Source organism: Glycine max, chromosome 15 (assembly GCF_000004515.6).
Source record: "Glycine max cultivar Williams 82 chromosome 15, Glycine_max_v4.0, whole genome shotgun sequence".
In the NCBI taxonomy this organism is placed as follows: domain Eukaryota; kingdom Viridiplantae; phylum Streptophyta; class Magnoliopsida; order Fabales; family Fabaceae; genus Glycine; species Glycine max.
The window spans coordinates 18008422-18080510 of record NC_038251.2 but is presented as its reverse complement, the minus strand read 5'-3'; the positions used below and the strand labels follow the sequence as shown (position 1 = coordinate 18080510).

General features: G+C 31.5%; 4 protein-coding genes and 1 pseudogene across 4 annotated transcripts; all 5 read left to right on the top strand.

Moving 5' to 3' along the window:
• Positions 1–3167: 3167 nt before the first annotated feature.
• LOC100801228 (GDSL esterase/lipase 5) lies at positions 3168–5658 on the top strand. The gene is made up of 5 exons (XM_003547475.5): positions 3168–3497; positions 3958–4076; positions 4237–4467; positions 4571–4829; positions 5100–5658. The coding sequence occupies exons 1-5, from the start codon at positions 3197–3199 to the stop codon at positions 5399–5401; spliced, it is 1212 nt and encodes a 403-aa protein (XP_003547523.1). The 5' UTR covers positions 3168–3196; the 3' UTR covers positions 5402–5658.
• Positions 5659–15292: 9634 nt separating this feature from the next.
• Positions 15293–17709, top strand: LOC100800691 (GDSL esterase/lipase 5). Its single transcript, XM_003547474.3, has 5 exons — positions 15293–15593; positions 15915–16033; positions 16392–16619; positions 16915–17173; positions 17274–17709. Exons 1-5 carry the CDS (start codon positions 15293–15295, stop codon positions 17579–17581), a joined length of 1215 nt encoding a protein of 404 aa, XP_003547522.1. The 3' UTR covers positions 17582–17709.
• A 12263-nt stretch (positions 17710–29972) lies between these two features.
• LOC100800160 (GDSL esterase/lipase 4-like) lies at positions 29973–41220 on the top strand (annotated as a pseudogene).
• Positions 41221–47509: 6289 nt separating this feature from the next.
• Positions 47510–63560, top strand: LOC100527906 (phosphoinositide phosphatase-like protein). The gene is made up of 16 exons (NM_001248535.2): positions 47510–48188; positions 48766–48970; positions 49052–49217; positions 49801–50023; positions 50447–50523; positions 54976–55163; positions 55282–55379; positions 55571–55701; positions 55809–55937; positions 56211–56586; positions 57853–57974; positions 59368–59469; positions 60277–60474; positions 61453–61629; positions 61941–62052; positions 62955–63560. The coding sequence occupies exons 1-16, from the start codon at positions 48099–48101 to the stop codon at positions 63069–63071; spliced, it is 2511 nt and encodes an 836-aa protein (NP_001235464.2). The 5' UTR covers positions 47510–48098; the 3' UTR covers positions 63072–63560.
• A 453-nt stretch (positions 63561–64013) lies between these two features.
• Positions 64014–65627, top strand: LOC100799625 (protein INAPERTURATE POLLEN1). Its single transcript, XM_006597829.3, has 2 exons — positions 64014–64576; positions 64874–65627. Exons 1-2 carry the CDS (start codon positions 64136–64138, stop codon positions 65318–65320), a joined length of 888 nt encoding a protein of 295 aa, XP_006597892.1. The 5' UTR covers positions 64014–64135; the 3' UTR covers positions 65321–65627.
• The last annotated feature ends 6462 nt before the right edge of the window (positions 65628–72089 follow it).

Sequence of the window (72089 nt, the reverse complement as noted above, 5' to 3'; positions counted from 1 at the left end):
TCTACTTATCTCATATGGTATCAGCTTTGAATTCCTATGCTTATAACAGTGCTTAGATTGTGTAGGTATCAGATTAGACAAATTTGTTTTCAATATCAAAAGAATTCCCATGAAGTATTTAAGACATCTTATTTTAGAAATCAATTAATCTTTGTTTCACTTCGTTAATCCACTTTAAGATAAATTATACTTTTAATTGTGATTTCATGATCAAGTCAAAGATCAAACTCCAGATCTTAATTAAAAAGATTCAGCTATCAAATCACTTGTGTTAATAACTTTTAATTGTCATTACATTATGTTGTCACACGTGAATTGATGTCAGTATTATTTAACCAAAGACACATATGCACATTTACCTGATATATGTGGGGGGATTAGAATATAGAATGTCACTAACAAAAATTTAGAATCAAATACCGAAATATAACTAATGGCGTGTCTCCATTTGAGGAGTTCTTCTTCCCCTAACACTCAGTTTCTGAGACTAAAATTTATGTTTTGAACTTCCAATCATACATATAATAAGCACATGGTGACAGTCTATAGTATATGCCCTTGTATGAGGTTTAAGCTTTGTACAAAAGGTACATATCTTTAAGATTCACTGCTGTAAAGTTTTAGGTTTAGTGGAGTCTTTATAATTTTGTCCACAAATGTTTGGAAAGGCAACAACAGGGACACAGTCATTTAGACATCCTAACAATTCAATTTAAACATCCTAATGCATATATAAATCACACCAAATATAATTTCAATTTACATATAAATGCAATTTTTAATAGCAACTAAATAACACAAACTAACTAATAATATGAACAAAATCATGGTTCATGTATAATCTAAAAAAAAAAGCAAAAAAAAAACAAAATACACAGCAAAACTTGATCCGCGAAAGAAGTTTCGCAGGTTCTTCAGCGAGAAGGACATGTACCCTGCAAAAGCTTCCGCATGTTCTTCCGCGACAAGAACATGTAGCCTGCGGAAGAAGGTTCTGAAGGATCTTCCGCGGGATCCGCGGAAGACAACGTTCTTCCGCTGAATCCCGCGAAAGATCCTGCAGAACCTTTTTCCGCTGGATCATGCGAAAGATCCTGCAAAACCTTCTTCCGCAGGAATCCGCGGAAGAACCTTTCACATTTCTTCTGCAGGACCCCACGGAAGAACACCTTCTTCCGCTACAATACCCAAAAGCCACTCTCACACGCGCGGAAGAAGGTTCTTCTCGCGGAAGAACCTTCGTCTTCAACCTTAACCACCACCGATCACTAATATCGTCTACCCTAAGGTTCCTACGACCATTTACGCCATCAAACATATACGAGGAGGTTAGAAGACTAACCTTGATGGCGGAAGAAACGAACAAACAAAGCCAATGGAGGATGCCAATATCCGGGGAGAACGCAATGAGATTCAAATGAAGGGAACCAAATTTGAAATGGAGAAGCAAATGAGGGCGCGGAGGAAGAAGGGAATAAGCCAATATCCGGGAAGAAGAAGCACGAATGGAGATTGTTGGGTGCACGGGGAAGAAGAAACAAGCGCGGAAGCAAGGGGAAGAAGAAACAGGCGTGGAAGAAGAAGTGTTTTTTTTTTAAAAAAATATATTAACTTTTATTTTTTAAATGAAGGGTATTTTTGGTATTTCCTTGAATTGTTGGGTGCACCAGCAATTTTGCTGGGTGCACCTAACAACGCCCATTTCACAGTTGTTTAAAAAATTGAATTGGATCCACCTGGGCTTAACATGTGGTGGGTCGGGATCCACCTAAAAAATTACACAAGCTTAAACTAAAATAATCCTAATTTAATAGACACAATAATATGTCTTGTTGTAGGTGTGGTGCGATGTAGTGTGTGAACAGTAAAAAAGTTATTTATTTAATATTTTTTAATTCATTCAATTTTTTTTTTTAAAAAGAATTAATTTTTGTAATTTTATTTTACTTTTAGGTACACTGGTGGGTCATCTCATTTAACTCACAATCCATGATGGATTAAGTGGAATTATTTTTTCTTTCAAAATTAAATTATAAGTGAATCTTGTTGAATTAACTTATTTATAGGATGAGTTAAGATGAGATAGATTTAATGGTTAGCATCAGTTTGATTTTGACAAGTCTAGTTCACATTGATATACGTGTATTTAGATCATAGAAAAAAATATATATTCCTATATTTTATGTATTAAAGAAACTTTCTCCATCTCTATAAAAAAAAAAAAAAAAAAAACAAAAAGAAACTTTCTCCGCCTGCAGGTGAACCTGAAATGTGAAAAGGATACGGCGATGAGAAGGAAAAATGCAAAAGAACATGGCTTTTATGTAGTTCAATTTATCATGTACTGCATCAACATATACACGTATTTGCATTGTAATAATCACCTCGGATTCCTTTGGTTGGCAATTACAATGATCTGTCCAAATTAACATGCCTTGTGTATGGGCTTAAATAAGAAACTATTGTTTGATAAAAAAAGAAGAAATTATTAAAGAATTGTTATATTCAAGGTAAATTACATTGTCTCCCTTGTAAAAGGATAGTTTATATGAATTTGTACTAGTTAGAATAGTTTATATATATATAATATGCATTGTCTCCATGCTTAAAGTTTATATATTTTTTTAAATACATAGAAAAGTTAAAGTGAGACACCAGTGATTTGCATAGGAGAATATGATGAGTGCTTGAGTATATAAAATTAAGGCTAAAATTAGTCACCCATCTTATTATTTTCTATATTATTTTTTTGAGTTTAAAAAGGTTTCATGTTAAACCCTTTAAAGTGTTTGTTAGATTAAATCGATTGTTTTGTTAATTTTTTAAACCAACTATTAGTTTTTGCTGACATGATAAATATTGATTTAAATGACTTCTGTCACTAACGTGGCATCAAATTGACCAATTTAATGTGATAAGGTAACAAAAATATCAATTTAATTTTTAAAGAGATCAAAATATTTTTTTTAAAGAAACTTATAAAATCAAACTCAAATTAAAAAAAAATAAGACAAGGGATACAAATATATTGTAGCCTAAAATTAAACGTGTATCATCATAATAAGCTGAATTAATACTAGTCACGTTTTTGCTGGACCACTGCATCGGTTGTAACGCCGGTGAAAGCATAGTATGCTACTATATATATAACCTTAGCATAATTGAAAAGGTGGATTAATTGAAGAGTCTTCACAAGATGGCAAAGCAAAATTTTCCTATGGATTGCTCCTTTGTCTGCATAACCTTAATCCAGTTCATTGCTTCAATGAGTTTCAGCAAATCCCAGAGCCTCATAAACGAAACTAATACCAGCACAACTACCACTACTACTAAGGCCTTTTTCATATTAGGTGACTCTACTGTAGATTCTGGCAACAACAACTACATAAACACTATTCCTGAGAACAAAGCAGATTACAAGCCATATGGACAAAATGGTTTTTTTCAAGAACCCACTGGACGATTCTCAGATGGCCGTGTCATTGTAGATTTCATAGGTATGTGCTAACATATATCCTATTTTCTTTTTCAATGTTAAATTTACCTTCAAATGCAGAACTCTATTATTTACCACGGAACACATGGATCAACTGATGTGAAGTTGTTTTAGCTTAATCAATGATCTCGAATTCCAAATTCCAAATATGCAATGTTGCATTGAATACTGAGGGAGAGTTTTACTTTCGGTAGTCTTATTTGATAGGAATAGGATTGTTTTTTATAGAGGATTTCTATGTTTTACGCACAAAAAAGAACTCTATTATTTTTTATGTAATATTGTAATAATTCAATGACCAGAAAAGGAGTGATCATGAGACACGTTTTGGTTACTTCATTGAATTTTTCTTGTTTTTGAAGCCAATATTATATTTTGTCCTTGGTGTGTGCTAAATTAACTTTTACTACATGCTGATACAGCTGAATATATTTGTGTATTTTCTTCTTTTTCTGATACAGCTGAATATGCTAATCTGCCACTAATTCCTCCGTTTTTACAACCAAATGCTGATTATAGTAACGGTGCCAACTTTGCTTCTGGTGGGGCCGGTGTTCTTGTTGAAACCAATCAGGGACTGGTAAATTACTATATTCATTGAAAAAGCATGTGATATGTGCCACGATTGCTATCTTAGATATTAACATCATTCATTATTTTCCACCTGTATATCTATGTGACTTGTAACTTGTGAACCAGACTTATGTAGAACTCCATAATAAGTTGCTATTTATATATAGGTGATTGACCTTCAAACACAATTAAGTCACTTTGAAGAAGTGAGAATATTATTATCAGAAAAGCTTGGAGAGAAGAAGGCAAAGGAATTGATCTCAGAAGCAATTTATTTCTTTAGCATAGGAAGCAACGATTACATGGGTGGTTATCTAGGTAACCCGAAAATGCAAGAAAGCTACAATCCTGAACAATATATTAGAATGGTCATTGGAAACTTGACACAGGCAATCCAAGTAAGCCTAATTAGCTACAAAATTAAATAAACTAAATATAGTCCAAATTAGCTTTCTTAATAAAAAAAAAATATAACAAATTAATCTCTTTCGGTGTGTACAGACTCTATATGAGAAAGGGGCTAGAAAGTTTGGGTTCTTAAGTTTGTCTCCTTTGGGTTGTTTGCCAGCTCTTAGAGCTTTAAACCCGGAAGCCAACAAAGATGGTTGTTTTGAAGCAGCTTCTGCTCTTGCTCTAGCACATAATAATGCTTTGAGTAATGTCCTCACAAGCCTCGAGCATGTCCTTGAAGGATTCATGTACTCTAACTCTAATTTCTATGATTGGCTTCGAGAAAGAATAGATGACCCCCCAAATTATGGTAAGTATAGTAATTTGCTAACACAATTTTTAGCTCATTTTTTTAAATACGCTGTTAAAATTTATGAAAATTATAAAATCAGAAGAAAAAATCACATGAAACATACAAAATTTTATTATTTTTAATAAATTTCAACTAATAAAAAATTGTATTCAGAAGAGTGTGATAGAGAATGTATTTCTATCATTTTTCATTAATTAATCATCCTAACTGTCACTAATACATGCAAATCACAACCCGTAACAAATCAAAACTTGTTTTTTGTGGAAGGTTTTAACGATGGAGTTAATGCTTGCTGTGGAAGTGGACCTTATGGGGGTGTCTTCACTTGTGGGGGTACAAAGAAAATTAAAGAGTTCAGTTTATGTGACAATGTTGGCGATTTTGTATGGTGGGATTCTTTTCACCCAACAGAGAAGATCCATGAGCAATTCGCTAAGGCGTTATGGAATGGACCAGCTTCCTCGGTAGGGCCATACAATTTAGAAAACTTCTTCAACAAAGAGATCAAGCTCACTATTGCTGATGTAGTTGATGCCCCAGAAATTCACCATGGAGAATTTCACTACTGAGTTTATTTTAAAAAAGAAACAATAAAAGTTAAAATAACATTAGAAATTTTGAATATTTGTATGTTATATACAAATTCAAAATATGAGCAAAGTGTGTGACTTTAGTGTTTAGTGCGAATCCTGGCGCTTTAAGCACCAAATCTTCGAACTTTAAGTGCTTTGCTTTCCTGTATAAAAACAGCAAAAACATAGGTAAAAATGAGGACTTCAAATGGATCTTTGGACTCAATGAATTTTCTACTCTTTTATATTGCTAATCTTTTCATTATTTATTTAATAAGTGGCAATTTTATTCAATTCCCAATCTATATGAAATTTGAAAATATTAGTTACCCTTAATACTTACTATGATTTTAACTTTAGATTTACAGATTTCTCAACCTTATTGTGAAAAAATTTGTGAATTAATTGGCAGAGTTATCATGATGATTTTATTGAACAATAAAAGTTGCATATCATAACACAAGCCTGATATTATAAGCTTGATGTTCATTGTTATAAATAAATTGTGAAATTTATCAACAAGTTTTTAAACTATGTCAAGGACTAGTAAAACCAAAATAACATTTGACTTTTTTCTTTTATTGATGGATTGATTCGTTTGATATTGATTTTTACTATTAATTCAGTTACTACATTTGAGAAATCAAATTTAGGTATTATGAATAATCTCAGTCTAAACTTTTGGTCAATTAGTCTTATTCACACTTATAATTCATTATATTGACTTAAATATTGAAGTATATTTCCATCAAATTTGTTGTCAAGATCACTAAGGAAGGCCATCATGATTTGAGTCCCAAGCCCACGTCAAGTTTTGGGTAACAAAAAAAAAAATCAAATCTGATAATAAAGCTATTTGAAACATCAATTTTCCTCATAAATAATATTACAATAAAAAAACAAGATATTCATAATTAGATGTAGATGATACAAAATATTTGCCATATTCCAGCGGTATGCTGGGAGGTATATTCATAATTATTTGCCATTGTTCCTAGGTTGGTTTATATTGAAAATAAAAAGTCTAATTTAAGTATTTCTTTCTTTTTGAATTTTTTTAAAATGTTTCTTAAGAGACGAGAATGTAATTTATTTGTAAGTATAAAAGTAAACTTGATCGATAACACTTTATTTATTATAACGAATGAAAAACTCTTTCTACGTAGATCCGCAAATAAAGATTGCTCTGACAAATTAGAAATTTCAAGTTTGTGTGTCTTCAGAATGCAGCAACAATAAATTAATTAACACGAAGAGGAAAAATTATGCTATCTTTATTTGTTGTTATAAAAAATATCTTTCTACGTAGATCCGCAAATAAAAATTGCTCTGACTAATTACAAATTTCAAGTTTGTGTCTCTTGAGAATGCAGCAACAACAAATTAATTAAAACTAAGAGGAAAAACTATGCTATCTTTAATTGTTGTATCTACCTGGACTTAATATAGTTGGCTGCCAGAGTGTGATATTCAGATACCGGCCAAAAAAACGGAAAAAATGGAAAAGTCTTCCATTTTATGTATTAAAGAAACTGTAACCATTGTAAAGGGTCTAATTCAATTGCTTGAATAAAAGTTCATGAGTAATTATGAATCATATGATATTATTTTCGATTCTTATGAATAATATTTTTTTTAAAAAAAAAAGAAAAAACTGTCTCCGTATGCAGCAGGTGAAAGTGAAGAGGATATCGGCCATGAGAATGAAAAATGCAAAAAATAAAAATATGAAAAAAAAAGCTTTTCACTGGTAGTTCATTTTATCCCTTACAGGGCCAGCCCTTGGCCTTGATCAAGGGGCGATGGCCAAGGTTCATGACTTAGAGGAACCCAGAATTTGTAGAAAAATATATAGGTATATAGTAAAAAAGAATCTACATCATTTTTATAAATAGATTAAAATTGTTGTTTTATTTTATATATTTTTATTTAAATTAAAATATGGCATGTGATTAAGAAATATCATTCTTTTAATTGTTGGTTTTTCTTCTTCTAATGGTTTTATTCATAAACCAATGTCAAATAAAAATTTCTAATTAATTGTGACATATTAACATGTAATAGATCTTTAATAACTGACATGCTTATTTTTTTTCCAACAAAATAAAAACTACAAACTAAAAATTTAATTATAAAAGAATTAAACCTAAAATTTAATAATATTGATAATGAACATAAATATACGTAAGTTTTAATCCAAAATGATGATATTTTTTAGATAATAGATGATAGGGATAGAGCAAAACACTTTTTTAATAGCCAAATCTTAAATAAATTATAATTTAAAATTGATTTATTAAATTTAACCAACAACTAAAATAATCATAATAATTAATCACACACCATAAAAATTATATATATTTATATAAATTAAACAAAAAATATAAGCTATAGAATTGCAGTCGGAGAAAAGAGATTTAGTTTATAAAATTCACAATAACAACTCTAATGATAGGAATTCTTTATTTAATTTAGATATCATATTTAAAATTTTGAAAGTATAATTGACTCTCAATTTTTATTAAAGGAAAACTTATTTTTTAATTCAAGAATAATATATTCCCTGCTTCAAACAATAGAATAACCTTTATTATCTATTTATTTTATTAAAATTATTTAGAAAAAAATTAAGCGACCTTAAAAATTATTGAGAATGATGGTTGTATATTTTTTTAGAAGTGTATCATCTTCAGTTATAAGAGAACATATGAAGAGGAGAGAGTGCATGTAAAATCTAATACGAAATGAAAAAGGAAGATAAACATAGGAAAAAAAATAGAGAAGTTATGAAAAATAAAATTACATAATATCAATATAGAAAAAAAATATAGTATACACATATTGTGTATATTTGTTTTTTATAGGGGTGTATTTATATATAAATGTTTCCACTAAATATTTTTTTGAATGCATAAATTAAATGATAGATGATAACATTAGTAAATTGAATAAAAAATATTATATATATATATATATATATATATATATATATATATATATTTTAAATTTATTAAAATCATGTTATTCACTTAATATAATAAATTATATATTATTTTAATGAAATTCTGTATTTATTTTTTATGAAATATATATTTATATTTTTAATATTTATATATAACAAGAACCCCAGAATGTCAGGACCAATCCTATTTACTGCATCTATGCAATATATATTTAGGATTTTAAAAAATATTAACATAAAAAAATTCTATATATTTTAAAAAATACTTTACGAGAATGTTACGACTTTTAAGATTTTCTTAAAAGAATTTTATAATTTGAATTTTAATAAATTTATAAGACATGAATTCATAAGATTTAGAAGGACCTTATGAATTTACAAGATTTTAAAGGACTCTATAAATTTTTAGAAAACATTCAAAATTATAAGAGTCTATAAAAATATAATTGATCATCTACAAATTTTGCTTCCACTCATTGAAAACTAATGAACCTTCATAGGTGCACCATGAGGAATAAAAGGTTTCTCGTTGAGTCTAGGCTTTGTACAATAACCACTTTCATGCATAAATTTTAATAGATGAGATAAGTTTCACATAACTCAACTTACCATTGTTAAAAATGTTGTTATTTCTTATCAATCAAATCCCTCGATACGATGCATGCAAGAAAATGTATCTAAATTTGTGGAGCTTTTAGTGTTGAAGTGAATCCCCATTTGAGTATATAGCTAAAAATGATTGTCCTTGTATTAATAATGAAAAGTTAAATAAGTCACAAGGAATATCATAAAAACCCCTACATACAAAATGATAAAATCCCCATGGACCAAAATATCTACATGTCTATAATACATAGCAATTGATTGTATTTATATTTTAATAATGAGAAGTTGTTACGGAAAATCAAGAGAAAGGAGAAGCAACCTGTATATAACATTGATAAATGAACGTGTCATTATTGATTATCAATATATTGAAGGTTATGAAGTGTTATATATGAATATCTACATTACCTTTAAGAAATAGAGAATGAATTATGAGTACTATGAAGAAAAAAAGAAAAAATCTAAGAAAGTCTTAAGATTTTGTCAGAGATTGTTTGATATATATATTTTTAATTGAAAAGTCACCTGAAACCTATTTATATTTTTACTAAAAAAGAATTTATTGAAATCTTTATATTTTTGAATATCTTATGACTCTTTTTAAGTTATAAAAAATCTTAATTAAATATTATTAAATTTTGTTATATTCCTTAAAAATTATAATAATCACAATCGAATACCACAATACTTATTTATGTCATTTAAAATTTTTGATAAAATATCTCAAAAAATTTATTAAAAAAATCATTTAAAATCCATTAAAATTCAAATTCATTACATCCCCTGAGCGTTAAGCAATAGACATTTGCATTGTAGTAATCACTCCGGATTCCTTTGGTTGACAGCTACAACGATACTATGTCAATATTAACGTGTCTGATGAATATTTTGAAGAATATGAAATTATCAAAGATCTGTCATTATTCATATTCGAGTATGCCCTTATCCAGACGTGTGTACCAACGGAGAGCTTGGATATGAAATTATCGAAGAATTGTCGTATTCAAGACAGATTGCATTGGCTCCACCCTAACGTTATTTGTTTGGTAAAAATAAGAAGGAAATAGAGAGAGAAATTAGGTGAGAGAGTAAAGAAAAAAAAGAAATACAGGTGAGAAAGAAAGTGAAAATAAAAGTTGTTTGGTTGAAAAAAAAAATAAGAAAAAAGAAATAGAGCAGAAATTAACTTTTTAAAATTATTTGGTTTTAAAAGAAACTTTTATTATTATTAACAAACAGAATGAAGATGTCCTAGCCACTTAATCAATTTACTATAGGCAGCTCCCTGGTTGTGTATTCGTAGAGAGAATGGTGATGAGAAAAAAATAAAAAAGAAGTGAGTTTCACTTTTTATTCCCAAATTTAGGAGAAAATTCAACTACAATCTAACTTTTGATGACAGTTCTAAGATTTTATGAGTGTGAGGTGAAATTATAGATAAAATCCTATTATATAAATAAGTATTAAGAAAATATAAATATATTTTACATAATAAAATAAACACATAATTTCATAAAAAAATGATACTTTATTTCATTAAATAACAATTTTAATAAATTTAAAAAAGATATATAATATTTTTTATATTTAATTTACTCATGAGTAGAAGAAATATAATAATTAATTGTACAATATTTATTAGGTATGACCATATTAACACTAATGCACTGATTTCATTTTTAAGAAGTCTTCGTGTTACACTTTTTTTACGTTTTTTATTTTATTCTAATTAATTTTTTTAAAAATATTATCGTTTATAATTCAATTTATATCTCCCCTAAAACAATTAGATACACATAAATGTCATTGATTTTATAGGGTACATATATTATTATTATTGTTTCCTTTATAGTTTGGATTTTTATTTAATTTCGTATTTTGTTATAAAGCAAACACTTTAAATTGATTATCGTAAATCTATTACTTGTTGATAAGTTACCTTGAAAATTATTCAACAGATTTATTAATGTAGTACATTCGAAAAAAAAGCTAACAAACTAAAAAATGATATTTTTTTGAATTACATGTTATCTTTTAATTTAGATAAAATGAGAGACATGAAATGAGGCAATAATTTCAATTTATTTATAAAAATAACATAAAATAATATAAAAAAATAACACTATATACTTTTTCTTAAAAAAAAATTAGGGGACCCTTATAATTTTGGGCATTGGGCCGTCACACCTATGAAAAGGCGCCTAGGGTCGACTCTACTTCTGCCTCCTAAACAATTGATTATCAAAGTCTCATAATTGGTTCATGTAGATTTTAATTTTTTTTATATAACTTTTTTTTTTGTGTTTCTCTTAAATCAAACACTTTTATTTTTACTTTATTTCCATTCATTCTATTTTTCAGCTGTTTTTCTTTCTTTCTTTCTTATAAAACACACTATTATGATCAAACACATTTTTAGTCTCATCTTTTTTGGTTTGGTATTTTATGTTTAAAAGCTTTATATTGATCCTTTAAAGTGTTTATGTAAAATTAATTTAGTCATTTGTGACTTTCTTTTTGTATTAACAGTATTAGTTTTGGCTATCACATGATAAATGTCTATCTAGCATAACATCTCTCATACCTAATCACATGTTATAACAACAATTAACAACAACAAAATCCTTATCCTCCTAGGTAAGGTTGGCAACTTGAATCATCCGACACCATTTTGTTTGGTAAAAGACTAATTATTCTAAAATACTATTTACCATGAGATCCATGACCAATTCCTCCGGTGTCTATCTTAGCTCCAGTTTCTTCTTCTTCATTGGGCAAAAAAAAAAAAATAAAATCATATAACCTATTATTTTCACTAGTGTCTTCCTACTTGATTTTTTTTATCTGTACAAACCACCTTTATAATGACTTGGCTCCTTTACATGAAACTAATAACTAAATTTAATAAAATATTTTATTTTAATACACACACACACACACACACACACACACACACACACACACACACACACACATATATATATATATATATATATATATATATATTACGTGACACACACATACAACATCATCAACTCAAATCTCTTAAGTATACATATAAAAATATAAATCATACTATGAGGATAACCAACATAAACACCAAGTCGGTCTATACTATATATAACTTTAAAAGGGAAAAAATGATAACATGTCTTCACATTCAAATACACATATCCATGGAGTCTTCGAGGACATAGGATCACCTCCTAGCTATTTGCTCGTTATGTACATTAGATACGACATCATCATAAACATGAATCACACGTACAACAACACAAGGGTAAGCTTACCCAGAACAAATATATTAGGAAGGGGTAAAACTTAACAATTAAAGCATGCTCTAGTCATCACATATATAATATAACAAATAAAAATCATACATACAACATAAGTCTTAGAATTTTCATAACAAAACATCTCATAATAATCATTAATTCATCAACCATTACATAAAGGTTCAGTCATTATACACCATCATCATCATCAATCATCAAATAGCACAATATTTCTATAATTCATCAAGTAACATATCATTCTTAAGTCACAATTATATATCAATGCACATGTCTATCTATCATGTTATGGCATGCTGATTCTTTACTCCTGGAAGATTTCACCTTGAGCGATTAACCCAAATACATCCCTTAACATAGTCGTACTCTATGATTTGTCCATTCGGTGAGACTCGAATTAACCTTGCGAAGGAGTGTGGTTTTATTGAAAATAGATGAGCGTGAGTATTACCTCGGTAAGGGTTGCAAAGATCTTAACCTATTTAGGGATTCACCCACCCATATATTTTGTAGGCTCATTTGACGTTAGTTATAACGACAACCTCCAACACTAGGTTGAGGGCCCTCTTAGCACCCCCAACTTACATGCTTACTTACATGCAATGTCATTCATCAATTTATGCATGTTATGATCATTCAAATCAATATCATACATTATCACAAAATCATTCACCAATCTCAACATCATAAGAGGTTATGATATTTCATAGATTTATCTTTCATACGTTCATCACACTTATGAACCCACATATAGTTTAATAGGCATAGTAAGACATTCCAACACCTTGAATTCTTACAAACAACTCACCACAAACTCATATGAACATGAATCTCATGAGCTCAACATAAAGACCACTCTAATAATAAAACAACAACACCTCAATTGCATCTCATATATCATCATAAATTCATTAAGATATCAAAATAATTAATTTACACAATGAAAACAAACATTAATCACATCCACATCAAAATTGGTTATTAGATTCAACATTGGTCAATGGACTTCAAACTAGTCATTGGATTCAAAATAGTCATTGGACTCAAAATAGATCATTGGATTCAAAATGATCAGTGGACTTAAAACTAGTCATTGGATTAAAAACTAATCATTGGACTCAAAAATGGTTACTAGCCTCAAAGCTATCATTGAACTCAAAATGATCACCAAACTCAATGTTCACTGGACACAATTAATTAGTGGATGTGACTGGTCATTGGATGCGAAAATGGTCATTGAACGCGAATTCTACAAAATTTCAAAATTTCTGTAGAATTTCCTCATATACATAAACAAAACCTTTCCTATCAATTTCAAATACATAAACAACATTAAAAAAATTTCACAAATAGGAACTTTTGATCAATATTCATCAAATAATCAACAATCCAAATTTCAAAACTCAAAACCACAAATGCTTAAACTTCCATTTTTAATAACATATTCATTTTCCAACAACCTTGAAATCAATCCACAACAATCTAGGCATAAAAAAGGATAAAGCTTCCCTTACCTACATAAACTCGAGATGATGGCTCTTTGAAGAATGAAGGAAAAAAGAAGTGAGCTTTGGGTCCAGGTGAGGAACTTTCCTCCAATCCCACAACAACCACATTATACTAGCATCAACTCAACCCCAAAGGCAACCAAAAACAAAATCAAAACCCCTTAAAACCAAGTTTTTCCATGAAAGTTCATGGTTGCTCTAGCAAAAATAAAAATGAACTCTAAGAGAGGAAGAGGGGGAGATAATCTCACCTAAGACCAATCAACAACCACTAAAGGGAGGAGAAAGGAGCTCCCTTTCTGCATAACACTCAAGTTCAAGGTTCTCTAATGGTGGTTTCTTGGAGAAGCGAGATTTTTGAGGAGAAGTTTGTTGAGAGAGAGAGAGTTTCAAAACAAATAAGGGTTTTAAGGATATAAAGTACTGAAAGGGTTTTTTCTTTCCACACCTAAGTATTTGCTAAACTCACACCCCTTTCATTAACCATCACAAGTCCATTTTCTCTAGGCCCAAATTCACCAAAAACTTACTAAACATACAAACATAAGCAAAACACCATCACATCAATCATTAATTAATTATAGGCACTCAAATATTAATTTAATTACTCTTGTAATTTAATTAAATCACTTGAACAATCAATTATGAAAATACAACATTACAACCTCAATATTTTTTTTCATCTTTTCCTCTGATGTTACATGAATCACTCCTCGTATACAATCATTTCATATCTTATCTTTTCTTATATGTCCACACATTAAAGTCCAACACTCATTACTACAAGAGTAAGAAAAATGTGTAAAATTGTATTGTCCATGACTTTTTTTTGTGTTTTTCTATGATTTTATAATAAATATTTTTTCTTATTAATTTCTTATCCAATGCCCTAAGAATAATCTGACTCTCTACTCAAACGATACAATAAATTAATTACTTCTAGGTAACAACCTAGTTCTAATAGAAAACCGTCATGAGTGATCCATGTGTAATATTGATAAATTTTAGTTTGGGACCAGTTATGAAATCATATATTGGCAAAGTTACCCAACCACATTTACTAAATCAAATTAGTGTAGCATGGTGACAAGGGTCTTGTTAACCATTATTCTTAGAATATTGATTAAGAAACTAAAAAGAAAAATTATTTATTCTAAAAATCATATGATGGCATAAAAAATTATAAATAACATAATTTTATACATGTCTATAAAAATCTTTCTCCTTTTAATTTTTTAATAATGTCCTGAGTACATTAATTAACATTTGCGTATTGAAAAATAAACCAACTTAATTTAACAAAGACTCAAGGCCTAAATTTTAGCCTAAAAAATTAAGACGAGGGACACAGAAAAATTTTAGCATAAAATTAAACTTCTGTCGTCATAACAAACTCAATTAAATACTAATCACGTTTTTATTGGACCACTGCTTCGATTGCATCGCCATTGAAAGCATAGTATAGTAATGATATTTTTAAATAACACTAGTAGTGTGAGTTAATTGAAAAGTTTTCAAGATGGCAAAGCAAAATTTTCCTATGGATTGCTCCTTTGTTTGCATAACCTTAATCCAGTTCATTGCTTCAATGAGTTTCAGCAAATCCCAGAGCCTCATAAACGAAACTAATACCAGCACAACTACCACTACTACTAAGGCCTTTTTCATATTTGGTGACTCTAGTGTAGATTCTGGCAACAACAACTACATAAATACTATTCCTGAGAACAAAGCAGATTACAAGCCATATGGACAAAATGGTTTTTTTCAAAAACCCACTGGACGATTCTCAGATGGCCGTGTCATTGTGGATTTTATAGGTATGCCTTAATATATATATATATATATATATATATATATATATATATATATATATATATATATATATATATATATATCATATTTTCATACTTTCAATTTTAAACTTCAAATGTAGATCTCTATTATTTTCAATGTTAATAACTCATTGATCATTGATTCAAAAAGAGATCATAAGACACGTTTTGGCTACTTAAAAAAATTGTTTTCTTGTTGGAATTCTTCTTTGTTTTTGAAGACAATACTATACTTTGTCCTTGGTGTGTGCTAAATTAACTTTTTTTTCATTACATGCTGATACAACTGAATATTTTTTGATACAGCTGAATATGCTAAGCTGCCACAAATTCCTCCGTTTTTACAACCAAATGCTGATTATAGTAACGGTGTCAACTTTGCTTCTGGTGGGGCCGGTGTTCTTGCTGAAACCAATCAAGGACTGGTAAATTACTAAATACATTGAATAATCATGTGATATTTGACATGATTGCTATCTTAGAAGTTGACATCATTCATTATTACACCAAAATTTTCCACCTTATATATGTATGTGGCTTGTAATTAACATATGAACTAGACAACAGTTTTAAAAGTCATTCGCGACTGCAATTTCAGCCACAACCCACAGGGTTAAGATTTTTGGGGTATCTGCGACCACAATTGTAGTTGCATTAGCTGAATTTGTCCAAATTTTTCTGTAATATCAAGAAATGCCATGAAATCATAACCGGGGACCGCAGTTTAAAACTTTTTGCTAGATTTATTAGAACTCTATAATTTGTTGCTATTTATATATATAGGCGATTGATCTTCAAACACAATTGAGCCACTTTGAGGAAGTCAGAAAATCACTATCAGAAAAGCTTGGAGAGAAGAAGACAAAGGAATTGATCTCAGAAGCAATTTATTTCATTAGCATAGGAAGCAACGATTACATGGGCTATCTGGGTAACCCAAAAATGCAAGAAAGCTACAATACTGAGCAATACGTTTGGATGGTCATTGGAAACTTGATACGGGCAATCCAAGTAAGCCTAATTTGCTGCAAAATTAACTGGGCTAAATAAAGCCCAAATTAGCTTATTTAGAAGTATTTTTAGGAGAAGAAAATAAAAAAATATATATTTTTCAATAAACTAAGATTAGCTTACACATAAATTAATAAATAAAAACTCTCATATAACTTCAATAAATTATTCGTACATAAGTTAATTTGAGCCTATAAAAAATTTCAACTCAATTATTTTTTTCTAAGAATACTTCTAATAAGCTTACCCAAATAAGTTCACTAAGTAACAAGTTGATCTCATTCTGTGTGTATAGACTTTACATGAGAAAGGGGCTAGAAAGTTTGGATTCTTAGGTTTGTGTCCATTGGGTTGCTTGCCAGCCCTTAGAGCTCTAAACCCGGTAGCCAACAAAAGTGGTTGTTTTGAAGCAGCTTCTGCTCTTGCTCTAGCACATAACAACGCTTTGAAGCTTTTTCTCCCAAACCTCAAGCCTTACCTTGAAGGATTCATGTACTCTTACTCTAGTTTCTATAATTGGCTTCGTGATAGAATAGATAATCCCACAAAATATGGTATGTATTGCAACCCATTAATTAATTAATTTTCCTAGCCAACTGCCATATATCAATCACAATTCGTAACAAATCAAATTTTTGTTTTCTTATATGGAAGGTTTTAAGGATGGAGTCAATGCTTGCTGTGGAAGTGGACCTTATGGGGGTGTCTTCACTTGTGGAGGTACAAAGAAAGTTGAAGAGTTCAGCTTATGTGACAATGTTGAATATCATGTGTGGTGGGATTCTTTTCACCCAACAGAGAAGATCCATGAGCAATTTGCTAAGGAAATGTGGAATGGATCACCTTGCTCGGTACGACCGTACACTTTAGAAGACTTCTTCTCCAAAAATGAGATGATCAAACCCACTATTTCTAATGTAGTTGATTCCCCAAAAACCGAGCATGGGCAATTTCACTACTGAGTTCATTTACATAAGGACGATAAAAATTAGAATGACATTTGAATATATGTATGATATATACAAATTCAGAATATGAGCAAAGTGTGACATGGTTAGGCACTTAGGCTATAGATGCACAATTGCATGTGTGTAGCACGGTTCGAATGCTGTTTTTTAGTTTTTATTTTACCATTCAGGCACTGATTGAATTAAGGAGCTCTTGAGTCAAATATACTTTATAAATTTTAAACTTCGATATATTTTTTGACAGAAACCAACTCAAACCATTTCATTGATAATTAACTGATGAATACATTGGGAATATGATGAATGATAATACTAGAGCCCAGCTTGATCAATATTGAACAACTCCATTAGTTTATCTCCTCACAAACTCAACTCTAAAGTTTGTAAAATGGAAAAGGATCTATTTACAATCAACTAATATAAAACCAAGATCAAAGCAATCACTTTGGTTGCCATTAATTATTTTTTTATCGGAAAATGTTAATTGTTAGTTTTTTGTTAGTAGGAGGGATCGAACCTGTAACTTTTTTCTTCTTCCCTTCTTTCTTAACTATCCAACTAATCTTGTTGCCGTTAATCATGTCTACAATACAATTGGAATCCATCTCAAAAATAACACATACCAAGATTGCTAACCCATTGTAAAGCTTGTAGCAGTCCAATAGCCTCTCCCTCCAAGCTGCTTTGCCTGCTATAAAACCACCTCTGGCATCTCCTAAGCACATCACCCCAAATTTGTGAAATAATCCTGAGATCTAAAAGCAGCATCAATATTGCATTGAAAATGACCAATTAATAGGAGGCGCCTTCCAACCTTCACTCATGTTGGTTGTGGATCCGTTTTCAATATAACCATCAAACTTTCGAGCCAATAACCAATCTGCATAAAACATCTCAGCCCTTGAAACTGTTTTTTTCGCATGGAATGGAAGTGGCACCCCTTCCCATAACAGCTGATTTCTACCTTTCAAATACTGCATAATATCACTCCAAATAAGGCCCTCTTCGAATGAATTGCTGTGATCCATAATTGGACTAATTAATAAAATTCCAAAGTTTAGCATCCTTCCGACATTGTTGGCTCGAACAACAAGATAAAAACAGTGATGGGTTATTTTTGTTTTTGTGTTTGTATGGAGATATATTTGTATGTAGAAGGAGATATACTATGCACAGAAGTTTCATCAATATTTCATTGATTTTCATTACAAGGTTTTACAGAAAACTTGCAAACACATGTACATCATTTTCATAAAAAATTTTGGACCTTACAAATCCATTTTCATTCCAAGTTTTTGTCAAACTTGCAAACTCTTTCTTCGTGTGATCCCCCCTTTTACAAATATATCTTCTTTCACTTACTTCAAAAGTAACTATTCCTCATCCTCATCATTCATTTTCTTAAAATCTAATGGTTAAGATTAGTTATTTATTATAAATATTGGATCTTAAGAAAATAAATGATGGATCTCTTGTCTCTCTATATATATGTGTGTGTGAAATTTCTATGATGACTAAAGAAAATAAGAAAGATAAAAACAAGCAAAAGAAGAAAGTAAGCATAAAAAAGAAGAGGAAAGCCAGATTGGATGTCTAAAGATATTGAAGCTATGTTCGTTAAACATGGTTTTTTAAGTAGTTTCTAGTGTTTTTGAAAACATTACTTGAAGTGGTATTTTTAAAACACTAACTTCTAGCTTTTTATATTTTATTTCCTATTTATTCTTAAAATATTTATTTAATTCCCTTATTACCTTTTTTAAATATCTCATTTATGTTATTTTTCATTTTTCATTTACTTCAACAGTTAGGTTTACCAAACACTTATGATTTAATGAGCTAGTTTAGAAGCTTTCAGCTACTAGTTAACTTTTCACTTGTCAATTAGTTTTGTTGAATATAGTCTTAATTAAGAAAGAATGTTGAGAATATGTTTGATATCTTTAGTTTTTAGTAAAAAAAAAAACAATTTAGTTTATCTTTTAAGATTTTGTTATTTGTTTCAAATCTTTAGGATATTGTTTAAAATTAACAAGATATTTCTTATTTCTATATACAAGGAAAATCTCCATAGCTCCAAGAGAAACACCACTCATCATAGAGAGGGGTCATACAAAGAAGGTTAAATGTCACTTTTGGTCCATTATATATGTTTTAGTGATTTTTCATTTTAGTACATTAATTTTTAAAAAATTTATTTTGTCTTTTATGTTTTTGAAATTTTCATTTTGGTATATTAAGTTTTAAAATTTTAATTTTAATCATTTATGTTTTCAAAAGTTTTATTTTGGTTATTTCTTTTATTTTGTGTTAAAAATGTTAATGTTCTATCAAAATTTTAAATTTTGGAATAATTAATTATTTTATCCACCACTATTTTAAAATTAACTATTTTGTTTATATTTTAAATTAAATAAATTAGATTTGATTCTTATAAAGCCTAACATAATATTTATTTTTGTATTGGAGTTAAATTATCACAAACCAAATCCTTAAATAGGCTTGTAGGTCAAACTCAAGCCCGGGCCTAAGCCTTGATTGGAGGGATGATGGCCCATGGCCCAAATATTTTAAAAAATATATGGATATGTAGTAAAAAGTTATATGTTATGTTATATTATTTTCATAAATTATTGAAATTATTTTTTCATTTTATATTCTTTTTATTCAAATTAATTTATGATATGTAATTAAAAAATATTATTCTTTTTATTGTTAATTTTTTTCTTCTAATGTTTTATATTCATAAATCAATCTTACATAAATTTTTAGTTAATTCTAATATATCAATATGTAATGAATTTTTAATAAGAGATATGTTTACTTTTTTAACAAGATAAGAAACACAAACTAAAATTTAAATTATAAAGGAATTAAAAATAAAAGTTATTATATTATAAAAAATAAAAAATATACGCAACTTATAATATAAAATGATGATATTATGTCAATTTTAATTTTTAAAATTCATGATAACAATTCTAATGATAAATTGTTTTTATTTTATTTAGATATCATGTTAAAAATTTTAAAACTTAATTGACCCTCAATTTTTATTAAAGTAAAATTTAAATTTTAACTTGATAATAATAAGAATAATATATTCTTTACTTCAAACAACGAAATAGTATTTCTTTATTTTTATTAAAAACATTTAGGAAAAAAAATAGAGAGGCCTTTAAAAATGATGGTTATATATTTTGAGATGTGTATCTTTAGTGGTACGAGAAACGAGAGGAAAAGAAAATATGAAATCTAATAGGAAATGTGATGAGAAAGGAATATAACGAAAGAAAAAGAAACCGGAGAAGTTATGAAAAATGAAATTGTATACAATTATTTAGAAAGATTATGTATACAGTATACATATTTGCAAATTTTTCAGGGGAAAATTATATAAATATTTGTGTGTGAATAATTTTTTTGAGATGTAAATTAAATAATAGATAGTAACATATGAGTATATTGAATAAAAAATATGATACATTTTTTGGAGACTTATTAAAATAATGATATTCACTTAATATAATAACATATAATTTTATGTGAAATGTTGGCAACATTTTTTTTCTAATACTCTCTTTATGATTGATTGAAGTTTTTCAAAAATCACCAATTTAAAAGTGACACCCACTAAAATTAATAATTTTAAATAAATTTCAGCCAACCAGAGATTTATAAAGAAAACAATAATAATGTGGGTACCAGAAATACCTAAAGAAAACAAGCAAAAGGTTGCCACCAACGCTAGGGAGTGTTGAAAAGAGATTGCTATTATTATTATTCCTCATCAAATGAAATTACGTATCTATTTTTTTTATGTAACATATATTTATTTTTAGGTTTAATGTCACTTTTAGTCTATTATGTTTAACAGTTCTTTCGTTTTTGTCCATTAAATTTTGAGGTTTCATTCTAGTACTTTAAGTTTTAAAGTGCTTCATTTTAGTCTTTTCTTTCGATTTCTATTAGTAAACATTAGTGTCCCATTAACACTTGAATTTTTAATAATTAATTTAACATAGTGATGACTAAAAATCGTCACTATATTTTATTTATAAAAAAAAAACAACTAAAAAAACATCTCCATCCTATTCTGGTGATGCTTTTTCCATATTTGAAGACTAATCATCTCCACCTTCCATCTCGACGTGCTCACCACCACGCCTTCTAGCTGGTTGTGAAGTTGACGTCATGAAGGTGTAGGAGGGACAGTGGAGTGGATTGATGTCACCGTCATTGCTCCATTTGGTTCTAGATTGCAAAGCCCTGCTCACTACTAAGACGACGATGCACAAATCAGAGAGGACGATGATGCGACGACGATGTTGCGACACAATCTGGTGAGACGACGGTGGTGAACTTGATCCATTAGGGCAAACAATAGCCCCATCCCTATACGTCAAAATCAACCTTCCATTGGATTGTTCTTCTTCAATCTCTTACTTATTAGCCTCTGCTAGCGCTTTAGTTGTGAATTCAACGTGAAGATTGACTTCATCTCATGCTCTCTTCATCCGTACCTTCCAATGGATTATTCTTCTTCTATCTCTCACTTCATATCCTCTGTGAATTCATTCCTCTCCCAATACAAACCTCTCGATTTGCTTCTCGCTTCTTTCCTTTCTCTCTTTTATGCCTCTATTGAATTAGGGGGATGGTTGGTTTTTTTTAGAGTTTATAATTTTTGAAATAAAATAAAAGATAGTGGCAGTTTTTAATCGTCATTATTTTAAATTAATTATTTTAAAATTCAAAATTTAACAAAATACTAACATTTCTAACAAAAATCAAAGAAAGGACCTAAATGAAACACTTTAAATATAAGTATTAGAATGAAACTTTTAAAACATAATGGATCAAAAGTGATATTAAACCTTTTTTTATAAAATATTTATGCATAAGGGCCCTTATTTTTCTTTTTCTTAGGCCCTTAAAATGTCAGGACCGGTCCTAGCTAGGCTTAGGCCCTTAAAAAAAACTTATTAACAAATAAATAGGCTAGACTCAAATCATATACTTTTAATCAAGTTCAGACTCATATACTTTTAATCAAGGTCAAACTCTTATACTTTTAATCAAAGTCAAACTCGGACCTAGCAAAATCTATCTTGACTTGGCTTATTTTCACCCTTCATAACAAAATACAAAGTTGCAAGTGTGACATGCAGCCAAGGCACCAATAGGCCCCTACAATCCCATCATAATGCCCAACAGTACCTAGCTTGCTGTCATAAAACAAGCACCAAACATGGCTAATTAATCAACAAAAGTACAAAACAAAGGAACACTATGTCACTATCTATATACACTATGTAAGAGCATCTTTAATAGGGGTTCTTGAGCTAAAGAACCCCTCTTCACCAGATCTACCACTAGACATACTCTCAAGTTCTTTAGCGTGGAGGTTAGGTTCCAAGGAAAGAACTCTAAAAAATTGTTCTTTTTCAAGAAAAATAGTTTTTTAATGTCTCTATCCCTAACTGATTTCAAAGGAAAGCAACGAAAAAAATGGAAGAGAGAAAGAAGGAAGAAGAGAACAACCACAACAGATCAATGGAAGCAGCCAAATAATAGATCAAAACAACAAATCAAAGAACGAAATAGTCAGATCTAGAACAATATAACAACTACTTTCAAAATAATCAATAAAAAGATTACAAAATAACATATCTTTTCCCACGATAGCACTGTCAGAACCTTGAGGAGGGGCACAGTTTGTCGATGAAAGGTCTACGCAGTGGTTGTCGCTTTCGAGCTTCAATGTGTCCTTTTTTCTCAAGATCTCGACCAAGACTACCCTGACCTCGAGCACTGAAGATGTCGACTCAATGGCGAAGATCTCAACCATACAGTCTACTTTGGTGATGATGGTGGCGAGACCAGAGGATGCACAACCATGGAGGACGAGTATGGGTTATGAAGAGGTGCGGCCAAGGAAGGGAAATGAAATGAGGAAAGAAAAAGAAGAGGCGTGAGGAGCTGGAGAGAAAGAAAAGAGGTTCTTTGATTTTGAGTTTGGGATTGGGAGAAAAGGAAAAAGACTAGTAATTGTTTTTTTCTTTGCATAAGTAACATCCTATCGTTGCACATCACCAATGACTATTTGTAATAACTAGTGCCTGCAATTTGAATGTTTGCTACAAAATTATAACTTTTGTTACTGTAAAATTAGACCAATGTAGTTGTGATTTTTGTCAAGCAATCTTGTGAAATCAAATTTAAAAGTTATAAAATTAGGTATTTGAAATCCTATAAATTCACCCATTGGTCATGATATATTTCACATTATTTCTTCATTCTCTTTCCTTTCTAATTGTCATTCTCTCATTCTCATTCTCCATCAAAATTTTCCGAACCTAGTTTTAATTTAACATTTTTTTCTTTGGTACCTAATGCACCCGAATTAGTATTATTGGCAAGCATATTGTAATTATTTGCAAAATAACCAAATGCCTTTGTCAAACGAAAATTCTCAAAATCCTCCTTCTTTTTTTCCTTTCTCAACCGAAAATTTTCAAAGCTCTCAAAATTTTCCTTTGATTCCACCAAACACCTCCATCATGTTCCGTATGCTTCCCAAAACTTCTAGTGGTACACAATCTCCTTCCATTGATGAAGTTGAAACACAATTTCCAAAATTTCCTACCCAAATTGGGATAGAAATATCACATTAGATGGAGTAGGAGAGAATTCAAAAAAGAAGAAAACAAAGATGTACTTTCAAATTATGAGGATACGTATCTCTGTGCTTCATGGCTTCTCAACTAATCCAATTATTGGTGATGGTCAAGAAGGAGATCAATTTTGGTTAAGAGTCATAGAAAATTACAACCAATTATGAGGCAATCTACTAGAAAGGAGCTTGAATCAAATTAAACCTCGATGGAAAAAGATAAATCATGTTGTGCAAAAGTCCAAGGGCCATTAAAAGCAAGTTATTGATTTGAAGAAAAGTGGTTACACGAAGAACAATGCCATGATTCATGCATGTCATTTGGAAGGAAGACGAACGAAGAAATTTTACTTTTGAGCATGCATGGTTAGATCAACTCAAAGAAAATAGTTCTAAAAGAACAAAGATTTATGTTAATGGGTATTACTTGTTGTCACCTAATCCAGAGACACTGATTGAGGTTTCAGAAAGTGACACACCATCACGAATCCCCTGTCCAATGGGACAAAAGGCAGCTAAGTGGAAGATCAAAGGGAAAGGAGGTGCAACATCTACACCGATTGTGGACTTGTCAGGCATAGAAGTTGTATTTAGGGAAAAAAATATTAGCCACCAAAAAGTTAGCAAAGGAAAAGTAGTCGGAGAATGTAGCGGTGTTGTATGAAATTTCGATAAATAACACATCTACCATGTTTGAAGAACAACATGAGAAACACGAAACCACTTATAGTTATATTTTGTGCAAATTTAATAATTAGTTATTATATTGTAAGTTAGTTTTAATTAGTCACTATATTGTAGGATTATTTGAATTAGTCATTATGTTGTAACGGTCTTTTAACTAGTTGAATATTGGATTTGGTTTAATTAGTCATCAAATTGTGACCTTCAAAACAATTATAATTTTTAATTATGTAACTAGTTGTTATAAAATTAGTCATTACAAAAGTAATCATTGTGAAACTAGTCATTATAAAAGTAGCGGTTGTGAATTTAGCCATTAAAAACTAGCCATTGGAAAATCATCTTATTTAATTGCTAAATTTTCTTCCAGTCATGTACATTTTTTATGAGAATCTCGAAATTGGCCAAATACAGGCTAACGGCCTAAGTGGAGAAGGGCGAAGGCCCAAGTGGAGAAGGATAAAGCCCCTAAGTGGAGAAGGATGAAGGCCCAGAGGCAGAGACACTATCAAGACTATTAATTGTTGCTGAAGGCCCAAATTAATTTGAAGGCCCAAGTTAAATATGTTTTTTAGTTATAATTTTTATTTATTGTAATTTTGGCCCAAACTGTTTAGAAGGCCCATGTCTATTTTTATCTTTTTGTTCAGGTACACTATAAGTATTGGTTTTTGTTTTGAATAAAAAAAACTTTTGGGCATTTGATAAAATTGGGTGAGAGTTTCTCTCTGGGTTCCTTGTTGAACCAATTATCAGACTTATCAAGGTAATCCTTGTGGCGTCTACCCAGACTTATCTTCCTTCACTGGAAGTGGCGTCTACCCAGACTTATCTTCCTTCATTGGAAGTGGCATCTACCCGGACTTATCTTCCTTCACCGGAAGTGGCGTCTATCCTGACTTATCTTCCTTCACTGGAAGTGGCGTCATCCAAATATTCGTAGCCTGTATCAAGCGATCCGTGCCCCGTAAGATTCTTATCATCTGGTATCAGAGCTTCGGCTCTTGATACAGGTTCTATCCTATCCTATCCTATTTTTTTTCTTTGTAATTTGTCTAGGTTCGTGTTTTTGTCCTTGTTCTATTATTTGCGTTCTTGTTCTTGTTCTTGTCACGTTCTTGTTCATGTTTCTTGTATCTTTCACATTTGTGTCAAAAAAAAAATTGCAAAAAAATTTTGAAAAAAAAATGTGGGTGTTTGATCTTTGAACACGAAATTGAGGCATTTAGAGGTATTTTTTTGGAAAGAAAATCGTGGATCAAATCCCCTATTCTAGATTCTCCTCTGAATTCTGAGCGTTTTGATATATAGTGGGCCTCAAACGGACAACCGTAGCAAAAGTTATGAGCATTTGAAGTTTACTTGTCATATCTGTTATCTTATCTGTTATCCTATCTGCTATCTTATTTGTTATCATATTTGTTATCCAAATTAAATCTAATTTGTTATCCAAATCTGATCTATTATCCAAATCAAATCAAATCAAATTTTTTTATCCAAATCAGATTTGTTATCTAAATCAAATCAAATCTAATCTGTTATCCAAATCAAATCCAATCTGCTATCCAAATCAAGTCCAAGTTGTTATCCCAAATCAAATCTGTTACTCTGATAATTATATTGTCTTTCCTTTTATTTTATATTACCTTGTGTGTCTAATTCGGTCCATCTAGGAACTTAAGAGGGAACATGAGTGGTAAAAGGCAAGAGTGAAAACATCACACAAAAGCCTATATTGAGAGCATCAAACACGAGTGAACTACCATCAAAGAGAGAAACAAGTGAGTAGAGTGTGGTGAGGTCCTGAATTTTTTTTTAATTTACTGCTAAATTCTTTTTTCCTTAATCATGGCAAGAGCTGGTGACAATGGTGGTGTATATCATCAACTGGACGAATCTCAGCGCTTATTTCTGGACGCGTGGACTACACAAATGCAACGTTTGTTGAACCGTAACAAAGAAGAGCCCTACAGAAAAATAGCCAAATCTTCCTCGTTTACTCTTAAACCTCTATCCCCTAGAGAAGTGTGTGATGACCAAATCAGAATGAGAGAAAAGAGAGAACAAGAGAAAGAAAATAGTGAGGCACCACAAAGGAATATGAAAAAGAAGAGTGATACACCCGAGGAAAATAGTGATACACAAGAGAGAGAGAGTGATAATTCTAATCAGTTAACTATTTATGTTTCTCCTAGTGTTCAACCCTTATTGCAGTAATTTAAAGATGTCTTTCCCAAGGAGATTCCTCATGGACTGCCACCTTCAAGAAGCATAGAACATCAAGTTGATCTCCTTCTAAAAGTTTCATTGCCTAACAAGCCAACTTACAACAACAAGCCCCAAGAGACTCAGCATAAGGATGCACAGGTCAAAGTTGAGTATGTGAAAATATTGTATGACCAAGTGAAGGTGCAAATTGCAAAGAAGAATGAAAGTTATACTAAGCAAGCCAACAAAAAAAGGAAGGAAGTGGTACTTGAACCTCGTGATGATCCTGGACATTTGAGGGCAAATGTTTTCTAAGAAGGAGGGAATGATGAGAATCTTGAAATTGGCCAAATACAGGCTAACGGCCTAAGTGGAGAAGGGCGAAGGCCCAAGTGGAGAAGGATAAAGCCCCTGAGTGGAGAAGGATGAAGGCCCAAGTGGAGAAGGATGAAGGCCCAGAGGCAAAGACACTATCAAGACTATTAATTATTGCTGAAGGCCCAGATTAATTTGAAGGCCCAAGTTAAATATGTTTTTTTAGTTATAATTTTTATTTATTGTAATTTTGGCCCAAACTGTTTAGAAGGCCCATGTCTATTTTTATCTTTTTGTTCAGATACACTATAAAGTATTGGTTTTTATTTTCAATAAAAAAAAACTTTTGGCATTTTGATAAAATTTGGTGAGTTTCTCTCTGGGTTCCTAGTTGAACCAATCTCAGACTTATCAAGGTAATCCTTGTGGCGTCTACCCAGACTTATCTTCCTTCACTGGAAGTGGCGTCTACCCGGACTTATCTTCCTTCACCAGAAGTGGTGTCTACCCTGACTTATCTTCCTTCACTGGAAGTGGCGTCATCCATACTCTGTAACCTGTATCAAACGATCCGCCCCGTAAGGTTCACATCAATTTTCTACAAACTCTGCAATCTCCTTTGTTTTTTTTTTCTAGCTACACTCACTCATAAAATGGATCGAAACTTAGACTTCGATAGACTTTTGGGAGAAATTATTGATGAAATACTTGAAGACAACACTAAAGAAGAAATCATGAGGTACTTAGTGAGGTGCAACAACAAGTAGAGAATAGTAGTTGATCGAGAGAAAGAAAACGCCATAAATCACGATCATGAAGGCAGACATAGAAGTTTGTTGAATGACTACTTCTCTGAAAATTTTGTATACACAGAGACGTAGTTTCGATGAAGGTTTCGAATGCACAAGCAGTTGTTCCTTCAAATTGTAGCACACTCAATAATTATGATCCTTATTTAATTTCTAAATGAGATCTGATGCAGTTGGTAGATGAGATCTTTCACTATTGCAGAAGTGCATTGCAACAATTTGTATAGTGACATATGAATCACATGCCGATAGTGTCAATGAGTACGTTAGAATTGTTGAATGCATTGTAATTCAATGCTTAGAAGCTTTTGTAAAGGGTGTTAACGAGATATTTGGGGATGAGTACTTGAGAAGTCCAAACAACTACGACATCAATCACCTACTACAAATTGGAGAGGCTCGTGAGTTTCTAGATATGTTGGGTTCTATTGATTGCATGCATTAGGAATAAAAAAATTGCCAAGTTACAGGGCAAGACCAATATCGTAGAGGTGATCATTGCAAACCCACAATAATACTTAAAGTTGATGTGTCACAAAACTTGTGGATTTAGCATGCATATTATGAAGTTACAGGTTCAAACAATGACATTAATGTATTAAATTAATCATCTATGTTAATGATGCTTTGCAAGGGTAAGCTCCTCTAGTGCAATTTATAATTAATGGAACCCCATATTATATGGGATACTATTTTACAAATGACATTTATCCTAATTGGGTCACTTTTGTGAAGACCATATGCCCATGCTACAAGGAGAGAAAAGAAAGTTATTTGTAAAATGTCCATAATCGACAAGAAAGGATGTGGGGAGAGCATTTGGTGTACAAAAATCTCGATTTGCAATTTATGTGATCTATCGCGTAATTGACACATAGATACAATGAAGAATATTATATTGACATGCATTATATTGTCTAACATGATTGATAAAGATGCACGAGATACATACAACAATAATGCTAATGTTGATTATGATCATATAGACGAATAAATTTCAAACGTTCATGTATCTTATGGTGTTCTTCCCGACTTCGTTACATACCTATAAACAAAACACTATATGCATACAAGGCAAATTTATCAACAACTTCAATTAGACTTGATAGAGCATATTTGAGCACGTTTAAGCCACAACACTGATGAAATTTAATTTTTCTTGTTGAATGTCAATATTTAGTATTTTGTTGCTTATAAATGTTATGTATTTTTCGTCGGTTTAACTTTAAGTCATAAACAAAAAATTTAATTATCAATATTTTTATTTTTTGATATTAGTTATTTCACAATTAAAATGTTTATAATTAATCACTTAAAATTTAATTTAAAATTAGTTCATAAAATATATTTAAGTGAGATTCATTGTGGGACCCACAAAAAGTACCTCAAAAAGTGAGATCTATCATTAGAACAAAAAAATAGTTCTTGCATCCTATGTTGTACCATGGGATCTACAAAAGGTTATCTAGCTAAGAATCTAAAATGAATTCTACTACTAAAGATGCTTTAAGACCATAACAATAAAAAATTGTATGATTTGCACACTCAAAAAGCTACAATCCCCCTATGCACCACCCCAATTTGCCCATCACACTCTGCTGTTGTCAGTTAATCCATAAGAACATCTTTAATAGGGGCTCAAGAACCCCTCTTTACCATATCTACCACTATACATGCTTTAGAGATCTCGAGCATGGAGGTTGAGTTCCTCCTCAAGAATTCTCATGAATTGCTTTCATTTCAAAAAAAAAATATTTTTTAATGAAAAAATATTTTTTAATATCTCTCATCCTAACTGATTAATAAAATATATTCAAGTGAAAATGAAATATATTGTAAAATTCGTAAAAGTGACTTAAGATCTTAAAGTGAGATCTATTACTAGAGAAAAAAAAAAGTTCTTATATCTTATATAACATTATGAAACTAAAAAAAAAGTAATCCAAAAATCTAAAATGATCTTATCCAGCAGAATTTGAAATTGTTGGATGTCCTATATATTTAGATTTAGAAAAAGAAATGTAAAGAAAGTCTTTCACATGTTGTTCATTCATTTTATCCCGTACGTACTGCATCAATAACACTGACCAATGTATATATTTGCATTTTAATATTCGACCTGCATTCCTTTGGTTGTCAATTACAATCCTCAGTCCATATTAACATTTTTATGTATGTTAGGGATAAATAAGAAATTATTGAAGAATTGCCGCATTCAACGCAAATTGCATTTGTCTCCTCGCTAAGGTACTGATATAAAAATCATGTGATGAACGGGCATAATTTGAACTACGTACATAAACTGGACCACTGCATCGATTGGATTGCCAATGAAAGCATAGTATGCAGTATGCTTATATAAACAACAGTAGAACAAACATGAAAACGTGGATTAGTTGAAAAATCTTCTCTCTTCAAGATGGTGCCATAGCAAAATTTTCCTTTGGGTTGCTCCGTTGTGTGCATAACCTTAATTCAGTTCATTGCTTCAATGAGTTTCAGCAGCACATCCCAGAGCCTCTTAAACGAGGCAAGTACCTCCACCACTAATGCCTTTTTCATCTTTGGAGACTCTACTGTAGAGTGTGGCAACAACAACTACATAGATACTATTCCTGAGAACAAAGCAGATTGCAAACCATATGGATGACATAGTATTTTTTGAAGAACTCACTTGACGATTCCAAATGGCCGAGTCATGGTAGATGTTATAGGTATGCATTAACATCCTTTTTTCAATGTAAAAATTTCAAATGGAGAACTCTATTATTTTCACTGATTGATAATTCAACGAAAAAATATCTTTTAGTCTCCTCATTTTCCTGACATCTTTTAGTTCTGAAAATTTCATATCATTCAATTTAATTTCTATATTTTATCGAAAACTTATCTTTAGTCCTTCTTCATAGACTCTCGGATGTGACAAACAGAGTGCTTTTCTAAAAAAAATAATTAAAATGGTGTGCTAATTTGTTTTATTTTTTAAAAAAGAAATGATTAATATGTCTCCTCCAAACACATCCAACCGTAACTTTCAAGGATTTTATTTTTGTCTTTATTTCTAACATTATTTTTCAACAGTTGTTATAAATTTGTTGTTGTGTGATTTTGACTGTTCCTAGAATAGTGTTTCCATGAATTCGCATGCAATGATGTTAACACCATCTATGAGCTAAAAGAGACTGATCGAAAACAAGTTCTCTATAAAGTACAAAAGCTAAATTGGGTCGATGATATGAAAGTACTCTTACTAAAAACAAAATTTCAAGAAAAAATAGAGATAAAAAAAACATATTTTTTTCCTTAATTTAATTATCTTTGATTTTAAAGGATATCATTAGGCACCTTTTTAACGTGCACAATTGACTAAGATATTTATTAGCTACTTAATTCAAAAGTTCTATGTTCCTGTTGAACCTTTTTGTTTGGGCTTAGTATCATTTTTAATATATTATGTTTTGCCGTTATTTTGTTTTGGTTTAAAAGTTTTATTATAGTCTTTTATGTTTTTTAAATGTATTATTTTGGTATTTTTTTAATTTTTCGTTAGAAATATTAATATTTCATTAACTTTAAAATTTTTAAATAGTTTAATGTCACTTTTGGTCTTTTATGTTTTGCAATTATTTCATGTACATAATGTTTTAAAAGTTTCATTTTAATCTTTTATATTTTTGAAATGTATGATTTTGGTTCTTTTTTAATTTTCATTAAAAATATTAGTGTCCATAAGTGCTTTAAATTTTAAAATAATTAAGTTAACATATTAGTAGTTAAAAACCAACACTATCTTTTTTATTGGAAAAATTAAAAATCACTAAGTAAATGAAGAAAAAATAGATTTAAAATCATGAACAACAACACTCATATTATTATTATTTAATTTTATCAATTAATAACAATAATAATTTCATTCATCAATTATTCTCAATCACAATGGATAATGGTCATTTCCTCTCATGTCACTCTGCCTCATGCCACCGCCCCAAAAAGACCGCTGCCCACCCCACTTTCGTCTCTCTCAACCTCCCTAAGCTGCCAAAATTGTTGCCTCATTTAACGACAACTGTCTCGTTTTCGTCGCTGACAACAATGCATTGATAAAGGTGAAGAAGAAGACCGACAACTCTCGATTGAGGATGAGGTTTTTTATAGATTGAACTAGTTAGAATCATCTTCCAATGAAACATACATTAAGTTTTAAAAGTTTCATTCTAACTAGCTTTTTATGTTTTTGAAATATATTATTTTGAGCTTTTTTAAAATTTAAAAATTAATAAAATATTAATATTTCTAGCGAAAAATTAAAAAAAGAACCAAAATGATATATTTTAAAAACATAAAAATTAATATGAAACTTTTAAAACTTAATACAATAAAACAAAATAACTGCAAAATGAATCAAAATATTATTAACCCTTTTTTCTTAAGAAGCCAATATTATTATACTTCGTCCTTGGCGGGTGCTAAACCTTTTTTACATGCTGATACAGCTAAATATGCTAAGCTGCCACAAATTCCTCCAGTTTTACAACCAACTGTTGATTATAGTAACGGTATCAACTTTGCTTCTGGTGGAGCTGGTGTTCTTGCTGAAACCAATCAGGGGCTGGTAAATTAATTAGTTAATATATTGAATAAGCACGTGATATTTATATTTGACACGATTGCCATCTTAGATCAACATTATTTATTAGGTTTAAATATATTTTTATTTTTAATAAATATCTATTTTTTTATTCTCTAATAAATTTTTATTTTGTTTTAAATTTTTAATAAAATAATACTTATTTTTTATCCTTAACATTTTTTTATCCCGATAAATTAACAAATTTTATATTTTTTCTTTAATAAATTAATAAATTTTATTTTAGTCCCAACTAATAACAAATGAAAAAAATTTATTAGGATGAAAATATAAAATACATTAATTTTTTAGGGACTAAAAATAAGTGTCAAGGATCAAAAATAGAATAATTATTTTATTAGAAATTCAATGTAAAAAAAATTTTTATTAGGAAAGAAACCTAAAAGTCATATATTTATTAGAGATAAAAATATATTTAAAATTATTTATTATTACATAGTTTTTTCCGTCTTGTGTATCTATATGACTTGTAATTAACTTGTCAGCAAGATTTATCTAGAACTCTATAATAAGCTGTTATTTTTATATAGGTGATTGATCTTCCAACACAATTAAGGCACTTTGAAGAAGTGAGAAAATCACTAGCAGAAAAGCTTGGAGAGAAGAAGGCAAAGGAACTGATCTTAGAAGCAATTTATTTCATTAGCGTAGGAAACAACGATTAAATGGGTGGTTATCTTTTTAACCCAAAAAATGCAAGAAAGCTTGAATCCTCAACAATTTGTTGGGATGGTCATTGGAAACTTGACACAGGCAATCCAAGTCAGCCTTATTAGCCGCAAATTAAAAATGAGGTACCAAGTTAGTCCTTGAATTTCTATATATTTTATCTTATTGTTATTTTAGTCTTTGAAATTAAAAAAAAATTCAAATAAGTCTCTAAAATTTTTTTCGGACGTCATTTAAGTTACTAAAGTTAACTTTTTTTTTTCATTTTGTTCCTACTCCAGGGTTTAAGTCATAATAAAAACATGTGTTAAGGACCCAAATGCAAAAAGTGATTAATTTCATAGACTTAAATAAAATCCTAATTTGACAGATTGATTTGAATTTTTTTTAGTTTTAGAAACTAAAATGACATGATCAAGATACAAATTTAGGGATTAAATTAATTATTTACTCACAAAATTAACTCAACTAAATAAAGCCCAAGATAGCTTTCTCAATAATCAAGAATCTACTAACAAGTTATTCTGATTTTGTGTGTACAGTCTCTACATGAGAAAGGGGCTAGAAAGTTTGGATTCGTAGGTTTTAGTCCTTTGGGTTGCTTGCCAGCGCTTAGAGCTCTAAACCTGAAAGCTAACAAAAGTGGTTGTTTTGAAGCAGCTTCAATTCTGCTCTTGCTCTAGCACATAATAATGCTTTGGGTAATGTTCTCACAAGCCTCGAGCATGTCTTTGAAGGATTCATGGACTCTAACTCTAATTTCTATGATTGGCTTCATGATAGAATACATAACCCCACACAATATGGTATGCATTGTAATTTGCAACCGATTAATTAATATTCCTAACTGCCACTAATATTATCAATCACAATTAATAAGTACCCAGTAGAATTTTGAACTTTTTGGAAGGTTTTAAGGATGGAATTAATGCTTGTTGTGGAAGTAGACCATACGGAGGCATTTTCACTTGTGGTGGTACAAAGAAAGCTAAAGAGTAGTGCTTATGTGACAATGTTGAAAACTATTTGTATGGTGGGTTCTTGTTAGCAATTTTAGGTCATACATATATATATCACATAATTGAATGAGTTAGACCATTATATTATTAGCCAAAATATTAAAATTGTCTAATCAATATAAAATTATGGCTAAGGGCATATATGTCATGAAAGGTTAATTGTGTAGATACCATTAGTGATATTATAATTTGATGAGGGGTCAAATTATAATTATCAAATTTGGGGTAATTGATGGCAGTTACCAATATAAGAGGTTATGGTGCCCATTTGTAGAAAGCAACTCATACTGTTTAGCTTTTCTCTTTATCCGGTCACAAGAAAAAAATTCAAGAAAAAAAAGGATTTTCTACGTTTGGAAGATCATAAAACCAATCTTCTCATCAACCTTTCATCATCATTTCATTATGGCTAATCCAGGTACGCTACGCTTCCGCATTTAGTTTTCATCATGATTTTGAGTATGGGAACATAATGGAGTTTTATTCATCTTTATGCAATGATTTCTCTCTACATGGATAGAAAGCATGTGGTTAGGATTGATGATTGTCTTTTAGAATCAAATTATGTTGATTAAATTGAATCCCAACATTTGGTGTTAGAGCCACCCATACTTGATTCATGTATGATTTTGGAAATTTTATTTATTCAGGCTGCTGGCATATTCTAAATTTTAAATAAATTTAGATATTTTATATATTGTTGGTAAGATCAAGCAAATTACTTTAGATATTTTACATATTTTCATTTTCATGTACTTTGTGCTCGTTCTTACTTTTAGAGGCCACTACAGTACATCAAAATAACAATCATGAGCTTCTAAAATTTAAAATAAATAAATAAAGTTAAAATAATTTACTCTAGAAATGTTTTAAGGTTGGATTTGGTGCATCAATGTTCAAAATTTAGCTATGGTATATCATTTTAATTGCTTAGCATTTAAATGAGCTAATTGAATCAAGATATCACCAAAGTGACCTCTCTTGTGTAGATTGTTCATGAGAAATGTTAACATGTGTGATTATTTATATGAATGGTGATTAACCCAAAGGAAAGTTAGCATTTAACTAATTTACATACAGACCTGTAATGTTAAACATGTGATAATTATGAGGTTTTGCATGTGAATGATAAGTCACATCAAAAGATGGGTTTGTTATTTGATATGCTTTTACTATCAACGTTTGAACATTACAACAAGGATATCACTAGCAATTAATACCAGTGTCTGAAGACTTGATATTAATGGTGCACTAGGTATCTTGAGATGGGATATACCATTATTTAAATGCATTGATGACTGTTATGTTATGTGAGCTTATTGTATTATTTGTTTTGATCTTTTCAGTTGTTGCTTCTATATATGCTAATCTGAATTCGGTTCCGGTCCTTAATGGTACAAATTTTAAGGACTGGGAAGAGAACATGGAAATTGTTCTTGGCTGCATGGATCTAGATCTTGCATTAAGGATTGAGAAACCCCCTTCTCCTACGGATTCTAGTACCTCTAACCATTAAGTGGGATCACTCAAATCGCATGAGTCTTATGATCATTAAGTGTGGCATTCCTGAGGTCTTTAGGGGCAATGTTTCAAATGATATAATAACTAGTGCCAAAGAATTCCTTACTGAAATTGAAAATCGCTTTGCAAGAAGTGATGAGGCAGAAACAAGTACTCTCCTTCAAAACTTGATTTCCATGAAGTATCAAGATAAAGGAAATGTCAAGGAATACATTATGGGAATGTCAAATATTGCTTCAAAATTAAGGGAGCTTAAGCTATCAAAAGACTTGCTTATTCATTTAGTGTTAATTTCTCTACCTTTACACTTTAGTCAATTTAAGATCTCTTATAACTGTCAGAAGGAGAAATGGTCTCTTAATAAACTCATTTCATATTGTGTGCAAGAAGAGGAAAGGCTGAAGCAAGAAAGGACTGAAAGTGCTTACGTTGTGAGTACCTCTAAAGACAAGGGCAAAAGAAAAAGAACCGAGGAGCCCAAGAATGAAGCTGCTAAGGGTCCAACACAAAAGAAATAAAATCAAGGTGACAACTATTTCTTTTGCAGTAAACCTGGACATGTAAAAAATAAATGTACCAAATATCATGTTGGGCATACAAAGAAAGGTATGTTTCTTACTTTGGTTTGTTCTAAGGTCAATTTAGCATCAGTACCTAGAAACATTTGGTGGTTAGATTCAGGTGCCACTATTAACATTAGTGTTTCAATGAAGGGTTGCCTAAGCTACCGGAAGCCAATTGATTCTGAAAGATGGATCTATGTTGGAGAAGGTAAATCGATGGAGGTGGAAGCTATAGAACATTTTAGATTATTATTATGTACTGGTTTTTATTTGGATTTGAAAGACACTTTTGTTGTACCTTCATTTAGACAGAATTTGGTTTCAGTTTCTTATTTGGACAAATTGGGTTATTTGTGTTCATTTGGAAACAATGTGTTTAGGTTATCTTTTAATTCAGATATTGTTGGAACTGGTTCACTCTTGGTTAATAATAATCTATATTTACTTGATACTGTAGCTTCCTATGGTGAATCCTTTAATGCAGATTTGTGTGGTACTAAGCGTAGAATCGATAATACAAACTCAGGAGTATTATGGCATAAGCACTTAGGTCACATTTCTAAGAACAAAATTGAACGACTTGTGTCAAATAGAATCTTGGATTCCATTGATTTCATAAGATTTAATGTTTTGTGTTGAATGCATTAAAGGTAAACAGATCAAAAGCAAGAAATTAGGTGCATATAGGGCTACAAACGTCTTGGAATTGATACATACGAACATTTATGGGCCATTTCATACACCTTCATGGAATGGTCAACAATATTTATATCATTCATAGACAATTACTCCAGATATGCATACTTGTTTCTTATACATGAAAAGTCACAATCTCTAGATGTGTTCAAAACATTTAAAGTTGAAGTTGAAAATCAACTCAACAAGAGAATCAAGAGTGTCAGATCTGACTGTGGTGGTGAATACTATGACATATATGACGGTTCAGGTGAACAACGTCTGGGGCCTTTTGCCAGGTACCTAGAGGAATGTGGAATCGTCCCACAGTACACCATGTCGGGGTCACCTAGCATGAATGATGTGGCTGAAAGATGAAACAGAACTCTTAATGATATGATAAGAAACATGATTTGTCATTCTAACTTACCAGAGTCACTATGGGGAGAGACACTAAAGATTGCAGGTTACATTCTAAATAGAGTGTCAACAAAGACAACTTCCAAAACACCTTGAGCTTTGGGTTGGGCTAAATCCTAGTTTGAAACATTTTCATGTATGGGGATATCCAACTGAGGCAAGGCCTTATAAGCCAAATGAAAGGAAATTGGACTCCCGAACAGTGAGCAACTACTTTATTGGTTATTCTGAAAGATCCAGGGGTTATAAATTTTATGATCCCAAATTAAAGACAATTTTTGAGACGAGAACCACCACATTCTTTGAGGATATTGAGTTTGGGGGGAAGAATAAGGTTAGCGACTTTGTCTTAGAGGAAGAATCAGTAGCGATTCCAAAACCGATTCATACAGTTGCTTTTGATTAAGCAAATTTGAAACCTCTACAAGATATTGTTATTGAATCCCCCACTTAAGATAATTTGGTCATTCACAAAGAACAAACTCAAAATCCTCAAGAACATATGCTTCATGAGCCAGTATCTTTGCGGAGATCTACAAGAGAAAGGAGAAATGCTATTTCAGATGATTATGTGTTATTTCTCCAGGAACATGAGAAAAATAATGGTATGATGGAAGATGACCCAGTCAACTTCCATCAAGCCATGCAAGATTCCAACTCAAAAAAGTGGATTGAAGCAATGAATGAGGAGTATAAGTCCATGCAAGACAACAAGGTTTGGGAACTTGTCCCATTACTAGAAGGTGTGAAACCCATTGGTTGCAAATGGATATTTAAGACCAAGTAGGATTCCAAAGGTAATGTGGAGAGGTATAAGGCTCGTCTTGTGGCGAAGGGCTATACCCAAAAGGAAGGGATTGACGTTAAAGAGACTCTTTCTCCAGTTTCATCGAAAGACTCTTTTAGGACAATCATGGCTCTTATTGCACATTATGATTTGGAGCTTTATCAAATGGATGTCAAGACGACATTTCTCAATGACAACATTGATGAGACAATTTATATGGTGCAACCAGAAAACTTTGTGTCAAGAGACCCAAAGAATATGGTTTGCAAACTGACAAAATTCATTTATGGGCTAAACAAGCATCTCGTCAATGGTACCACAAATTTCATCAAGTAATTCTCTCATTTGGTTTCGAGATGAATCTTGTTGATGATTGTGTGTATCACAAATTCAGTGGGAGCAAGTACATTTTCCTGGTCTTATATGTTCATGACATACTGCTTGTCACTAATGATACATGCATGTTGCACGAAACCAAGAGGTTTCTATCAAGAAACTTCAAAATGAAAGATCTTGGTGATGCCTCCTTTGTATTAGGAATTCAGATACACCAAGATCGATCTTGGGGTATTCTAGGATTATCACAAAGGAGCTATATCGAAAAGGTACTTAAAAGGTTTGGCATGTAGGAATGTAAATCCGGGGATACTCCAGTTGCTAAAGGAGACAAGTTTAGTCTCAAACAGTGCCCAAAAGGAAATTTGGAAATTCAGGAAATGCAGAAGATTCCTTATGCATCAGCTGTAGGGAGTTTGATGTATGCCCAAGTATGTACATGTTCGGATATAGCATACATAGTTGGGGTATTAGGGTGATATTTAAGCAATCCAGGAATGGATAATTGGAAAACAACCAAAAGAGTTATAAGGTATTTGAAGAGAATAAAATATTATAAGCTCACGTATAAGAGGTCAGATCAGTTGGAGATCACTGGGTATTCTGACTCAGATTTTATAGGATGCCTAGATAGTTTGAGATCCACTTCAAGTTACATTTTCATGTTAGCCGGTGGTGCGGTTTCTTGGTACAGTGCCAAGTAAACCCTTACTACTTCATCCACTATGATGACAGAATTTGTGGCATGCTATGAGGCATCAAATCATGGAATATGGCTGAGAAATTTTGTCACAGGGCTGCAAATTGTGGAAGGAATTGAAAGACCACTTAAGTTATATTGTAACAAGAAATCAACTGTATTGTATTCTAACAACAATAGGAGCTCGACCAAGTCGAAGCATATTGACATCAAGTTCCTAGTTGTTTAGGAAAAAGTACAGAATGGACAAATTTCCATAGAACACTTAGGGACAAACTGCATGATAGCAAATCCTCTTACTAAGGGACTTCCACCCAAGGTCTTTCATGAGCATGTTGCTCACATGGATGTTTTACAATTCGAGGAATCGTTGGTTTAGTGGGAGTTAGTCACTTTTATGTATTTTATGTTCTATGTTAGATTTTATGTATGCATACATTGACTTTTGGATATATTTGGTTATATATATATGGTTTATTATTCAGTTATTACACTTTGTACATTAAGGTTATTAAATGATCTAATTGAGGTAAAGTAGGACCAGTTGAAAATAGACGTGTACAGGCCACCTTCACGTAATTTTCATGTTACACATTGCATGATGAGTCTATGTCATTTGATTATGTCAGCATTAGTGATTATTGATGGGTTTAGTTGTGATTGATACAATGAAAACTATTTTGGTTCTACATGCGGATGTAATCAATGGACAAGTTTTTTGGAATATGCTCACAAATTTTGAGCTCATAAAGTCTAACACATTCATAAGGATTGTAAGGATATATATGTGTGTGTGTGTGTGTGTGTGTGACCAATGGGAGATTGTTAGCAATTTTGGGTCATACATACACACACACACACACACACACACACACACACACATATATATATATATATATATATCACATAATTGAATGAGTTAGGACCATTATATCATTAGTCAAAATATTAAAGTGGTCTAATCAATATAAAATTATGGCTAAGGGCATATATGTCATGGAAGACTAATTGTGTAGATACCATTGGTGATATTATAATTTGATGAGGGGTCAAATTATAATTATCAAATTTGGGGTAATTGATGGCAGTTACCCGTATAAAGGTTATGGTCCCCATTTGTAACATGTACAGTTTGGCTTTTCTCTTTATCCCGTCAGAAGATAAAAATTTAGAGAAGAAAAAAAAAAGGTTCTCTACATTTGGAAGATCATAAAACCAATCTTCTCATCAACCTTTCATCATCATTCCATTATGCCTAATCCATATATGCTTCCGCATTTTGTTTTCATCATAATTTTGAGTATGGAAACACAATGAGGTTTTATCCATCTTTATGTAGTAATTTCTCTCTACATGGATAAAAAGCATGTGGTTAGAATTGATGATTGTCTGTTAGAATCAAATTAGGTTGATTAAATTGAATCCCAACAATTCTATCCATGGAACAGAGAAGGAACAGTTCTCTAAGGTGTTATGGAATGGACCACCTTCCTCGGTAGGATCTTACAATTTAAAAACTTCTTTCAACAATGAGGTGATGAAACTCACTATTGCTGATGTAGTTGATGCCCCAGAAACTCAGCAAGGACAACTTCCCTACTGAGCTTATTCACAAAAAAACAATAAAATTAAAAACATTTTTAATATTTGTATAGTATATGCAAAGTCTGTGACATGTTAGGTTATAAATGCACACTTGCATGCCGAGTGGAGCCCGGTTCGATCACTATTTTTTTTAATTACCTTTCAAACAATTTATACTTTTAAAACTTAAATTTTGATATTTTTTCCAGAAGTATCACTTACTACATAGTTTTATTTATCTACTTCTATACTAATTCTAACTACATAGTTGGATGCTTTGTCTTTGTCTTGGCATATGCCTTTTGTACCTACTTAAAATTGGGGTTCTTGATCACGGAAGTTGTGACAGGATAATTGAGTTTTCTTCCTTCTTCAAGAGCTTATGTCAGCCACGAACACAAGAGAAGATTTGAAAACACAGGTCTTGAAAAAAAGAAAATTAAAGTGATATATTTTATTATTTAATTTAAGAGAAATAGGTAAAAAAAATTGAATAAAAATAATATTATAAAATTATAAAAAATACTATATATCATTAATGCTTATATCCAATCATGTAATGAGAGAAAATGTAGACGAAGTAGTGACTTATATAAAAATTAATTTTCAATTATTTGACTTATATTTGTTAAATAAAACATGTGTCTTATTTCCTTCAGCACATCCTTGTTTCTGTCGTCAGAAACAAAGAGAGTCTGGGCTCGAGTGACCATGTAGAGAAATTCATATTTTTTGTAAGTGCATATTTGATTTCATGTAATTATCCGAAATCTCAATCATTAGATTTTATATATTTCACTTATCAAATTTCACTATATATTTACAATGGAATTTGATGAGTTTGTCATAATATATTTGACTCGTGCATAATATCATAAGAAATGAATGCATATTTTTGGTAGTCGACGATAAATATGAAAAAGTGTATAAAAATATAAAATTTAGATATTATACCTTGTTGAAGTAAGCAACCATGATATATATGTTTGGAATGGATTTCATTTTGAGAGAGTTGAAAAAAATACTATTTTCTTAAAAGGATAATTGATTTTGAGTTTAAAATTAATTTTAGATAAATTTTCATGTGTTTGAATTTCTCATCGGAGAAGAGATCAAAATTAATTCAAGGTTCGTAATTGATTCTAACTTGAAGTTGTTAGACAAATGGCCTCAATTATCTTAAGAAGGGGGGTTGAATTAAGATAACAAGAACTATTCCCCAATTAAAATTTCACTCTCTTTTTAGATTAACAATGCACCCTTAACATGAATTACTCAAAAGACAATTCAAAATAAACTTCTTTCAAGCCAAAGATAAATATCAATAAATAAAAGAAGTTTAAGGGAAGAGAGAAATGCAAACTTGATTTATACTGGTTCGGCCATTTCCCATGCCTACGTCCAGTCCTCAAGCAACCCACTTGAGATTTTCCATTCTCTTTGTAAAACTCCTTTTACAAAGTCTGAACCACACAGGGACAACCCTTCCCTTGTGTTCAGGAATCCTTTACAACAAGAGACCCTCGGTCTCTTAATCCCTTTTCAGAAGTAAGAAGAAGAGAAGAAGAAATCGCTCTTGAAAGAGATAGGTTTGTACAATGAAGATCAATCACAATTCCTTATTGAATATGCAAGTGTTTGACCAAGGAATCTTTGAGAGGATAAGACATTTCAATTCAGAAAAACTCTCTTAATCTTTTGAGAGGATAAAACTTTTTGGGCAATGAAAAATCTCTCACAATTCGTGTTTCCAAGTCACATATAAATAGCCCTTTGATGGCCATTCATAAACCATTTGAATAGATGTGACTCTTGGAAGTTATTTTCTGAAGATCTCCTCTGGAAATCGATTACAGGATTTGTGTAATCGATTACAAGTTTTAAAATTTGAATTAAAACGTTTATTAACGACTGATAATCGATTACCAATATTGTGTAATCGATTACACAATCTAAAATTTGAATTCAAAATTTTTAATAGCTGTTGTAAACCATTTTTTGCCACTGGTAATCGATTACATCCTCCGGTAATCGATTATCAAAGAGTAAATATCTTGAAAAACACTTTTTAACTTAAATTACTTGGCCAAACCTTTTGTTATATCAATTATGAATTCCCTTCTTAAAATACTAGTGATCATCTTGATGTTGTGTCTTGTATTCTTGAATCATTGTATTCTTGAATCATTGTCTTGTATTCTTGAAAAACGCATTTGCATCAAATCATCATGATCATCATCAAAGCATCAAAGTCATTTGCTTCTACAGAAGTACCTTTAGTAATTTTTGCATTAGATCCAAAACTATGTATTGAGTTTTACTCATAATTTGATTTTATGATAAAAATATTTGAATATAAATTACATCACTTCAAAATCAATTTTATTCAAAATTAATTTTGTCAATGTTCATCCAAACATACACTAAATTTTGTAGCCGAAGCCAACATCCAACAAATAGTTTCTTAACATGTATTCATGATTTTAACCATGTTGCTTAAAAAATGATTTTATCCAACATGACTTTCTTTAGTTTGAACATTAATTAAGGTTTATAATTTTTATTTACGTGAATATAATGAGATAAATTTTACATCTTAAATCGATAAAAAAGATTTAAAATCGTGTCTTAAAATAAAAAATATTGTTGTTTCAAAAGGATCCTTTAACTTCAATTTAAAATTATATAGGACTAAATTGCATTTTTTTTAAAAGATAAAAATTAACTTATATATACATTTAATCTAAATTATTTTTATTCTTTATTAATAATAATAATTAAATTTTAATGTTATATCATTATTATTTAATGTGGTCCAGTTTTACTTGTTTGTTTACTTATTTCATAGGTGTATTCAAATAGGATTTTAGAGAATTTTAAAATATTTTTAATAAAAATGTTTTGTGATATTTAATCAAGATAATTAGAATTTTTAAAAAGGTATAACAAAATTCATTGATACTTAATTAAGATTTATAAAACAAAATAAAATCATCTAATATTCAAAAGTAATTTTAGTTGATTTTTTTTGTTAAGATAAATTTTAATAAATTTTATGAGATTTTTTTAGTAAAAAATATAAATAAGACATCATCAAATAATCCTTAGGATTTTTCCAGACTTTTTTTTTTTACTTTTTTCTTTTTCTACCGGTTGTAATTTTTTCTTCTCCCATCACATATGGCAAGTGGATGATGGGGAATGATACTTTTCTTCTTAGTTTGTGATTGGTATACGTTGCTTTTTATTGGAGTGTTGTTTTTGTGCTCTTTGGTTACATATATTTTTTACAGAATTCGTGTGGTAAATATTGCTTAACCAGGGGAGCTACTCTGGTACCTTTATTATTGATATACAATTTTTTACCGAAAAAAAAAGCATATAATTTCATTAGGAAAAAAAGAAGAAAAAAAAGCTAGGCATCATGGCACATAGAGGAAGGCTGCAGGTAAAGATTCAATCATATCGCACGTGCAGCGAGACAAGAATTTTATGGGTTTACATCAGAGGAGATATTACAGTTATTTTGAGTTTTTATTAGTTATGGAAACTTTAGAAATATCGTATTAATCTAATTTTTGAAGGATGTCTATGAGTCATAAACTTTATATTATTTATTTGTTATAATTTTAAATATTTTTTAAAAATTCATCCTATCCTTTTAGATCTTATAACTTTATAAAAATAAAAAAAATTATGTATTCATATATTATAAAAGTACAAAATCTTAATCATAATTTTTTTTGTTTTTTTTAATTTAAAGTCATTACATTACGAAATCTTTTAAAATCTACATGTCAAAATAATTTACTAAAATTCTAATTCAATACATCTTTTTTAATTTTTAATATGGATATTGAGACATTTGTTTGTGTTTATTTTTTTTGAATTTTTTTAATAAAATAAATTATTGTCTAGTGTTTATTTAAATTACTTTTCTGCAATAAAATAAATTACATTTTTTTGTGTTTAGCTGTTTCCCGTATGTGACTAGACGGTTGCCATGCTGGTAATGGGTACTCGTTTCGGTTTGAATTTTGAACTCACAAGGTTTGAGTTTTAATATTTTTTTATAGCGTGTGTTCAGGCCCTAAAAATGGGTTGGAAAATAATAATAATTATAATTATAATAATAATAATAATAATAATAATAATAATAATAATAATAAATATCCATTTTGGATCCTAGTCTGAATGTGTGAGAAGTTGATATATTAGTCTTTTAAAATAAAAATTTTAAATTTAATTCTCAAATATCTAAAAAATATAATAGATTGATCATGTTATTATAACTCTCATTTGTTATCAGTAAGTGGGTGTCTATGTGATATTTTTGGTAATAAAATGAAAATTGACTATTATCATATGATTAAAAGTTGACTTTTTAATTTTATCTTTAAATTTAACAACTTAATGTATTTTTAGTTTTGAATTTAATCATTTAGTTATATTTTGACCCATAAACTTAATTATGTATTGTTAATTTGATTCCGAAAGTTTTTTTTTAATTTTTTTTTATTAAATCTCATGATGCATGCATATAAGTTAATAGTATAGTCATAGCCTTATAATCCTTTACTTCCATTCTATATCCCTCATATCTTGATTTTCACATCCACCATTGCATGCAAAGTTTGTCATTTGTTCAACTAAAACATTAATTCTAATAAGAAAATAACTCAAAATCATTATAAAAAATTATCTAATTTTTTCTTAATAAAATTGTCTAGCTTCTTTAAGAAGTTACATTATATTCAATTAAAAATTTTTAAATAGCTTCTTCAACTATCTAAAATAACCATTACATTTAATTTTTTTATGTCTATATAAAAAGCACTTTTAGGAGAAAAAAATAAAAAGAAAAAAATGAGATAAGATTTTCCATAAGTTAAAATGATTCGACAAATAATTATTTTTATATATTTTTTATATTTAAATATTTTTTCTTAAAATATTAAATTACTTTTATACACAAGATGCGAAAGTTGCATTTCCAAACATTTAATAAAGTTATATTTCCAAGACTTAGAAGACTCAAATTTAAAATTATTGATTAAGTTAAAATGATAATACACCAATTCATCTGGTACTTCGATGGTAACATTCATTATTATTATTGCATTGATGCTTAAAGTTTTCAGTCTATATTAATTATAATAAGATATTTGTAAATTATTATCAAATAATCTTTCATTTTATTTTTTATTGGATCGAATAATCTTTCATTAATTAGGCATTTAATTTTTTTTTTGGGTAAACACACATTTTTAGTTTAAGACTTAGATGCTTGGAATTCAAAAGTCTTATCGAGTGGTGAATTCACTCTCTTTCAAAATCTAGTTTGTTTTTTCATTCACATAATCAAATCCAAATTTTTATTTTTTTAAAGTCAATTAAGTTACTTATCCTTCAATGCAAGAACATTGCTATTTATAACACTATTTTCAAATTAAAATTTCAAATACCTTTGATTTATATTAACATAATATTTTGTTTGTATTTACATTTTTTTTACTTCAAGTTTGTTTATACTTTATAAACATTTATGTAATGCACAAGATTCATTCATGCGAGTTAACTAGTTCTTCGTTTGGAATGGGCAAGGAAATTTAAATGACACGTTAGTTCACAATCACATTTACTTCGCGGTCGTTGAAGCGAACGACAAATCCAGATTTTCAGATATCAAACTATAGAAAAAAATCGCATATAATAATTAAAATAATTGCAAAACAATATCTCCGTTCCAATCCAGTTCAATATATTATAATAAAAATGAAAATAACTTCACATAGTAATTTATTTCAGATTTTTAATTGTTTTGTTGACATTTTTTAATGTGTGGACGCAGCGGTCACCGAAGTTGTGGCTTTGGTTGTTCTTTACCCTTTGGATCTGCAAGCACTGAGCTGTCAATAAATAATCCCAATTTCAATCTCTCTCTCTCTCTCTCTGTATATATAATGATACAAGTATAATTTTAATCCATTATTATATTGTTTGATAACATTCAATTAAATAATATATTTTTTTAAATATCATAAAATTAAAAATTTATTTTATATTATATATATAAAATTTTATATTAATTTTAAATTATTTATTATTTCATTCCTATAAATTAAAATAAATATAATATAATTTTTTTAAAATATAAATATAATTTTCATATAACATGAAGATAAAATTCAATGCTATAATTTATAAAAATCACATTTTATACTAAATTATAAAATATTATAATAATTATTTAAATTATATCAACAAGATTTGATATTTCCTCTATAAATATATAAAATAAACAAAAATTGAATCAATTATTAGCGGTTGTTGGTCGTTCTTCTTCCCGTTCGTTCCCGCAAACTTTTCCATCTCGAAACCTCCCAAATCTCTTCTTCTTCTTCATCTTCTTCGATCTCGCGTTAGCGTCTCAAAACGCTGCGTTTCGCGTTTTCGTTTTTTTAAAACACACACGTGCTGTTTTTCTCTGCGAGTTTTGTTTCATTGCTATAAAACACGCAATTTCGTAATTTGCGGGGTTTTCGATCTGTGCGGTGGCGAGTGTTTTTGAGTGGTGATCCGAGAGGGAGCAGCTCCGGCGGAGGCAGGGGATGGAGGAGACGGCGGCGGTTGGCGGTGGCGGAGGGGGAGGAGGAAGAGGAGGTGGAATTGAGAGTTCCGGTCGATGAATTCGCGGGGAGGAGAATGCTGTATTTGAAGCAACCTAGGGTTTTCGGGAGCATGGAGTTGTTGCGCGTTTTGGTGCATTGGTGTTGGTGATCGTGGTGTACGTGAACGTTGGGTGATTTTAGTGGCTTCTCTTTGCATGCAATTTTGATGGTTTCCCTCTGAGCCTGAGGCTCGAGGGATCTGAATAAATTCGGCGAAGGAGAAGCCATGGCATCGTCGGAGAATGAACCTTCTTCTCACTCTTCTCCTCCTGCACACGCGTGTTTGCATAAGTTCAGGCTCTATGAGACTCTTTCGGTGTGTATTTGTATGCTATTATTATGCTTATGCACTTTTATTCTTGTTTCCGATTTTCGTTCTTTTTTTGTTGTTGTAGTAAGTTATGTACTCTGTTTCTGCTGAGACCTCTTTGATGTTTTTTTTCTTTTGTCGCTATTGATCGCTTCCTGCGGAAAGTGCTAGTTTTATTACAACGTGTTTCTTTCTGTATTGTTGAAGAAAAGACTATTAGGAACTGTTTGTTTTCCTTCTTACATTTTGATTTTGAAATCCGCTTTCTAAAATAATTCCATGCTAATCGCTAAGCAATTAGTTTTTCATCCAAAATCTGTTAAATTTTGAAAATTGATTTCAAAACAAGTGTTTTTAAAGCTTAAAAACAGAGACAGCTAGCAGGTGTTTTCTTGTTTTCTTCTTCTGTTTTGTGGTTCTAGCTCAACGGTGTGTCATTTAGAGTAATGTACGGTCTGGCACGAGCTTGGTGTGAAAGTTTGTTTTATTTGTCTTTTTGAAAAGAAAAAAAAATTGAAAATAGAAATCTGACATACTCTAAAGATTTTAACCCTGTGCATTTGCTTTTATTTTTATGCCACAGAACTTTTACATGATAGGAAGGGACAAGAGCAGGACTTATTGGAGAGTGTTAAAGATTGACCGTCTAGATCCCTCCGAGCTGAATGTGCTTGAAGATTCCACCACATATACAGAAAGTGAATGTTCTGACCTGTTGAGGCGTATACATGAGGGGAACAGGTCCACAGGTGGACTGAAATTTGTTACAACTTGTTTTGGAATTGTTGGTATGTAGATCCAATGTGCATTTTTCAGTTGACTCTTGACAAATAATCAGTTTATATCTTGATATGTTATTCTGCATTCAGGGTTCATAAAATTTTTGGGCCCTTACTACATGCTGCTTATCACAAAAAGAAGGCAAATTGGTGCAATCTGTGGTAATACAGTATATGCTATCTCAAAGAGTGAGATGATTCCACTGCAAAATTCATCTGTTCATTCTAGCATCACCGATTCTATAAATGAAAACAGGTCTTTACAATCTTGGATGTTATATTGATTTTACTTTTGTACTTCAGAAGAAAAACTGAATGTTAGTTCAAGGGATGCTCATCATATATTTGTATTTATTATTGACTATTTCTGAATGTTGACATCTGTCTGCTGTGTCCTTTAATAATTTGAAACAGAGTGTTGCTTCAGATTCATTTTTATTTGCGTCATCTTTCAGTTGCTCTGTTTCTCTCCATCTAATATTTAAATTATTTTAACTGCCTACTATCCATAAGATCTTTAATGTTAATATAAAAGTTTGTGGAAATCTTGGTAAAAATTGCATCCTTCTCTTTGGCTTAAATAAAAAAATATCAAAATGTAAGCAGAATTTTTTATTTGTTAAAAAAAACATCTGCAGATTGTTGAGAACTCAATTTTGATTAGATTTTGGTCCTGATGGAAATGTGTCATAAAATTGAGTTGCTTGGTGATTATTCCTAATGTTTGCTACTTGCTAATACCTTTTGATTTAAACACAATGTTGTGGTCTAATATCAAATCTTATTGTTCTTAATGTTTTAAGTTTTTGTATTAATTTTTTTTCTCATTCACTTATTAGATACAAGAAGCTCCTATGCATGGTAGACCTTACGAAGGATTTCTTTTTTAGCTACTCATATCATATTATGCGTAGTCTTCAAAAGAATTTGTGTGATAGTGAGACAGGCCATGTTCTTTATGAGACCATGTTTGTCTGGAATGAGTCTTTGACTCGAGAAATCAGGAATCACCTCCAGAATACTATTTGGACAGTTGCTCTAGTGTACGGTTTTTTTAAACAGGTGATTATAAATGCCTCTTAATGCCATTGCAAGAATATCTGATCAACTTTTCTCATTAAATTTTCACTCTTTCTGTTTACTTCTCTTCATCTGTGCAATTTTTATAATCTTCCATTTCCTTGGGTGCACAGCACACAAATAAACATTTAGAGAGATATTGGACTCTGTTTTCATTATGAAGTGAATGGTATTCTGATATGACTTATTCAAGTGACAATTAACAAATGCTCTATTTATTTGTTATTAGTATTAGTACAAGTGTACAACACAACTAGATGACATCGCTTCTGACATTTTCATTTATGGACTAGATAGGGAATCTTAATAAGTATCTTATGTACTAATATTTCGTGTTCATCTCAAGTTGTTGTTTTGTGTCATCTCATGATTGAATTTCTGAAGTCTATCTGGTGGCTTCATTAGGAAACACTTACAATATCTGGGCGGGAGTTCATACTTACACTCGTTGCAAGACGGTCTCGCCATTATGCTGGCACTAGGTATGTACATGTTGTATTTTCTTCCTAGACACATCAAATGCATTTTTTTAGGCATTTGATGTATGTCATTTGCCAATGTGATTATGTTGCGCATATGCTTTGGTTGGTTATATTATATGCATATATCTCTGTCTGAATATATAATTTGACTTTGGCTCTCAACAAACTTGGCAGTCTATTAAATGGCTTCAGTGATGATTGTATCTATTTTGTATTGAGTTTGTGTTCCTTATGCTCTGGTCATTTTTGTATTTTCTAGTTGTTTAGACTTGTTGCTATGCCTCTGAAGTTTTAGTATAACACTAATATGTAATTATATAGAAATGATCCATGGAATCCTTGGCTTGAATTTTTTGTGGTATTTCTATTTGAAGAAAAATTTACCTGATTAATTTTTGACAAGCAGCATTTTTTTCCTGATGGATGAATAAATCTCATCTTTATTCTCCATTTGGGTGTGTTGATGGGAAAGAGTTGAGATTGGTAAACTAAAAGTTTTGGTATATAAACTAAAAATATGAGCTATATTGATTGCTGACTTATTATTAAAATAGAGCTTCATAGATCCATCCCATTTAATTTTCAAGTCTTCTAAGATGCTTTTCAACCAAAGCAATTCGTAAATGCCTTATGCCATAGCTTGCAACTTAGCTCAAAACTTTTCAGCCAAAGTAATTCATAAAGCTTAGACAAAGGATTTTGAAACCCATCATGGTTGCAATTCATAAAGCAACTTGCACCTATAGCATCCGAATGCCACAACTTTGGCAGCTATTGCAGCAGGGATGCTGCTACTAAAATCGTTCTACTCTTTGAATCTTGGGTTCGCTTGCTCTGCAATAGCACTACAACGCCACTATACTGCGATGTTGACTACTGTGTCTACATACAGTAGCAATATAGTCAGTCCCCCTGAGATTGAGTGTTTGATGAATAATTGTGATCTCCTTGGATTTATGTGTATCCTAAGGCTGTCATGGCCTTAGTAAATATCCTAACCCATGCTCTGGGGATTGTTTCATCCCATATAAAGCCCTTTTCAACAGAATTGGCTGCAATATCCTGGTGGAACCTCCATAGAGATCTCCTCCTCATTCTTCACATCAAATTGTTGTAAATCCCAACCATAATTTGCAGCAAGAGATAATATTATTATCCAAACTGTATTCATCTTTGTAACTGGAGCAAAGGTCTCTGAGTAATAGATCTCATAGGTTTAAGTAAAACCCTCAGCAACCAGCCCTGCCTTATACATCTCAATCAACTTATCTACCTTATATTTTACTGTATATGCACATATACACCCAACTGCCTTCTTTCCTTCTGGCTAAGAAACCAACTCCCGTGTTTTATTCTTCTTCAATGCCTCCATGACTTGCTTCCAATTTTTATCAGATAATGCCTCAAAATCATTAGTGGGAAGTGCGATAGAGTTTGGGTTTGCATGAAAAGTTTTATGGGTTGGAGAAAATTTGGGAAATGAGAGGTAGTTTGAGAGGGGAAAAAATGGTTTTTGGGGCATTTCTGGTTCCTTTTCTAAAGGCAATTGGAAGATAAAAGTTATCATCAGGTTGTGGGTTTTCCGCTTCATTTGGGGAAGCTGAAAGACTATTCTGTAAAATTGAAAATTTAGAGTTTTTTACCTGATCTAAAGGAGTTGGATTGGCCACGTGGACGTCTGTCGATTTAGGAGTGACATTTGATTTGGTGTAAACCAATTTCTTTCCAAACCTTGTATTTTTCAGGTCTGGTTGGAGCATTTGCGTTAGATTCATTTTGAGCCAATGCTTCTTGTTCAAGTTCTCCTGAAAGATCACAAAAAATTAACTCAAGAGGGGGGAAGGAATGTGTTTCAGAATGAGTCTCCTTACTTCCCTAATACTCTCCCCCCAAAGATAAGGTTGAGTAAAATCTCCGGACAAAATGTGACATCCTTGGACACAATTTCTTGGATGGAGGATGAATTATACCCCATTTGAGCATAGAAGTATCCAACAAAGGCACACTTTATAGCTCTAGGATCAAGTTTACTACCCTTGTCTTGAGTCTTGACCATGGACATGGACAAATGAGACACATTACATGCACAAAGATCTTTGGTGGAAGTTTGCTAGAAGTAGACAAATTAGGATAGAATAGAAAGAGGGAAGTACATCCATACGAATCTTAAATCCTCTTAGAATGTGGGTTTGAGTCTAACTCAACCCTAAAACCTAACTCCTAGGATGAGGGTTGCCTCCCTTTTATATATTCTATCTTGGCCTTATCTTTAGCTGATGTGGGATTTGGGTTTTTCCCAATAAGCCCGCTCATGCGCAAAGCACTTTTTGGCTTGGTGCATGGGTAATATGGCGGGTGGCCCTTCAATGGATCTAAGATAAGCTTTGATTTTGATACCATCTTAGAATATGGGTTTGGGCCTATCTCAGTCCCTAAAGCTAGCTTATAAGATGAGGGTTGCTTGCACTTATACACTCTATCTTGACCTTATCTCTAGCCAATGTGGGACTTGGGTCCCAAGATTCTAGAGAGAAGTTGATTAATAAGATATGTTGTTGTGAGAACAGTCTCCCCCTAGAAACCTTTCAGAACTTTTTTATGAAACAAAAGTGCCCGTTTGGTCTAATAAGAGGTTTCTGTTTTTTCTTTCTGCGATTCCATTTTGTTGTGGTGTTTGGACACAAGAAGACTCATGAATAGTTCTCTCTTTTTGGAAAAATGGATTTCCTATGTCTAACCTAAGTTTCTCTATGGACACACGAAATTGAATTTTAATCATTGAGAAAAATTTTCGAAAGACATTGGTTACTTCATATTTCTGTTTAAGTTGAAAACCCAAGTGACTCAGGTACAATCATCATTAAAAGTCACAAACTAACGAGCCCCTGACACATTTGGAGTAGGAGATGGCCCCTAAACATCAGTATCAACAAGGTTGAAAGCAAATGTACTTTTCTTGTTACTTGGTGAAAAAGGGGCACACTTGTGTTTTGCAATTTCACATAAACCAAATTGAAGAGAATAAATTTTATTCCAAAAAAACAAAGATGAAAACATAACTTTGATGATTTCAGAAGAGGGATGTCCTGAGTGATAATGAAAGAGTAAAATCTTTTCCTTTTTGACAGTAGGGACTCTGACATGAATGAACGAGACTAGTTTGTTTGGATGTTTCCTGTACTAGCTGCAGTTACAAGAGTGCCATCTGTAGTTGCTATTTTTTTGTTGCTAGGACATGGAGAATAGGTGAATTATTTAGATGGCAGGGTCATATGCTCTGTGGCTCCAGAGTCCAGAAGCCAATGGGATGGAAGCGTTTTTGAGACATTAACTCTGAATGAAAGAGGAAGCATACCTGTATACGCTGAACTACAAGTGCCTGATGATTTTTCCAGCTAATCATTTTCCACTCAGCAGACTAATCTATTTATAATAAAAATTATTTACAAAGATAATAAATCCTAAGCTTATTTTCAAGAGAACTCTTTCCTAAGATACATTGAACTTAGCTAAACACAACAAGTAAGTTAGTTGGAAAAGTAACAGTCATTAAATGCTCCTATTTCCAACAAACGATAAAAGAGAAAATAAAATTAAAGATGGCCAATGGCAAGCTAGGTAAGATTGAAGTTTGGTTCTGGGTAATTGGCTATTTGACTAGCTCTGGAGTTCAAGACCCATTTTTTGTTCAATTGTCTGATGTGCTTCTTGTTGTTGCTGTGCTCCAATGAAGTAAATGATCAGATTTTCTTTGGCATGATATTGTCAAGTGTCTCACTCTCGAATATTCTAGGCTCTTGAATTAAGGGTTTTATATAAAACAAGAATGATGAATAACTACAGGATTCGTCAATGATCCATTGTTACCAACTGTCAAATATATGAAGAAGGAATCATTAAATTACAATAGGAAAGTAACACCGTGATGGGGGTTGACTGCTTCATGGTTTTTTACCCATTACCCCCACATAGCTGTATTTGCCAATCTTGTTTGTTCCTTTCAAATGCTCATAAGAAACCATTAAATACTCCACTTTCCCCTTTAATATATATATATATAGTGGTTATTCATTAATGGGTGATTTTATTTTAAGAAAAATTAAAAAAAAAAACAGAAGTCTTCAAGGTTGTGAACACATTATCAGATTCAGTGCCTGAAATACTTATGGCCTGTTTAATAACAACTTCAGTGCTGAACTGAAAAGGTACTGCACTGATAATAAATTCAAGTGCAAAAATGTTGCATATATTCAACACATGGATAGTTAATGTATTGAGTAGCAACCTTTTCCTTATGTTAGTCATTAAATGATACTAATTTCCTTTATTGTAGCCTTTATTATATTAAATGTGAATATTTTCAATTAATACTAAAAAATTAGAATCTTTTCAAATGGATATGTTATGTTAATGACTCTTCACAACTTCATTTATATGGTTATTTTTATGTAGGTATTTGAGACGAGGTGTAAATGATGAGGGTAGAGTCGCTAATGACGTGGAGACAGAACAAATTGTATTTGAGGATGTTCCTGAAGGTCTTCCGGTCCAAATATGCTCTGTTGTCCAGAATCGGGGTTCAATCCCTCTTTTCTGGTCACAGGAAACTTCACGTCTAAATCTTAAGCCGGATATTATATGTATGTGTTCCCATTTCCTGAATACTGTAACACTGGCTGAGTTATGTTTCTCTACTCTTCTCCACTTAATGCATGAGCCACTGTATGTTTGCTTATGTAATCACTTGTTCTTCCCCAGTGTCAAAGAAAGATCAGAATTATGAAGCCACTAGACTTCACTTCGAAAATCTTGTCAAAAGATACGGGCATCCTGTAATAATTTTGAATTTGATTAAGGTAGCTTCGATTTTTCATCTTTTGAAGGAAATTATTTTATTTTTCCCCATTTATCAAATGTATCTAATTTCCTCAATAAGAAATTTTCGTGTATTTTTGCCAACATATTACAGAAGGGTGGTAATTTGCTTGTCTTTTTTTATTTTGGTAAGATTCTTAAGTGATTGATATTGGTTCTTTTTAACCAACAGTCACACGAAAGGAAACCTCGAGAGTCCATACTTCGTTCCGAGTTCGGTAAGGCTATAGATTTCATTAACAAAGATTTATCACAGGAGAACAGGTTGAGGTTTCTTCATTGGGATCTTAAACATTTTCAGAGGTTAGTGTCTTTTATTATATAATATTGTCTTCCATAATAATTAAATTATAAGTGTGCTCTGAATAATCTCACTTAAATTATGTTCATTTTACATTTTCTACTTCCAGCAAAGCTACAAATGTTTTGCTACTTCTGGGAAAAGTGGCTGCATATGCTTTGACATTAACAGGTTTTTTATATTGTCAAGTGCCACCAACTCCTAGACCTGAAGACTGTATAAAATGTCCATCTATTAGGTAACTTTTTCGGTTTCCTCCGATGCCTTTCACCATTTTTTTTATAAATTGTGTATACTTGTGACTTGTCAATCGTGATGTCTTGAGAAAAGTATCTAGAGAATCTTGAGAAAAATATTGATACAATGTACAATGATATACAATTTTCTACAAATAGCATGAACACATGTTAATCAGATATTAATGCATGTGCTCCAAAAAAGGCATTAATGCTTGATGGAAAGGTGGAATACCTAAGATCCACTGACATCTCTTGTTTATACTGATGTTAAGTTTTGCATACGGCAATATCGATAAGGGAAGCTTTCAACCCACAAGACAATCTGATGTCAACAATGAAGATGGTAATACTTTAGAGAGGAAACCTAGTGGAGAAAACAACCTTGCTAACGGAAACCATTTTGTCAAGCCACCCATGTTCCAGAGGGGGGTTCTCAGAACCAATTGCATAGACTGCTTAGATCGCACAAATGTTGCACAATATGCATATGGGTTGGCTGCTCTTGGCCACCAGCTTCATGCTCTGGGAATTATTGACCACCCCAAAATTGACCTTGATGATCCTCTAAGTGATGGTTTGATGGGATTTTATGAGCGGATGGGTGACACACTTGCACACCAGTATGGTGGTTCTGCTGCACACAAAAAGGTGATTAGTTTTGATGTTCTTTGCAATTGCTTCAGTTAGCAGTTATATTTAGCTTGGGAACTGGCACTTTTGCTTTATTGTTTGCTCTCTTGATTACCTTTGAAGTCTTTCTAATAAAGCTTTTATAGACACTGTAATTGGGTTTAAACTTTATAATGGACAAAATCGTTGTTAATCTTATTTTTTTAAGATAAAGAAATTTAGCTGAAAAAAAAGTTTATATAAGAAAGGAGACATCTCTATCTATCAATCCGCCAGTGAAAATTATTTTGTGGTTTACTCACTTTACTGCATTTCATTGAGTTGGATGGTATACAATAGTATTTTTGTTAGCTTTTTCATTTATATTGTGACTTGAGAATGGACTTATCTCTTGTATTAGTTTCTGAATGCATAAACTTGGAAGTGTCACTCTCTCTAATGACCACTATAATATATGAAAAGTTTGAAATCCCATCACCACTACTAGAGTTGTTGAAAGAGAGAAAAATAAATGCAAGAGATGCTGAAACCTGTGTCTTGACTACACATCAAAGTCCATTTTATATAGACTTAATGCAATAAATACACATAAATGTAGGAGATAATACTCCTATTTACATGATATGACAGACTTATAATTACAAATATCCTAAATAAATAAGGAAGCAAATCATAAAATAGAAAATAAAAATAAATCTTAACAGATCATCTAGGACACTCTAAAATATTCTAATATGATATGAAAAAATATCATATGATATTTCTCATATTTTCTAACAAGAGTTAAATTTGCTTTCATCAGAATGGGGTAACTCCATTATAAACTGGTCAATCTTAAAAAATTTGGGTCTGGCTCTTCTGGAGTGCAAGATGGACCTTACCTTGGAGGGTAGAGTGCGGAGTTATAGTTTTGTTTTTTTTTTTTTTTTTGAGAGGGGAAAACTGAAATTTGTTCCCGAGAAGAATCAGTAACATTTATATCAGCAACAAGGAGAGGTTCCACTTGATAGGGAACTTCTTCAACCAATATTTCTCATGAAAATTAAATTTGCTGCTCATTTATTTTATAACAACCTTAACTATTGATTTTTCAATCAACTATTAATCTCCACCAACTCAAAGGAGCCTAATCACAATTTTCTATCTTTCTTGGATCCTATATTTTGTTAAATGGGTAAAGTAACAGTGATGACGAGGTTTTCATGATGAAAGATGTTAATTGATTTGTACATTGGTATAATAACATATGGTCCTCTTTAACTTATGTTGCTACTTGCCTTGTAGATATTCTCTGAGAGGAGGGGGCAATGGAAAACTGCAACACAATCCCAAGAGTTTTTTAGGACTCTTCAACGCTATTACAGCAATGCTTACATGGATGCTGAGAAGCAAAATGCAATTAACATGTATGTGCCACAGTCATGTAGTTCTTAATTGTTTATTACCTCCAAGTACTATTATTCCCTGTGATTGGATTTATAGCATGTATCTCAGGCTAAATTATATTTCTGAAACTTTGGCTTTTAACTTTGCTGAATGGCATCGGGTGATCCATGTAACCGACCTCACCTAGTGGGATAACACTTTGTTGTTGTTGTTGTTGATTGGATTTATAGCATGTCTGTCTCTTTAAAGTGCCTTTTATTGAGACATTGATAGAAATTTTATTTGAAGAAAACATGGATTGAACCGTAGGATAAGAAATCTTCCTCTGATTGGCACTGCAAATAATAATAATATAGAAACAGCGACTTTAATACGGAAAACTTTCCAATCTCTCTGTTTAACTCTTTAAAAGCTGTGTTCTAAACTCCAAAGTGAAACCATGACATGAAAATAGTCTCAAAACACTTCATCTAAACTCCAAAGACAGCATAAAAATGTACATCCATGTAACTTCCCTTTACCCCTTCCAAAACCTTTAAAATTGATCAAAAAAATGTTGAACCTTTATAACTTTAAAATCTCATAATTGGGAATTGGAGATGTTAAGAAATATGACAGAGAGGTCCTTGAGGAAAAGTCTCTGTATGGGTTATACATTAATGTATCCCTAATAAATGAAATTCCTTTGACTGAAGTGAGTTGCAAAGGTAGTTGCACTGGCATTACATTTATTCTACTTTTTATAATCTGGTTCCCATATAAACTCTACATTGGTAAATGTTTTTGGGATTATGATTAGGCATAGTAGCATTATTTTTAGTATTGATTTCTAAAGAAAATTCATTAGAAAAGAAGGGGGGGGGGGGGGGGGGGGAGAACATGTAAAAGGAAGGCATCCTCCAAACAGATAGAGCAAATGACATTAGCACAACCAAAAAAAGAAGGGAAAAGAATGCAATAACGCTGCCCAATATCTTTGTAAAATTAAAATTGGGTCTCCTTTGAAGCAGTCATTATTTGAACACCCCATAATCCTATTGCGTAGCAGGTTTGCTGTTTGTAGGTAGAGAAACACCCTAAAAAATGTGAGGATTCTGTGGTCCTAAAATTTGTATGATTAACCAGTTAAAAGTTAATCATCAAATAGTAATTCACGTTAGATGTTAAACTACTCAACCAAATTTTAAGGAGTTGAGTTTTATCTAATACATAACTTTACTAAATTTATTTTATCTTATACAAATTTTAACTTGTTTTTGAATCTGCCGAAGTCCCCCATTTTTCACTTGATTATGACCTTATCATATTTCCAATATCATTATATATTCCTGTTTGCAAAGACTGTCGCTTTGGTGGTATTAACTAATTATTCTCTTCTAATCTTAAACTAGTCTTCCTATTTTCCTGGCACAGATTCCTGGGGCATTTTCAGCCACAACTGGGTAAACCTGCTCTATGGGATTTGAGCTCAGATCAACATTATGATATAGGGAGATATGGTGATGATGATGCAAGGTATTTGAACTTAATTTTGGGGAATGAAACACCTTTTCTTTATTCCTGTGTAAATTGGTCCTTGATTGAAGACCTGGAATTTTTATTAGAGTTTGTCTGTTGGTCCTTGATTGCCACTATGTTTTAAGAAAAGAGTACACAAATTAAGTATATTCACACCTCTTTTAATTTGATAGGAGAAATAGGAATTATTATTAGAACTTAGTGTGTGACTAATTTTTTCTTTGTCGTGCACATTTATCCCAATACTAAATGTGAGTTTCCATTTCATTGCATATTAAAGAGATTGGGCATGAGATTTGTGAATCCATTGTAAACAAGCCTCTTCATGGTTAAAGTTGAATGCAGCAATAAGCGTGAATTTTGAAGATTTATCATAAGCAATGACTTAGTATGCATTATTGCGTGTACAAACCTGTATGCTAATGAAGTCGGATACTTGTTAACTGTGGTAAACACTAAACAGTCATCAAGGAGCTGTAGAATTTATTATGAAAATTCAAAACGTAGCTGTGGTGATTTTTGGGAATAGATTTTAAATTCATTTGTGTCTTAAGATGGAGGGTTGCTGAATCGTTTTGATATGAAGAGTTTAAGTTTTCAAAACTTGGATGGAATGTTGCTGAGTATTAGCAGTGTGACATGGTGTTCTATTTTCTGTTAAAGGAGATAATAGCATACAATTTGTAAATATTGATACTACAAAATCTATATGGGCTTCTTGTGAACATCATTATCATGTGAAACATACTTGGGATGTTCCTGTTGATGCAGCTTATGCGGTAACTCTGAATTATGGCTTTTTAGGTCATTTGCCAAAAGGTGTTTCTCAGATGGAAGCATTACTCGCGACAATTCTACACCTATGTCAACGCCAAATCCAAAGCTTGAAAATTTCTCAAAGCTAGGTTTGCAGGACCAATCAGAAGGAAGCAATACTTTTTTTGAGTCATCACCTGAAATATCTACTTCTTCTGGGACTGAGAGTGACATGTCATTTTCAAGGTTTGTATCTGTATTAATTAATGTGGATGTAAATATGTAATCTAGTTAGGGTATGTAGGAAGAGACAACTTCTACACACAGTATAAATACACCAAATGTGGCTCCCATAAGATGAAGTCCCAGATTCAAATATCAACTCACTGTTGACCCAACTGGATAGTCTAGCTTTGATTATGTATGCTTTAAAGATTTGCTTTACCAATCCATGTTACTGACAAGAGATGGTCTTGATAGTTGGTTTAATAATTTGGCTTGTTAGCAGTTATAAGCCAACATATAAATATTCTTGAATATTTTTTTGTCTTCTCATAGCAGGCTTTTTTGCATGAGAACTGAAGTAAAAAAAAACACTTCGTACCCCATTGCCCAGAGGCTCTTCGCTATGCGAAGGTATGGGGGAGGGATATTGTACGCAGCCTTACCCTTGCATATGCAAAGAGGCTGTTTCCGGATTCGAACCCATGACCAACAAGTCACCAATCAACTTATATTTTCTGTGATATGTTACATTTGTTCTTCACTTATATTTGAGCCAGTCTCCGCATTTCCTTTTTCTTCCTCTTCTGTGTTCATGTTGAAAGAACGAGATTACAGTGCATGATGCAAGCTAAATTGTGTCAACAACCTCATCCTATCCTAGTACTAGTTGCCAACTTGGGGTGGTTTTGGTTTGCTTTTATCGTCATCAATAATCACAAGCATTCCTACTTGTTTTTGTTATTGTGATTTCAAAATTTGTGAAGGAAACGGTGTAAACAATATGGTATTTTTAGCATTTCCTATACAAAGCTTTGATAATATGATATAGAATAAAGGTGTCACTTGTAATTATAATGAAAACATATGAACTGAAAAGGAAGTTATAAAATAAACCAAACACCTTCTGATTCTTGCATGCATAATATTCGGTTATTTTCTGCTTCATTATGTCTATCTAGTCATCATATGAATGGTTTGCAAATTTTTTTGTCTGTGTAGGTACACTCCCTCAATGCCTCATAAACAGCTTTTTGGAGACATACAAAGAGAGCGTTTCTTTCATAGTGATCATATTTCCTATTCTGGACATGGAGATTCATTCTGCTCTTCCAACTTTATTGACCTGGATTGGCTGTCTTCTTCAGGAAATTCATGTGAAGAAGAGCCATTTGAGAGGTAATGCTGCATGCCTGCGTTGCATTCCAGTGAAGCAATTATACAGATGCCTAGAGAGATTAGTTGGTTGCAAGAATATTTTATAGGGAGAGTTATGGAAGCAATAAGACGGTAGGGAAGAGTAAATGACGAATATATTTAAGAATTACAAATTTGGGTTGTGAATATCAGTGTCTGGAGTTTATGATGTACACAACACATCTCTTACTGTCTCCAAAGTGGCTTTACTTCAGTTCCACCATCATGGTTATACATTGTAGTATATCTCTAAATAAAATAATTTTTGTAAGGCCTCTCTATACTGAATGCAGGTTATCAATTACCAACTCTTCGATTGCTAGGCTTTCTTCCAAAAATGTTATCAATGGAGTTATTACGGGAGGAGATACTCCCTCCACTAGTGATTTGGACTCAAACACTAAGGTACAAGCCCTTCTGAGATGGTATTTATAGAGCACGGGCTTTGGTGCTGTGATTGTGTTTTACAGACACTTATATGAAGCATAAATGAGCTGTCTCCTTTGTTTGTTTTTTTTTTTTTTTTTCAGTTTGGAGATGGCTCAGACACAGCCATTTAAAATTTGAAGTAAATTAATTATTTTTTTTGTACTTGTACAAGTTTAGGATTTTTATTCAGTTTTTGAAGAATTGCCATGAAGCATAAATGGGCTGTCTCCTTTGTTTTTTTTTTTTTTTTCCAGTTTGAAGATGGCTCAGACACAGCCATTTAAAATTTGAAGTAAATTAATTATTTTTTTGTACTTGTACAAGTTTAGGATTTTTATTCAGTTTTTGAAGAGTTGTCAATAAAAATGTAGTTTCATGTTTTTTGGTAGGGACTTGCTAAATGACAAGTAAAGATAGAGCATGACTATTATCAAGATATACCAATGTGTGTGTCTGAGTTCTATTTTTTAATAATAATAATTTGTTGTCTGTGTGCTTGCTCAGTCAGGGTTTGTGCCTCTTAGCACAACATAATATCGCATTCACAACTTTACCAATAGATTTATTGGACCTTTGATGTAATAGCTTCCATCCTATACATAAATAATTAATATCAGGGTTTGATGCTTTGTCTATAATTTGTAGTTTTAGTTTGAAATTCTTCAGTCAAGGTTAGGCTGTTATTGGATTGCAAGTGGTGTTTTTCATGCTTGTGATCTGACAATAGAAATGTATTTGGTGCATAATATTACTGATCTAGGATCATTACGAGTTCCATGTCCCTAACTAGTCCTGCAATAGTTGAAAGTGTGTTTGATTTCTAAATGCCGTGGTCTTTACTTTAGATATCAAATGCTAATTCCATGTAATATTCTCAGGGAAGGGAGCAAACTGGGTCAGAGTTATCCAAACGTGATGCCCGGCCCAAAGTTCTAGAGGAATTTCCTGATACTTTTGTAAACTGGGTGACTAATGGACAGACACTTTGCAATTGAATTTTCACATGAAATAATCCTTTGCATTTATATATATAATGTAAATTTATTTAATTGACTTGGCTTGCCCGAAAGACTGTGAATTGAGGAAGAGACTAGAGTGAGCTAAGCATACGATACAGAAGCGGCAGGAAAAAAGAAATAAACAGGCTTTTAATCAAAGTAGGCTTCTCTGTAAGGTGATGATCGCAGAAGAAATTTCTTGGTGGTGACATGCAGTAGTCTGTCGTGAAAATCTCAATCAAATCTTGAGGTATAATAGGACAGAGTAAATAGCAAACTTGTAAAATTGTTTTTCCCTTTTTTTGTTACCTTTGGAGCTCATTGTCTTACTTTTTCTTTCATCAGTTGCATTTGTAAATATTGTTACCCTGTTTGTCTGAGCTCCACTTCTAGAATTGCAAATAATTAATTCTTTTAAATAATTTTGCTTCTTGTATTGTGTAATTCTCTCCCGCTATCATATACTAGCGGTGATTTATGTTTTCATGTTATGGGGCACTGAACATCCTGAGCAATGTATCTCTGATTCCATGGACCTGCACATTTTCCTTTTTCCATTTTATATATTTTTCTTTTACGAGAGAACCCTGTTATCAAGTAAAAAATATTAATTATTGAAATTTTGGGGGAGTTTTCACCGATCAATCTGAACAAGTGTTGTTTTTAATTTTCACCGATGAATATTAATAAGTAACTGAAATGTAGAATTTGGTGGCAATAGGATGCATAACCATCCCTTCATAAAATAATAAAAAAAAAAGATGCAGAATCAAAACCCAAAATAAGGAAAAAAAATGAGGAAAAGTAAGATGAATGTGAACAACACCACTCCCTTTGCTTCAGACATACTTTTTGATAGATAAATAGAAAGAGTTAAACATGCGTTTTGTAATATGAGTTAAAAACGCAGTGAAAATAAAAAGCTCTATTATGCCTTTTACCGTTTTACGGTCTTACGGAAATTCCACCTTTAAATAAATAAATAAACCTTCCGAGTCCCGCGCCAAAAACCATAACCGTTGTTGAACCTCCGAAAAACAAGACTCCCTCCAAGAAGAAAAATGCTGAAAGCCGTGGCGCCACTCTTCAGCCGTAGCCACAAGCAGCAGTCTCGGTCCTTCAAGGAGTACTACGCAGAGTGGTTCAACACCCTCAAGAACAACCACCTCCCCCTCCTCCGCCACTCCATCTCCGGCGACTCCCTCACCATTCTCTCCACCCACGTCGAGATGCTCCACCAGCACTTCCAGTCCTACTACCACGCCCTCGACGCCGCCGCCACCTCCGACGCCTCCCAGCTCCTCTCCCAGGAGTGGCGCAACTCCCTCGAGAAACCCCTCCTCTGGCTCGGCGACCTCCACCCCTCCCTCTTCACCAACCTCGCCCGCTCCTTCCTCCAAGACGAACATTCCCCCGACCACACCGACGACGAAGATGATTCCGATCCCCACCACCACCACCACCACCACCACCACTTTCCCCTCCCCGAACGCCCCTGGCAGGTTATACGCTTTTCCGTTTGTTAGTTTGCTTTTTTTAATTTTTAATTATTAATTTTTGTTAGAATGTGAGTTGAAAAATTCGAATGGGGAGTCTCTTTCTCTTTCTGTTAGTTAGAATGAATGAATAATAAAGCATTTTTTCTCTGTTAGTCTTTTGGGGTGATATTTGGTATTAATATCATGATAATAAAAATATGATATAATTTTTATTGGAGACTGATTTTGTTTTCTCTTTCTTTTCTTTGATTAATTTATCACAATTTACAATAATTCACGCATATTATTCTTTATGTACAGGTGGCGATGGCCTGGCGCAACCCTTCGGAGGCTCTAACTGCCCGCATGGACCAGATCGAGTGCGGCCTCCGCGTGATTGTACCGGCCCTTTCGGACCGCCTGAAACACGCGGAGGACGCATTCGTGGGCCGCGTAATGGGGAACTGGTTCCGCTGCCGTGACCATCATCACAAGGGCAGCGGAGCCTCGTCCAAGGTTGCTGTGGGGGCCGATGTGAAGGCCCACATGGAGGAGCTCGTGAGCGTGTTCCTCTACGCAAACCGCCTCAGGAGGAACGTGCTTGTGGACATACTTAGTGCCACCACCGTTTACCAGGCCGCGCTGTTTCTTGAAGGGTTGGCCCAGTTTCTTATTGGGTTCAGGGACCATGAGTTGGTGAACGCCGTTGAACACTGCAAGGCCTTGCCTCTCGCAAACAATAAACAGTGTCGTCCTCGCTGCCATTGATGATGATAATGCAACAGTGTATGTATCTATTTCGTTCCTCTCATTGTGATTGTGTGGAACTTTTCGTGGAAAAATACTGTGGAATGGATGGTTACTGTGTTTTAGGTTTAGCATTGATATTCTTTACAATTTTGTTGTTTGTATTTGATAAGATTTTTAGGTTTGGAAGATGACACTGGAGACTTAATTTCTGTGTCAATGGATTAATTACGTTTTGTATTTGTGGAGGGAATAAGTGTTAGTGAACACTGAACAGTTTCTTCAATTGAGGGAAATTTCTGTTAACAATGTTGATGGATTTGCAGTATTTGTATTTGTTGTCCGTAGACTAGTTACTGTCTCCATTAGCACATTTGTCCCTTTTTGATAATCCATTTATCTTATAAGAAAATTACGGATTTGTTGGAAACAAAAAAAGGTTTAAATTTAGAATGAGTTTTGCATCCCCTTTCACCACAAAGGGGAGAACAGTGTATATTGCTTTTGCATGCAGTCTATATGGCACTGGCACACATTGCAATTGATCCTTTATAGAATAAAACAGAGGAAAATGTTATATAGTGTTCATAGTAGAAATTTTAGTGTTTTGATATTGTTATTTTTTTATTAATAGATGAATGAGTTTCAATTTAGTGTGCCTAAATTTAGGCCAAAAAATAACTGTTAAGAAGTTCTTAGATTTGGCGGGTCTTTAAAATATAACCTCCTTTTCTTGGCAGACCTTGTTTCGGTTTTGCCTTATACTTGCATTTAGAACATATAATTAATATGTATCTGAATTTCCTTTTAAACTAAAATATATGTTTCTAACTTAAAAGTTATTTGATAAAAAAAAACAAAAGGAGAAGAACCTTGTATAATGGAAAACAGGTGTCTATGGATTTCATGCATGCATTTAGAGATATCTTGAATGAATAAATAAATCGACAGGGTACTTGTATATGATACTGATCCGATCAACAAGTTAATGGTACTTTGAATGACTTCATTAATCATGAAACAAATTAGAGGTTCTGGGTTCAATAGATTTTTTGAAGTGATTAACTCAATGACACTTTTTTCCCGGAGAATTTTAAAGTGGAGAGGTTTTGGCATCAGTTATTCTGATTAGAATCAAAATCTTCTGAGCTAGGTTCAGCTCGCAATAGGGGTCAGTGTCACCAAATACAACTCAAGCAAAGAGCACTGTTAACAGTCCCTTTGTCTCTACCATGATTAATCAGTTTTTTGCTTGTTTGTTGATCCCTTTTTTATTAAAAAGAAAATGTATGAAACACTCTTAATTTTTAAACCATACTTGACAGGTTTATTATCTTGGTACGTGAAAATTGAAATAGCAGTAACTCACTGCTTTGTGTGGTCCTATGTCTGTTTTGGTGATTGAACTTCAGAACCTCTGTAATGGAAATAACATATTATAGTTTATATATATTTGGTAACTCTGCATACTTTTAAAGTTATACAAGCATGTTTTATATGCATCTTTGCATTGTAATCAAAATTAAACTTAACCAGAACATATAAAATAATTAAAAAATGGAAGAACGTAAAATTCTGGAAGATTTATATCAATCTTGCTCAAACCTGATTGCGACCCAGGTACAGTACTGCCTTGGCAGGTGTTCTCGCATGGCTTAGCAGTGTAAGAAAAATGCAGGACTCAGAAACCTGATTGATTGCATAATCTATCAAAGTAGGACATATTTAAAGCAAAATCATTTTAAAGGGTAAAAAAGTAAAATAAACCAGTCCAGGTCTCAATTGCCTTTTCTTACTTATTAGCTGATAAACCGATAGAGAAGATTTTGTATGAAATATTTGTCCATTTAATGAATGAGACCTGGAATGATTCATCTAAAATCAGAATATTATTATTTATTATCTGGACAAGAAGTCTAAGAGCTTAAAAAAATACACAACAAAATTTTATCACTGAAATGAATGTCTCTGTACTAGTATTTGATGTAAAAAATACAATAAGAGCAATTTTATGTTATCATATATTCAAGACTAGCTTCCTCACATTGGCCAGTTAGCTTTAGTAAAACAGCTTCCAGATTCAGTAGGATTGAACTTCAGAACCTGAGAATGGACAAATATTTCATGCAGATTTTTCTTTATCGGTTTATCAGCTAATCTTTGAAATCAAGACAACAATAACATTTTAGATGTAATCTGGTAATGTCAGCAGTTAGAGTGGAGCACAATATAGTTCACATGTATTTAGAGTAAGAGGAGGCATAAGTTACCAAGAAATATGAATAGTTGTCTTCAGTTCAAAGAAATTATTAGATGGTTCGAGATTATCATGTTGTAACTAATCTTTATATCACATATAATTAAGTATAATAATTATTTATTGTAAATTAATTAAAAAATTTAAATATGTATCACATAAAGATTGATTGGGACTATGGATGATAATCAAAGACTATCTAATAATAATTTCTTGGTCACAAGACTTGATTGGCTTTAAGGTTGTTAAGAATAAATAGCAAGGTTTTTAAAACGGGATTTAATTGGTTCAAGATTCAATGGTTTAATTATAGTTAAAGGGGTTTATATTTTTTAATATTATATAATATTTTAAGTAATAAAATAATATAAAATTATAAAAAAATTAGGATCTAAAAATTATAAATTAATAAAAATGACTAAATATATGTTTTTAAAGATAAATAATAATAATAGATGATAAAATAATTGATAATCATGTAAAATATTTAAGTATGTTTTTTAGTTATCTAAAAAATATTTTAAATTAAATAAAAAAAAATTGGAAAGGGACCGATCCTCGATCAGTTAATGTCTCATTTTTTTGGGATATCTGGTCAGATTTTCAAAACATTGGTAAATAGTAAGACCCTCTTTAATTCAACAAAAAATAAAGTAAGACACCATTTAAATTTAAAATTGAATTGTAGATATTATGATCGTGTTAGATTTAATTCCTACATTCAATAATAATTTTCGTGTTAGTTCATACACAAATAAATACTACATTTCATTTTGATTTTTATTAAAAAAAGGAACACTACATTTTGGTGTTGTCACCCAAGTCATACTTCTTTTGTCCCTATATGAAAAACTCAGAACATATCATAACCTCAACAAATGACAAAATCCGATTTGTAAGTTGTAACACATTTTTATAGAAACCAAATGTGAGAATTTTTTTTATGTATGAACTAGAACAAAAAATATGAAGTATAAGAACAAACTTTTTTAATCTAGCCTCCATTACTTTTTTTTTTTTTTTACTGTTAATATGAAAAGTAACAATAATAAGTGTGTAAAATAAATGATAATTATACAACGAGAAGTTTTTTTTTTTTTTGAAATAGCTAATTAATATATATCAAATAGGTAAAAAGGAGTACAGAAAGAGAATACAAGGTAGTGAAGGTACCAGGGGCACCTGTCCCAAAAGAGAAAAACGAACCTGTCAACCAAAGAAATACAAGGTATCCTCTTTAGATATGCTAAAAATAGTTGTTATTGGAAAATAACAAGAAATTATTTTTATATTTACATCCTTAAATTAGTAATTGATAATAATATATTTTCTATAGAAAAATGAAGAACGATATGAAGAATTTGCTTTATACAATCGAGTATATTATTATATATTGAATTTTTTTATGCTTAATATAAAATAATCTTTTAGTATATATTTTTTTCTTAAAAAAATTATTTGTAATATTTTATTTGTGGCTCTATTTCTATTTATCATTAATATGTTTTGGCGTTTCATATTTAAAATATTCAAAAATTCAAACTCAAGAAATTTTATTTTGATACAGTCTGATGATTCAATCGAATAAAACTAGTATATATAAAAATTATAAATTTTAAAATAATATTAATTTTTTTATATATGAAATATATTCCAAAACGAAAAAGGACGAAAGGGAGATGTTAATAGAGGCAAATTTTCCTGTTTGGGGTTCTTTTACAAAAAATTTCCCAAACTAGGGCTGTTTTAGAAGTATTTTCCGGGGGGTGCTGTTTTTGCACGTACCCAGCATGGGACGCGCCAGTAGAACTGGTGACTTCATGCATGGCAGACAAGTGTCGAAGGTTGGAGGGACGCGCTAACCTGATTGGCGATTTGACCCTGTCTTGCAAAACGCCAGTGGTGTTGGCGCTTTGACCCTGTCCTTCCCCTTTGCATTTCATATCCCATAGTCTTGGTTTTATCTATCCCGCCAATTTTTTTGATAATAATCCAAGATTTCCTCGTATTTTCTCTTCAATGCCTTGACGCTTTTATCTGTCTCCAGTATCTTCCCATTCCGCATGTAGATCAACGCACCTTTCTCTGCGTTTATAAACTGCGTTTTGGCCTTCAATTGTTTGCCTGCATTCCTTGCTCCTTGCTTTCGAGTTTGCTTGTTATCCGAGAGAGTGAAATATTGTGTGGAGAGAGAACTGCTTGGTTGGTGCTGTTCTTGTTGGTGTTCTTCCATTTTCGTAAAAAAATTTGTAAGTTATTTATTGAATCTTTTGTATGTTTTTTTTATATAGATGTTTATATTCTGATAATAAAATGGTTTTAGGTAGTGTAAGATAATAATTTTGTATAGTTTAGGTAGTGTAAGATAATAATAATTTTGTATAGTTTAGGTAGTGTAAGATAATAATAATTTTGTATAGTTTAGTTTCAATTCTTAATGTTACAGGGTAGATTAGATTTAGTTTAAATTTTTTATATGGTAAATTAGGAATAATTTTTTATATGGTAAATTAGGAATAATTTTATATGATAGATTAAGTTTAGTTGAAATTTTTTATATAGGTTTAGGTACCATAATTTAATAATTTTAGATTAGGAATAATTTTAGGTACCATAACTTATTAAGTTTAGATTAGCTTTAATTTAAATTTTGTATATGGTAGATTACATTTAGTTTAAATATTTGATCATAGATTAGAAATAATTTTAAGTATTGTAAATTATTAATTTAAAAATAGGTTTGAATTAAATTTTTTATATTACGTTAATTTTAATTTTAATTATTATTAGTCTCATATGTTATGTTTAAATTAGAATAGTTTTACGTATTTTAAATTATTGATGTTGTATGTTAAATTATTTTACTCGTAATTATTTGAAGTCATTAATTTTGTATATGGTAGATTACATTTAGTTTAAATATTTGTTATGATAGATTAAGAATAATTGTATGTAATGTAAATTAGTAATTTTAAATTAGGTTAGAATTAAATTTTTTATATTACCTTAGTTTTAGTTATTATTAGTTTCATATGTTATGTTTAAATTAGAATAGTTTTACGTATTTTAAATTAGTGATGTTGTATGTTAAATTATTTTACTCGTAATTATTTGAAGTCATTAATTTTGTATATGGTAGATTACATTTAGTTTAAATATTTGTTATGATAGATTAAGAATAATTTTATGTAGTGTAAATTAGTAAATTTAAATTAGGTTAGAATTAAATTTTTTATACTACATTAGTTTTAGTTATTATTATTAGTTTCATATGTTATGTTTAAACTAGAATAGTTTTACGTATTTTAAATTATTGATTTTGTATGTTAAATTATTTTACTCGTAATTATTTGAAGTCATTAATTTATATATTTAAATTTATATTTGTTTGTAATTTAATTTATTTATAGAATATATATGAATTAGGTTATTTGTATAATATATTTTGTTATTGAAATTTAAAAAATATAATTTCTTATTTATTTTAATTAATTTTTTGTAAATATACTTAATTTGTGTATGTATAATTAATGTATAAATTTTATCGTCAATTAATTGTATTATATTTTATTTTGTAGGATCTATAGCATCTTCGTTGTCATGCTCATCAAGTATACAAACTAGGTCTGGTCCAATTGATGGTGAGGTGTTGTGGATGCAACCCAAGCATGTTTCAGAACATGTTTGGAATGGGAAACCAGACAGAAAACTACACATCAGACGAGCAGTCCCGACTTATCAAGGTGAAGAACAAATACCAGAGGAAATTGTTCCTCTGCTTCGACAATGTGGGTTTTATTGGATCATGAAGATGGGATACCTAAAGATAAATGCGGCCTTAATTAGTGCGTTCATTGAAAGATGGAGGCCCGAAACCCACACGTTTCACCTGAGATGCGGAGAGGCTACCATTACTCTCCAAGATGTGTCAGTTTTATTAGGTCTACGTACTGACGGGGCACCATTAATTGATTCAACAAATCTTGTTTGGGCCGATTTGTGTGAAGAATTATTAGGAGTCAGACCACAGGAAGGCGAAATTGAAGGCAGTGTCGTCAAATTAAGTTGGTTGGCTCACCATTTTTCTCACATAAATATTGACGAGGGTAACGTTGAGCAATTACAAAGGTTTACCCGTGCGTGGATCCTTCGATTCATAGGAGGTGTCCTCTTTGTTAACAAAAGTAGTAGCAGAGTTTCCTTAAGGTACCTACAATTTTTACGTGACTTTGAACAGTGCAGCATGTATGCGTGGGGACCTGCCATGCTTGCATATTTATATAGAGAGATGTGCAGCGCCACCGATTACAAAGTTAAATCAATCGGAGGTATGTGCATCTTAATCCAAATGTGGGCATGGGAACGATGCACGACTTTGGCTCCAAAGAGGACGCCTCCCGTCATAGAAAATAAACCACTTGGACACAGGTTTGTCATTTAAAAAATTAGATTTGTATTGAAAATATTTAATGATGGAACGTGTTGACAATGATGATTTCATTTTTATTGTAGGTGGCTGCGACGTGGAAATCA

What these genes read in the sequence shown, in the direction of transcription:
- LOC100801228 (XM_003547475.5), top strand. Translation starts at nt 3,197, where the DNA reads ATGGCAAAGCAAAATTTTCCTATGGATTGCTCCTTTGTCTGCATAACC. An exon ending in ACTTGACACAGGCAATCCAA is followed by an intron (nt 4,468 to 4,570) that starts GTAAGCCTAATT and finishes CGGTGTGTACAG; the next exon opens with ACTCTATATGAGAAAGGGGC. An exon ending in AGATGACCCCCCAAATTATG is followed by an intron (nt 4,830 to 5,099) that starts GTAAGTATAGTA and finishes TTTTTGTGGAAG; the next exon opens with GTTTTAACGATGGAGTTAAT.
- LOC100800691 (XM_003547474.3), top strand. Translation starts at nt 15,293, where the DNA reads ATGGCAAAGCAAAATTTTCCTATGGATTGCTCCTTTGTTTGCATAACC. An exon ending in ACTTGATACGGGCAATCCAA is followed by an intron (nt 16,620 to 16,914) that starts GTAAGCCTAATT and finishes CTGTGTGTATAG; the next exon opens with ACTTTACATGAGAAAGGGGC. An exon ending in AGATAATCCCACAAAATATG is followed by an intron (nt 17,174 to 17,273) that starts GTATGTATTGCA and finishes CTTATATGGAAG; the next exon opens with GTTTTAAGGATGGAGTCAAT.
- LOC100527906 (NM_001248535.2), top strand. Translation starts at nt 48,099, where the DNA reads ATGGCATCGTCGGAGAATGAACCTTCTTCTCACTCTTCTCCTCCTGCA. An exon ending in GGCTCTATGAGACTCTTTCG is followed by an intron (nt 48,189 to 48,765) that starts GTGTGTATTTGT and finishes TTTATGCCACAG; the next exon opens with AACTTTTACATGATAGGAAG. An exon ending in ATTTGGACTCAAACACTAAG is followed by an intron (nt 62,053 to 62,954) that starts GTACAAGCCCTT and finishes TAATATTCTCAG; the next exon opens with GGAAGGGAGCAAACTGGGTC.
- LOC100799625 (XM_006597829.3), top strand. Translation starts at nt 64,136, where the DNA reads ATGCTGAAAGCCGTGGCGCCACTCTTCAGCCGTAGCCACAAGCAGCAG. An exon ending in TCCCCGAACGCCCCTGGCAG is followed by an intron (nt 64,577 to 64,873) that starts GTTATACGCTTT and finishes CTTTATGTACAG; the next exon opens with GTGGCGATGGCCTGGCGCAA.